This window comes from Lithobates pipiens, unplaced genomic scaffold (genome assembly GCF_037356315.1).
Source record: "Lithobates pipiens isolate NorthernLeopardFrog02 unplaced genomic scaffold, aLitPip1_a1.2 Scaffold_28, whole genome shotgun sequence".
Taxonomy (NCBI): Eukaryota; Metazoa; Chordata; class Amphibia; order Anura; family Ranidae; genus Lithobates; species Lithobates pipiens.
Window position 1 is genome coordinate 5,276,641 of NW_027507789.1, and position 72,089 is coordinate 5,348,729.

Sequence of the window (72,089 nt, forward strand, 5' to 3'; positions counted from 1 at the left end):
CTTCCTTCCTCTTATCTTTCTTTCTTTTTCTCTCCCCCCGCCTCTTTCTTCCTTCCTCCCTTCCATCATTTATTTATTCCTATCTCCCTTTGTCCCTCTCATCCTTCTTTCTCTCCTTTCCTTACTTCCTCCCATCCCTTTTACCTTTTTCCTCCCTCACTACCCCATCATCTCCTTTCCTATCTTCCCTCCTTCCTCCCCCCTCTTTTGTTTCTTTCTTTTTTTTTTTTCTCCCTCCCTCTCTTCCTTCCTCCAATCCCCCCCCCCACCCTTCCTTCCTCACCTTTTTTCCTTCCTCCCTCCCATTCTCCCCCCCCCCCCTCATTTCTTTCCTATCTTCCCTCCCTCTCTTCCTTCCTATCTTTCTCCCTCTCATTCTTCCTTTTTTCCTTCCTTATCTTTCTTATTTTCTCTTCTTTCTTTCTTTCTTTCTTTTCTCCCTTCCTCCCTGCCCCCCTTTCTTCCTTCCTATGTTCCATCCTCCCTCATTTTCCTTCCTTCCTATCTTTGTTCCTCCCATTCTTCCCTTTTTCCTTCCTTGCTTCCTCACAACTTCCATCCCGATGTCACTCTTCTTTCTTATCTTCCCTTTTTCTTTCTTTCTTTCTTTCTCTCTCTCTCTCTCTTTCTTTCTTTTCTCCCTTCCTCCCCGCCCCTCCCCTTCCTTCCTTCCTCCCTCCTTTTCTTCCTTCCTTCCACCTCAGAGTATGTCTTCACCATTTCATCTTCTAGTTACAAGTAAATTTTTCTGTGGGAGATCTAATCAGCAAATGACTGCAGAGAACAGAGAGGTCGGGTTACTGCTGGTCTATGTATGAAATAAACACTTTAGTTCTATGTTGTGTGACACCGAGAATCCCATTACATGGCGGAGATGACACTCAGCACACGAGAAGATCCACCCCCAGCAACCAATCACAATCAGATCCCAGAGACTATCGGTATATAGAGACGTGAAGTGTGGAGGTTTATATATATATTACAATGTTGCAATAATGATACAAAGACAAACATGATGGAAAAGTCATTCAATTGTCATTGGTGATCGAGTGTTGTGTTGGAGCCGCCCATTCATTATCATGTCTGCAACCATCCATAAAAAAACATACATGACCCTTCTATCGAAATGTGGAGCGAGAGCCCTCCAATCAGGGTTGGAGTAGTTTGGGCCCTCCAATTAGAAATGGAGCCAGAACCCTCCAATCAGGGTTTAAGCCAGAACACTTCAATAAGGTTTACAGCTTGAGCCCTCCAATTAGTGTTGGAGATACAACCCTCCAATCAGGTGTGCATAGCGCCGCCATGATTCTTCACAGCCCCTCCCCCATGATTCTTCACAGCCCCACCCCCATGATTCTTCATAGCCCCACCCCCATGATTCTTCACAGCCCCACCCCCATGATTCTTCACAGCCCCATCGCCATGATTCTTCACAGCCCTCCCCCGTGATTCTTCACAGCCCCACCCCCATGATTCTTCACAGCACCTCCCCCATGATTCTTCACAGCCCCACCTCCATGTTTCTTCACAGCCCCCCATGATTCTTCACAGCCCCACCTCCATGTTTCTTCACAGCCCCTCCCCCGTGATTCTTCACAGCCCCACCTCCATGTTTCTTCACAACCCCACCTCCATGATTCTTCACAGCCCTTCCCCCGTGATTCTTCACAGCCCCTCCCCCATGATTTTTCACAGCCCCACCCCCCATGATACTTCACAGCCCCTCCTCCATGATTCTTCACAGCTCCACCGCCATGATTCTTCACAGCCCCACCTCCATGTTTCTTCACAGCCCCTCCCCCGTGATTCTTCACAGCCCCACCTCCATGTTTCTTCACAACCCCACCTCCATGATTCTTCACAGCCCTTCCCCCGTGATTCTTCACAGCCCCTCCCCCATGATTTTTCACAGCCCCACCCCCATGATACTTCACAGCCCCTCCTCCATGATTCTTCACAGCTCCACCGCCATGATTCTTCACAGCCCCTCCTCCATGATACTTCACAGCCCCTCCCCCATGATTCTTCACAGCCCCTCCTCCATGATACTTCACAGCCCCTCCTCCCATGATTCTTCACAGCCCCTCCTCCATGATTCTTCACAGCCCCACCACCATGATTCTTCACAGCCCTCCTCCATGATTCTTCACAGCCCCGCCGCCATGATTCTTCACAGCCCCGCCTCCATGATTCTTCACAGCCCAACCCCATGATTCTTCACAGCCCCCACCCATGATACTTCACAGCCCCTCCTCCATGATTCTTCACAGCCCCTCCTCCATGATTCTTCACAGTCCCACCGCCATGATTCTTCACAGCCCCACCGCCATGATTCTTCACAGCCCCACCTCCATGATACTTCACAGCCCCTCCTCCATGATTCTTCACAGCCCCACCACCATGATTCTTCACAGCCCCTCCTCCATGATTCTTCACAGCCCCACCCCCATGATTCTTCACAGCCCACCCCCATGATTCTTCACAGCCCCACCCCCATGATTCTTCACAGCCCCTTCTCCATGATTCTTCACAGCCCCGCCGCCATGATTCTTCACAGCCCCACCTCCATGATTCTTCACAGCCCCACCCCCATGATTCTTCACAGCCCCACCCCCATGATTCTTCACAGCCCCACCCCCATGATTCTTCACAGCCCCTCCTCCATGATTCTTCACAGCCCCGCCGCCATGATTCTTCACAGCCCCACCCCCATGATTCTTCACAACCCCTCCCCCATTATTCTTCACAGCCCCACCCCCATGATTCTTCACAGCCCCACCTCCATGATTCTTCACAGCCCCACCCCCATGATTCTTCACAGCCCCTCCTCCATGATTCTTCACAGCCCCGCCGCCATAATTCTTCACAGCCCCACCTCCATGATTCTTCACAGCCCCACCCCCATGATTCTTCACAGCCCCCACCCCATGATTCTTCACAGCCCCACCCCCATGATTCTTCACAGCCCCACCCCCATGATTCTTCACAGCCCCTCCTCCATGATTCTTCACAGCCCCGCCGCCATGATTCTTCACAGCCCCACCCCCATGATTCTTCACAACCCCTCCCCATTATTCCTTCACAGCCCCACCCCCATGATTCTTCACAGCCCCACCCCATGATTCTTCACAACCCCTCCCCCATTATTCTTCACAGCCCCACCCCCATGATTCTTCACAACCCCTCCCCCATTATTCTTCACAGCCCCACCCCCATGATTCTTCACAACCCCTCCCCCATTATCTTCACAGCCCCACCCCCATGATTCTTCACAGCCCCACCACCATGATACTTCACAGCCCCACCCCCATGATTTTTCACAGCCCCACCACCATGATTCTTCACAGCCCCTCCCCCATGATTCTTCACAGCCCCACCCCCATGATTCTTTGTGACACTGTAAGTTAATTCGTTTGGTAAGCGCACATGCAGATTTTTTTTTTTATCAGAATCGATCGACAAACCCCCCATAGCCGATCGGATTATAATTCTCGTTCAATGTGATCATTTAAAGGTTCTTCTAATGACACTTCTAATTCACTTTCCAATCGATTGGATCCGAACTGATTCGCAAACAATCAAAATTGCCAAAACTTCTCTAGACTTGAAATCGATCAAACTGAGTCAATTGGCAAAGGTGCAGAAATGATAGATCTCCAGCTCTCTTCATCATATTTCGATCCATCAGATCGCTTGATATGTGATCGATAACTTGCCATCGTATTTTCCAGCTATCGATCAAATTCCGGGGGGGGGGGGGGGTCATATTGGTAGATTGGGTTGTGGACTATAGAGCGATTGTTGGAAGAGATCGATTGGAAAAGAAATGGATTATTTATTTAGGTGTGTATGGATTGGTCACCATATGATGACTTATAATTGGCTGTTGGTCCATGGAATGAGGTTGGTGGGTGTGTGGTCCCCATTATATGGGGGGACCCCCAGATCTGATCATCTATAGGAGATATCACACAGTATATATATAATACAGGGGTACAGGGGGGGCTGGGATTGGATGCCTGTTATATTCAGTGTGGGGCCCCTCCCCTCCCGTCTGACCCCTCCATGTGTTCTCTAACGCTGGTTGCTAGGGACATGTGCGTCCATGGCAACCGAACTCAGATGCGCTCTCGGCCCCGCCCAGCTTTGGCCGCCACTGGCCAGCTGTCAGTCACAGCCCGCCCTTTTCTGGAAGAGCAGCCCACTGATTGGTTGCGAGGAGTGCCAGTCGCCGGGACTGAGAGAAGCCGCGGGAGGGCTGATGGCTGAAGACCGGAGAGATGATCAGAGCTGCTGAGAGCAGAGAGAGCGGAGAGAGGGGGAAGAGCGGCTCTAGAACCTGACTACCTACCTGAGGGGGAGGCCCACCTACCTGTCCTGACTACCTGCAGGTGAGTTCCACCTACCTATCCTGACTACCTACCTGCAGGTGAGTCCTAAACTACCTACCCGCAGAGGAGTCCCATCTACCTGTCCTGACTACCTACCCGCAGAGGAGTCCCATCTACCTGTCCTGACTACCTACCTGCAGAGGAGTCCCATCTACCTGTCCTGACTACCTACCTGCAGGCGAGTCCCACCTACCTGTCCTGACTACCTACCTGCAGAGGAGTCCCATCTACCTGTCCTGACTACCTACCTGCAGGCGAGTCCCACCTACCTGTCCTGACTACCTACCTGCAGGCGAGTCCCATCTACCTGTCCTGACTACCTACCTGCAGAGGAGTCCCATCTACCTGTCCTGACTACATTCCTGCAGGTGAATCCCACCTACCTATCCTGACTACCTACCTGCAGGCGAGTCCCACCTACCTGTCCTGACTACCTACCTGCAGGCGAGTCCCACCTACCTGTCCTGACTACCTACTGCAGGCGAGTCCCACCTACCTATCCTGACTACCTACCTGCAGGTGGGCCCCAACCTACCTACCTGCAGGGGCGTCCCACCTACCTGCCCTGACTACCTACCTGTCTTATTTGCCTACCTTCAAGTGAGCCCCAGCCCGCACCTGTCCTGACTACCTTCCTCAGCCTACCTGTTCTACTTACTTAAGGATCTCAAGTCCCACGCTGCACCTACCTGTCCTAGTTTACATACCTGAGAGTGAGTCCTAGCCTGTACCTAGTTGGCTATCTGCTTAAAGCTGAGTCCTAACCAACCTTTCCTGACTACCTACCTGGGAGGGGGGGGGTCTTAGTCTACCTGCCTTGACTATCTACCTGAAGGGGGGTTCCAGCCCACCTATCCTAACTACCCACCTATATATGAGTCCCAGCCTGCACCTACCTAACCAAGATTGAATCCCTTTTTTTTCCTGTCCTGACTACTTGACAAGGGAGGGGTCCCATCCTACCTACCTACAGGTCAGCCCCAGCCTGCACCTACTTGTCCTGACTGCCTACCTGCAGGTATATCCCACCTGCACCTACCTTTCCTCGCTGCCTACCTGCTTGTAAATCCCCACCTGCACCTACCTTTCCTCACTGCCTACCTGCCTGTAAATCCCAGCCTGCACCTACCTTTCCTCACTGCCAACCTGCAGGTATATCCCCGCCTGCACCTACCTTTCCTCACTTCCTACCTGCAGGTATATCCCAACCTGCACCTACCTTTCCTCACTGGCTACCTACAGGTATATCCCTGCCTGCACCTACCTTTCCTCACTGCCTACCTGCCTGTATATCCCTGCCTGCACCTACCTTTCCTCACTGCCTTCCTGCCTGTATATCCCTGCCTGCACCTACCTTTCCTCACTGCCTACCTGCCTGTATATCCCCACCTGCACCTACCTTTCCTTGCTGCCTACCTGCAGGTAAATCCCAACCTGCACCTACCTTTCCTCGCTGCCTACCTGCCTGTATATCCCCACCTGAACCTACCTTTTCTCGCTGCCTACCTGCAGGTATATCCCAACCTGCACCTACCTTTCCTTGCTGCCTACTTGCAGGTATATCCCAACCTGCACCTACCTTTCCTCACTGCCTACCTTTCCTCACTGCCTACCTGCCTGTATATCCCACCTGCACCTACCTTTCCTCACTGCCTACCTTCCTGTATATCCCCGCCTGCACCTACCTTTCCTTGCTGCCTACCTGCAGGTAAATCCCAACCTGCACCTACCTTTCCTTGCTGCCTACCTGCAGGTAAATCCCAACCTGCACCTACCTTTCCTCACTGCCTACCTGCCTGTTTATCCCAACCTGCACCTACCTTTCCTCGCTGCCTACCTGCCTGTATATCCCAACCTGCACCTACCTTTCCTCACTGCCTACCTGCAGGTATATCCCAACCTGCACCTACCTTTCCTCGCTGCCTACCTGCAGGTATATCCCAACCTGCACCTACCTTTCCTCGCTGCCTACCTGCAGGTATATCCCAACCTGCACCTACCTTTCCTCGCTGCCTACCTGCAGGTATATTCCAACCTGCACCTACCTTTCCTCACTGCCTAGCTGCCTGTAAATCCCAACCTGCACCTACCTGTGCCGTCCACCTATGTCTCCCTGCCACTGATACAGACCAGGGACCCAGAGAGCGCCAAACCATCTGTAATACCGGGGCTGCAAGAGGGGCGATCACCCCATTACCAGCACAGACAGGAGAGCGTCACCCAGAACATGCAACATGTCATGACCCAATCATCACAAGCCTCATCCCTGGAATAGAGTGGCCCTGGAAATGTATAAATGGCTCCTGTGTGCGTCCCTCTAATTCCCAGAGTGTCATACAGAGAATATTTCTATAGTATGGTTCATTAAATCACAAATTAAACTTTGTATCCTTTCATGAATCGATCGATCGATCTATTTATCTATCTATAGAGCTGAGCAAAACCGAGTCTTCACTACACTGGGATTTAAATGGCAAAAAATGGGCCCCTCTTTGACCTCATCAATACTTTATGTAGGTATTTTTACAGAACACTCAATAGAAAGCAAAACAAAAACAAAACAAACAAACAACAAAGTAAAAACAGAAAAACAAATAAAATGTAACATTATATAAATAATCTGATTAGGACACAAAAATGACAAAACATTACTACAAGAAATACCAATATAGCCAAACACAAAACAGTAGAGTGTGTGTGTGTATATATATATATATATACTGGATGTACTTATGTGTATATTATACTTTTTGTATAATTATTACACAATTATTTATTCCTAAAGAAACAACAAATAGAATACAATTCCCATTCAAGTTATTTAATGCATCTAATATAGAATGAAAAAAAATACCTCTCACTCTGTCTGACCAACGTCCGTCCCCCCTCCCCCCCGGGGTCTATGGGTCAGGTTGCTTTGCCTACCTACACACCGCACACCACAATACCACAGGTGCCATGGTAACCAATCAGACAACTGCTTTGATCCTCCTGCTAAGCATGGAAATGCCTGATTGGTTGGTATGGGCTGCAAAGTTACAACATAAACATGTCATGTCTGGGAGGTTAGCTAGAAAATCTTAAAGCGGTTGTATAGTAATTTTTGGGACTTTTACCTACAGGAGAGCCTATAATAAGGCTTATCTGTAGGTAAAAAAAATTATCTCCTGACTGCAGCGGCGCATGCGCACAGGGGATTCTTGGCTGAAAGCCAGGCGGACGCCGGACCCTGCCGGTGACGATATGGCGGCTCGGGCCACTCACAGCACCTGGAGCCGCGATACCCGGAAGAAACGCAGAGGGAGCATGTCAGCGTGGATCGGGCCAGATGTCGGGGCCTCGTTCTAAGGTAAGTATTTCATAATTAACTAGTATTCGGTGCATACTAGCTCATTATGCCTTTTCCTTTGCAGGTGGGGAAAAAAAACACATCAGCGGGTTTACAACCGCTTTAAGAGTGACTTAAAGGGTCAGTCCTTCCAAAACGGAAACGTCAGATTATGGTGGTTCAGGGTTGCTAGAGGTTCCTCGGGCAATGAGAAAATTCTGCCTTTCAGATCAGTTCCCACCGACACCAATCATCTTTTTATCTATCTGTAAGAATGTAATTCTTCTCACTGATCACCAATGTAAGGAACATTCTTCTCACTGATCACCAATGTAAGGAACATTCTTCTCACTGATCACCAATGTAAGGAACATTCTTCTCACTGATCACCAATGTAAGGAACATTCTTCTCACTGATCACCAATGTAAGGAACATTCTTCCCACTGATCACCAATGTAAGGAACATTCTTCTCACTGATCACCAATGTAAGGAACATTCTTCCCACTGATCACCAATGTAAGGAACATTCTTCCCACTGATCACCAATGTAAGGAACATTCTTCTCACTGATCACCAATGTAAGGAACATTCTTCTCACTGATCACCAATGTAAGGAACATTCTTCTCACTGATCACCAATGTAAGGAACATTCTTCTCACTGATCACCAATGTAAGGGACATTCTTCCCACTGATCACCAATGTAAGGAACATTCTTCCCACTGATCACCAATGTAAGGAACATTCTTCTCACTGATCACCAATGTAAGGAACATTCTTCTCACTGATCACCAATGTAAGGAACATTCTTCTCACTGATCACCAATGTAAGGAACATTCTTCTCACTGATCACCAATGTAAGGAACATTCTTCTCACTGATCACCAATGTAAGGGACATTCTTCCCACTGATCACCAATGTAAGGAACATTCTTCTCACTGATCACCAATGTAAGGAACATTCTTCTCACTGATCACCAATGTAAGGAACATTCTTCCCACTGATCACCAATGTAAGGAACATTCTTCCCACTGATCACCAATGTAAGGAACATTCTTCTCACTGATCACCAATGTAAGGAACATTCTTCTCACTGATCACCAATGTAAGGAACATTCTTCTCACTGATCACCAATGTAAGGAACATTCTTCTCACTGATCACCAATGTAAGGAACATTCTTCCCACTGATCACCAATGTAAGGAACATTCTTCTCACTGATCACCAATGTAAGGAACATTCTTCTCACTGATCACCAATGTAAGGGACATTCTTCTCACTGATCACCAATGTAAGGAACATTCTTCTCACTGATCACCAATGTAAGGAACATTCTTCTCACCGATCACCAATGTAAGGAACATTCTTCTCACCGATCACCAATGTAAGGAACATTCTTCTCACCGATCACCAATGTAAGGAACATTCTTCCCACCGATCACCAATGTAAGGAACATTCTTCTCACTGATCACCAATGTAAGGAACATTCTTCTCACCGATCACCAATGTAAGGAACATTCTTCTCACCGATCACCAATGTAAGGAACATTCTTCTCAATGATCACCAATGTAAGGAACATTCTTCTCACTGATCACCAATGTAAGGAACATTCTTCTCACTGATCACCAATGTAAGGAACATTCTTCCCACTGATCACCAATGTAAGGAACATTCTTCTCACTGATCATCAATGTAAGGAACATTCTTCTCACTGATCACCAATGTAAGGAACATTCTTCCCACTGATCACCAATGTAAGGAACATTCTTCTCACTGATCACCAATGTAAGGAACATTCTTCTCACTGATCACCAATGTAAGGGACATTCTTCTCACTGATCACCAATGTAAGGAACATTCTTCTCACTGATCACCAATGTAAGGAACATTCTTCTCACCGATCACCAATGTAAGGAACATTCTTCTCACCGATCACCAATGTAAGGAACATTCTTCTCACCGATCACCAATGTAAGGAACATTCTTCCCACCGATCACCAATGTAAGGAACATTCTTCTCACTGATCACCAATGTAAGGAACATTCTTCTCACCGATCACCAATGTAAGGAACATTCTTCTCACCGATCACCAATGTAAGGAACATTCTTCTCAATGATCACCAATGTAAGGAACATTCTTCTCACTGATCACCAATGTAAGGAACATTCTTCTCACTGATCACCAATGTAAGGAACATTCTTCCCACTGATCACCAATGTAAGGAACATTCTTCTCACTGATCATCAATGTAAGGAACATTCTTCTCACTGATCACCAATGTAAGGAACATTCTTCCCACTGATCACCAATGTAAGGAACATTCTTCCCACTGATCACCAATGTAAGGAACATTCTTCTCACTGATCACCAATGTAAGGAACATTCTTCTCACTGATCACCAATGTAAGGAACATTCTTCCCACTGATCACCAATGTAAGGAACATTCTTCTCACTGATCACCAATGTAAGGAACATTCTTCTCACTGATCACCAATGTAAGGAACATTCTTCTCACTGATCACCAATGTAAGGAACATTCTTCTCACTGACCACCAATGTAAGGAACATTCTTCCCACTGATCAGCAAAAAAAAAAATCAGATTTCTTCATCAATTTAGGCCGACATGTATTCAGAATTGTCTGTATTTTTTTGTTCATAGTGCAAAAAAAAAAAAATACAGAGGTGATCAAATACCACCAAAAAAAAAGATTTCTATTTTTGGGCAAAAAAAGGGCATCAATTTGATTTGGGAACAGCGTCGCACCACCGCGCAATTGTCAGTTAAAATAACGCAGCGCAAAAAATGGACTGGTCAGGAAAGAGGGGGGGTAAATCTTCCGGAGGGCAAGTGGGTAAGCTGAATCTTCTTTTTTTTTTATACGTAAATTTAAATGCAGAATGTATTTATTACTAGGTTTGCATCAAATAAGAATTGACAATTGGTCGCCCCGTTCACGGCTTCATGTTTTGTTAGTGTAGCAAATAAACACCTACAGAGAAAAAAAACAAACGGCTCCGGCGTCTATATCTGTGCACAGGGAGCGCGGAGATCCCCGTGGGTGGCCGCTGAATCTGGAGGGAGAAGGTAACCCGATAGGAGGAATGCGATCTCTTATTATTTCACAGCCGCGCACAATTAATAAGCGCTGACACTGGTTTTATCAGTGGATAATTGCAGCTATCGCTTTCCAGCGAGGACGTCGCTCTTCCAGCCTATTATGGGATAACAAATCGTCAGCTTAGAAGGCGAATCGCCTCCATCACAGTAGAAGCGCTCGCTATATCCGCTGGGTTTTGTTTCACACCCTTTCTATTCACTTGAACCCATTCATGGTAAAAAAAAAATGTTCCTTAGAGTAGCCGCCCCGGATCACCCTGACATTACTACACTGGAAGATGATTGGTTGGAGGGCCCAACCCAACTTCATTCATAGTGGGGTAAAACAAAATGAAACTTTTAAATAAATGGTTACATTTTATCACTTTAATTAGGCCTTATGTACTCTCAGCTTAAGAAGACGCCCCTTTTCCCGGTGTTTGGCGTTTTTTCTTGTCAGCCTGTAAAGCACCTCCATGTTGTCCATGCATATATAGGCATTTACAGGCTGGAAAAAAAAAAACTTCACTTGCCCGTTCAGGAGAGGAGATTTTGAGCAGAAAAAAAAACAGACGTGTAATTTTGTTTCATTCCGAATTCGTTTTTTTAATGAATTTAGAAAAATTTGTTAATTCAGAAATATCTGAATAGACGAAAACCCGTTTAACACATTTTTCTGAATATTCCTAAATTTGAAAATTCAGGGATTTGAAATTAGAAAATTTGGAGATTTGAAATTAGAAAAATTTGGAGATTTGAAATTAAAAAATTTGGAGATTTGAAATTAAAAAATTTGGAGATTTGAAATTTAGAAAATTTGGAGATTCGAAATTAGAAAATTTGGAGGTTCGAAATTAGAAAATTCGGAGGTTCGAAATTAGAAATTTTGGAGGTTTGAAATTAGAAATTTAGGAGGTTCGAAATTAGAAAATTCGAAGGTTCGAAATTAGAAAATTCGAAGGTTCGAAATTAGAAAATTCGAAGGTTCGAAATTAGAAAATTCGAAGGTTCGAAATTAGAAATTCGAAGGTTCGAAATTAGAAAATTCCAAGGTTCGAAATTAGAAAATTCCAAGGTTCGAAATTAGAAAATTCCAAGGTTCGAAATTAGAAAATTCCAAGGTTCGAAATTAGAAAATTCCAAGGTTCGAAATTAGAAAATTCCAAGGTTCGAAATTAGAAAATTCCAAGGTTCGAAATTAGAAAATTCCAAGGTTCGAAATTAGAAAATTCCAAGGTTCGAATTTGAAAAGTTGAGATTCTAAAATTTGCAAATTCAAAATTAGAAAATTCGCAGATTTGAAAATCTGAAATAATAACTTAACTATTACTAACTATTTAAATGATAGATATTGGAATTTCCTTTGAAATTTGGCTTTTAGTGAACGTAACGAATGCAAATTTATCCGAAGTTACAAATTATCCGAAATAACAAATGCCGTATTTAAACGAATGGAACGTAACAAATTAATAATAATAAATAACGGTAATAATCATAAAAACGTTTTTATTATTAAATTATAGGTATTGGAATTTTCTTTCAAATTTGGCTGTTGGCGAGCGTAACAAATTGGAATTTATCTGAAGTTATGAATGATGGGCTCCTTGAGGGTAGGGACCGATGTGAGTGTGCAATGTACAGGGATAGGGACAATTGTAGACACTCAGGTTGAACTGGATGGACTGGTGTCTTTATTCAACCTTAGTAACTATGAAACTATGAAAAATTATCAGAAATAATGAATGCTGTATCTAAATAAATGGGACCTAACAAATTAATAATAGATAAAGATAATAATAATAATAAAAACTTTTTATTTTTCTTATTTATTATTAATTCGCTCCGTTCCATTTGTTTAGTTGCGGCATTCGTTATTTAGGATAAATTCGTATTTGTTTTGTTCACTAACAGCCAAATTAGAAATTAAATTCCAATACCTATAGTTTAATAATGAGTTATTCTTTCGAATTTACAAATTGCGATCAAAACGAATGACTCGGGGGGGGGGGGGGGAATGGATGAATTTTTCGGAAGTGCACATTGATGCGTCTGAACACTCTTAAAGCGTTTAGTACTTGGGCATGCATTCATTCATTCCAATGGCCAGAACGAATAAATATTCTGGCCAATGGAATCCATTAACGCTCAAATGCTTGATGTGCCAAAACGCAATTTGCAATACGCAGCTTTAAGCTCATTTTTTTTTAAACAGCCGTTCAAAGTCCAGAGTGATAAAGCTTGTCTGAGCTTTCAAAAAAATAAAATGGGACGGAGAGCTGATATTACACACTGTAAAGCCCAGTGAGGAGAGCTCTGAGAGCTGATTGGAGGAAAGGGGCACCCCCCTTTTACACAGGAACAGAGCTGAGGCTGTCAATCACAGGCTGTGTGTTGGAGCTCCCTCCCCTGTTACCTATATTTCTCTTGGTGTCAGGAAACTTGTCAGAAATGTCAGAGGAACAAACTAGCAGACAGAAATGACACTCAGCGCTCTTATTTGAATCAAGTACACACTATAGAGGGATATGATTTGTCCAAATTTCATGTCTGAGGTTTATTACCACTTTAAGCGAGTCAGCTAAGTTCTGAGACAATTTTCCTCTGGGATGAGTTGGCCTCCAGGCCTCAGTCCTACAAGCCTACCATAATGCCCACTATACCAGTCACCCATATGTGTATGGCTTCTATTAGGTAACCTGGACAGGCATTGCTTTCTTAGGAGATGTTTAGGAGATGAACGAAGGTCTATATGGCAATGGGCCAGTCTTGGCTTAGTGGTAAGTCATGGTGTGAAGCAGGGCTGGACTGGGACAGAAATTTGGCCCTGGACTTCATCCAGACCGGCCCACTTACATTTTGAGTGCCCCATCACTAGCCACTTACAACAGAGTGTCCCATCAGCACCACCTTACATGAGAGTGTCCCATCATCAGCCCCCTTACATGAGTGTCCCATCATCAGCACCACCTTACATGAGTGTCTCATCATCAGCCCCCTTACATCAGTGTCCCATCATCAGCCCCCTTACATCAGAGTGTCCCATCATCAACCCCCTTACATCAGAGTGTCCCATCAGCACCACCTTACATGAGAGTGTCCCATCAGCACCACCTTACATGAGAGTGTCCCATCATCAGCCCCCTTACATCAGAGTGTCCCATCATCAGCCCCCACTTACATCAGTGTCCCATCATCAGCCCCCACTTACATCAGTGTCCCCATCAGCACCCCCTTACATCAGAGTGTCCCATCAGCACCCCCTTACATCAGAGTGTCCCATCAGCACCCCCTTACATCAGAGTGTCCCATCAGCACCCCCTTACATCAGAGTGTCCCATCAGCACCCCCTTACATCAGAGTGTCCCATCACCAGCCCCCTTACATCAGAGTGTCCCATCACCAGCCCCCTTACATCAGAGTGTCCCATCAGCACCCCCTTACATCAGAGTGTCCCATCAGCACCCCCTTACATCAGAGTGTCCCATCAGCACCCCCTTACATCAGAGTGTCCCACTGAGCCATCGGCCCACCGGTAAACTCCCAGTAGTCCCGATGGCCAGTACATGCCTGGTGTGAAGGTACTTGAAGCATTTAGAGCAGGGGTCTCAAACTGGTGGCCCTCCAGCTGTTGCAAAACTACAAGTCCCATCATGCCTCTGCCTGTGGGAGTCAGCCTTGCAATGCCTCATGGGACTTGTAGTTTCACAACAGCTGGAGGGCCACCAGTTTGAGACCCCTGAGTTAGAGAGAACAATACATGTACAATTGGAGGTTTTCATTGCTTGCAAAGTCATTGACTCATAAGACAGCCATACATAGTTACATAGTTAGTCAGGTTGAAAAAAGACACAAGTCCATCCAGTTCAACCAAAAAAAAAAAAAAAATATATGATAAATATACCAGCTCATATACCCAATTCTATACCCACAGTTGATCCAGAGGAAGGCAAAAAAAACCCCAGCAGAGCATGATCCAATTTGCTAAAGCAGGGGAAAAAATTCCTTCCTGATCCCCCGAGAGGCAATCGGATTTTCCCCGGATCAACTTTACCTATAAATTTTAGTACCCAGTTATATTACGTACACTTAGGAATAAATAGTTAAAAGATCCATACGTGGATCAAAGTTCAGCTGGTTCCCCAGGGAGAGGCCGAATCTCGATCCATCTATGTCCAGGTTGGTTGCACAGAAGTCAATATCTCAGTTGACTTCTGTAAACCAGCCTGTCAGGCTTTTTTTGCTTCATCAGTACCTAGTGGCCCATTCATCCTATTGGCTATCATCACTCTGATGATGTAATGCAGGACTGTGAGACATCTCACCAAATGTCATTCTTAAGAAGGCATCTGCTTGTCCTTGGCCAATTCCACATTTTTAGACACCCTTTCTAACGTGTTTTTTTTTTAGGTTTGGTGTATCTACAGCTCATAAGTTTTCTGGTGTTGCTACCATTTTTGATAACTCATTGTCAATGTTTAAGCAGCCCTGTTTTGTCTTCTACCTTCTTTCTACAGACTACGGTGGTGACTCCACTCCATCCACCATGGAGATCCTGGGATCAACACTGACATCTACCTATGCCCGACCTCGGCCAACTCCTACCAACTTTCTGCCAGCCATATCCACAATGGCATCAAGCTACAAGAACCGCTTTCCCCACTATAGCCTAAGTCATAGTTTGAGTCTACCATGGAGGCCCAGCACCTACTACAAAGTTGCCTCAACCACCCCAACATTGGCTCCCCTGTCCAAGAGCGCTCCTGGACTCAGTCCAGCTCAGATTCTACCCTTCGCCTCCAACAGGACTGTGCTTTTCACTAGGTACTCCCCCGACGACTGGTACAAGTCCAACGAGAGCAATTATAGGGATTCGGAGTCTTCCAGGCGCAGTGCTGAGAGGCTTCGGGTGGATACCAGCCGCCTCATTCAAGAGAAAGATCAGAAGACCAGAAGGATTCAGACCGACACCAGCAAAGATTTGGGAGAGCGGGTCAATGATATTGCCTTCTGGAAGTCCGAGATCGTTCACGAAATCGACCAGATGATCGGTGAGACGAATGCTCTGTCAGAAGTCAAGAGGCGATTGGAGAGGGCACTTGCAGAAACAGAAGGACCTCTACAGGTAAGAAAAATTGTTGGGTTCTCAGGAAAGGTATACAGTGGACTGATGTTCAATTATGAAAATTTTGGATGGTTAGAACGTTTCTATCAACTTCTAATGAAATACCGTTTAATTCACTTCTAGTTAACGAGCTGTGTAAGTAACGTATTAAGAAAATATGTCTGCCCCCATGTACATATAGAAACACATTGTGGTGAATCCTCTTTGCCTACCATATGGAAAGCTAATATAAGAAGGTGTATACCTTTTATGTCTTTTGCATAGGCCTGTATATACGGTAACTTCCAGGGAAGCACTGGAGACCTTCGACCTCTGCTTCCCTGCTAGTTCTATATTGGTAATGACAAATTTCCATGTACTATGCAAATTGTGCCATAGTGCTTCAATGTTCCTGAAGGACATTTTTCTAGTGACGTCTTTCCATCATTTAGCCTTAGCTTTCATTGTACCTCTCAGTATTTGGTCACATGATGTCAGACATTTAGATCACAGATCTGAATTGGGTGCAGGTAGCTAGTAGGGATGAGCTTGTGTTTGTTCAGAAACAGGTTTGGGTCCAAACCCAGAAGCCAGCTGTCATTCCTTGACTAATGGGGTTCCCAAACCCGCAGCTGACATGACATCAATGCTTGTGACATTGACCTAATATGGCATCCTCCCATAGTGCCCCCCCCCCCCCCCCCAGCCTGCTGCAGAGCCTCCAGCCGCCCAAACTGCCCCTACCCTTCAACAGTTTCCCACTGTACTTCCATTCTCCCACAGTGACCCTGCAAAGCCTCCTGGAGAGCCTCCTCTAGAAACATCATTGTCTACAAAGCTACCAAGTCTTCTACAACGTCCCCCAACCCCTTCCAGAAAACCCATCCTCCCCCATAGATACCCAGCCAGAGCCTTCCAACACTTCAATACATATTTTGCATTCCCGACCTTTCATTGCATGAGTATAAACTTCTTCTTTTTTTTTTTTTTTCACTGTTGGGCCATGGATGGTGTGGGAAGAATTTCCTGGGTCGTGGTCTCAATAAGGTTGAGAACCCCTGATCTAAATCAAGAGCAATGTTTGCCTATATGGAGCTGTCTGTGACCTTCTTTGACCTGATCTTCTGAGGTCCTGGAGGAGAAATGATTTTGTCTGAGATTATTATCAGTGTCCAAGTGTTTTCCTTGTATCTGAGTGTCTGTGAGAGCTTTTAAAGTGCCATTGTCACCTAATCCATTGGCAAACACGACTCAGCCTGGAATATTAGATGGATCACATGAACCAGTCGGCAGGACTCAGACAAACACAGAGCGCAGTCAGTTGTTGACAAAGAGGTAATCACCAGGTAGTTGCTGAGGGACTCAGTACAACAGAGACACAATGACCTACTAGCTGTCTTTATAAAGTCACAGGTGTGTGTATAGGTTCACCGGAGGAGGTTGTCTTGGAATAATGCTGCCGGTAGACACAAGGTCATATTTGGCCAGGTGATGGCCTTGTGTCAATGACTGACCCCTTACTTGAGATAAGGGGAGCAGTACCCTCTCATTTCCTCTTCCCATCTCTATTCACCTGAAAATCATCACAAATCTTGGGTTGGGTGGAGCTTACAAGATCATCTGACCATCCTCTTAGGTCTTTGGGTGGCCATGGGGTATACAGTGTTTAGAGCTGCCCTACCATTTGTAAAAAGTGTTTGCACTGGGTGCCCATCGTAGGACTTTCAGCTGTGCAGCTTTTTGTTTCCCATTAAATATAACTTATGGCTTTAAAGTGGACCTGTCATCAGATATATTTTAAATGTTAAAGCAGATCTTCACCCACTTAAACAAGTTCCCTCCACTCCGGCCCTTTTCCTCCTTTGTTTTTTTTTTTTTTTAAATAGCTTGGCCATGTTCTCCATGCTCGATGCTCGTCATGAGCCTAGGCCAGTGGTCTCCAAACTAAGTGCGGCCTGGGGGCCAGATGCGGTCCTTTGATTGCTTTTATCTGGCTCTAGGGGCATTTCCCCCCCCCCCCTCCCCACTGTCAGCAATAGTGGGGCATAGTTCCTGCCACTAATACCAACAGTAGTGCAGAGTTCCTCCCACTAACACCAATGATGGCACACTATTCTTCCCATTGACACCAATGAAGGGGCACTATTCTTCCCATTGACATCAATGATGGGGCACTATTCCTCCCACTGACACCAGTGATGGGGCACTATTCCTCCCACTGACACCAGTGATGGGGCACTATTCCTCCCACTGACACCAGTGATGGGGCACTATTCCTCCTACTGACACCAGTGATGGGGCACTATTCCTCCTACTGACACCAGTGATGGGGCACTATTCCTCCTACTGACACCAGTGATGGGGCACTATTCCTCCTACTGACACCAGTGATGGGGCACTATTCCTCCTACTGACACCAGTGATGGGGCACTATTCCTCCTACTGACACCAGTGATGGGGCACTATTCCTCCTACTGACACCAGTGATGGGGCACTATTCCTCCTACTGACACCAGTGATGGGGCACTATTCCTCCCACTGACACCAGTGATGGGGCACTATTCCTCCCACTGACACCAGTGATGGGGCACCATTCCTCCCACTGACACCAATGATGGCACACTATTCTTCCCATTGACACCAATGATGGGGCGCTATTCTTCCCATTGACACCAATAATGGGGCACTATTCCTCCCACTGACACCAATTATGGGGTACTGTTCTTCCCATTAATACCAACAATGGGGCACTATTCCCCCCCCCCCCCCCCTAATACCAATCATAGGGCAGTGTTTACTGCCACGGATGTCAGGACATTTTCTACTTCCACTGACCACAGTGCACCCTAAAGTTTGAAGGACAGTAAACTGGCCCATTGTTTAGAAAGTTTGGAGACCCCTGGCCTAGGGGAATGATGTGCAAACTGCCCGTTCTGCCTCCTATTATATGCACGTCAGATATCCCAGGGGGCATAGCCTTTCATTCAGAAAAGGAAGAGGGGCGGACCTATCGGCACATCATCAGTAGGCCTGCCCAAAAAAGCCCAGAAGAGCCAGCAAGCCTCTCGATGACATCAGAAAAAACATGGTGGCGCAGGACAGAGCGGTGGCAGGAGAGGATTGTGGCGGGACAACGCTGGATCCGCTGGATGGGCGAGTATCTGAAATGTACAGATACTACTTCCCGTTTAAAAGGGGGTAGAATAAAAAAATAAAAAAAAAAGGGGGGGGGGGGGGGTTTGAGGGGGTTGGGTGGAGATTCGATTTAAGTGCAGCACTCTCAATGGTATATAGTGTAACACTTCAGGTATTTATTAGGTCTCACCAGAGCTTTTTTCTCAGAATAGGTGCAGGTACTCCCCACTTCGGAGTCACCCCTTGCCTCCACCCAGTACCACCCTTTTTTAGAGAATACAGAACAAGTGTCATTTTGTGCTACTAAGTAATTTGTATAGAATTTGTAAATGTTAACAGGAAAAGAAGTAAAAAAATAAAATAAAAAAAAAAGCATAAAAAAATGATGCAATCCTATTTTACATACAGTATTATTTTGTGAGTGTTTAGTTTTGCATAGAGAAGAACGATGGCAGAAAAAAAGTTGTCCATCAAGTCTGCCTCTAACTGAAATTTTCTTATATAGCTCCTGTGTACAAAAAAAAAAGCATCCAAATTCTTACGAACCTCAACGAGGGGCCCCGTATGACCCCCAGAGACAGACCACTGTCAGGGATTACAGATGGGGCACAGATGGTGCAACCTGCTGGTTCTCACCACTGTACACCACATTCCCACCATCTAGGGTGAAGGTTGTCCCCTGCAGCTGTTCAGGAACCACCAGTCCCAGCATGCTTTGCTGGAAATGCTACATAGTTGGCAAACTTGGAACTATGGACAAGACTGATGCAATAATCAGCCACCATCACTAACATAGCAGTCGTTTTTTTTTTTTTTTGTTTTTTTTCCTGTCTCCCCTTTTTTATTACAGTTTTATGACTTGTTGAGTCTACCAGGAGATCGGTGACTTTCTATTTCCCATAGCAGGTCCAGCAAACAGTCCTTGCACCCGTTGTCTTTTATTTGTTTGATTTATACCTTCTTTCCAAAGAATATATATATAACCTGTTGCTTCTAGCCTCATGCCACTTACGTAATGCATATATGTGTGGCGGCACAGAGGGTGGGCTTTAACACCAACGTTCCCGTGCTGAGAGCGCCCTCGTTGCTTGCTCCCAGCACAGTGACGGCGTTGTTATAGATCCGCTCTCAGCCTGTCGTTATTATGGAGAGACTTCTGATCATGTGACCATTATGACAGCCTATCGCAGTGGTCATGTGCTGGAGAAGTCTATCCTGCCCGCTGGGCATTAAGACCTACTTAAAGATACATTGTTGTTGGGTGGGAGGATTTAAAAAGTGTTAGCTGGAGTTGGGCTTTAATTTGTTCATTTCTTATAGTAGGCCTTCACCCTCCCCCAAACCCCCCCCCCCCCCCCATTACTTTACGCCATCGCTATGCCCCTCCTCTCTCAAAATCACAAACTAATTTTTTTTCCCCCTGTGCTGGGGAAATCTTAGGAGGCTGCTGGTTATACGACTGTGCCTCCTGGGATTCCCTTATAGCACAACCCAGAAGGCTGCATGGTGTACTACTCACACATCCCAGGAGGCCGCAGGGTGTACTACTGTGCCTGCTGTGATACCTACATCACACATCCCAGGAGGCCGCAGGGTGTACTACTGTGTCTCCTGGGATAGACACATTACATATCCCAGGAGGCCGCAGGGTGTACTACTGTGCCTCCTGGGATAGACACATTACACATCCCAGGAGACCGCAGGATGTACTACTGTGCAACCTGGGATAGACACATTACACATCCCAGGAGGCTGCAGGATGTACTACTGTGCCTCCTGGGATAGACACATTACACATCCCAGGAGGCTGCAGGATGTACTACTGTGCCTCCTGGGATAGACACATTACACATCCCAGGAGACCACAGGATGTACTACTGTGCCCTCCTGGGATAGACACATTACACATCCCAGGAGACTGCAGGATGTACTACTGTACCTCCTGGGATAGACACATTACACATCCCAGGAGGCCGCAGGATGTACTACTGTACCTCCTGGGATAGACACATTACACATCCCAGGAGGCCGCAGGATGTACTACTGTTCCTCCTGGGATACCCACATCACACATCCCAGGAGGCTGCAGGGTGTACTACTGTGCTTCCTGGGATACCCACATCACACATCCCAGGAGGCTGCAGGGTGTACTACTGTACCTCCTGGGATAGACACATTACACATCCCAGGAGGCTGCAGGGTGTACTACTGTGCTTCCTGGGATACCCACATCACACATCCCAGGAGGCCGCAGGATGTACTACTGTGCCTCCTGGGATACCCACATCACACATCCCAGGAGGCTGCAGGGTGTGCTACTGTTCCTCCTGGGATACCCACATCACACATCCCAGGAGGCTGCAGGGTGTGCTACTGTTTCTCCTGGGATACCCACATTACACATCCGAGGAGACTACAGGGTATACTACTGTGCCTCCTAGGATACCCACATTACACATCCGAGGAGACTACAGGGTATACTACTGTGCCTCCTAGGATACCCACATCACACATCCAAGAAGACCACAGGGTATACTACTGTGCCTTCTGGGATACTCACATCACACATCCCAGAAGGCCGCAGGGTGTACTACTGTGCCTCCTTGGATACCCACATCACACATCCCAGGAGGCCGCAGGGTATATTACTGGGCATGTAATATGGTGTGTCACTGGGTGGGGGTAGCTGTCTCTTCCTAATTCTTGCAGCCAGCACCCTGATGATGCACCACAGTGCATGCATGTCATCAGAGGGGTGGCTTCAAGAACCTGGAAGAGACAGCCTGCCTCCTAATAATGCCACAGATGAAAATTGGCGTAGTGGGACAGCATCATGACGGATCCCAATGGAACATTGCTGTGTTTTGTGGACTACACATCTAAAAAGGTAAGGGGGTGACCTTCCCATTTCAAGTCCATTTAAAAACTACATCCATGGCTACCCTGACAATGTGGCTGTGTGATTTCACTGCAGAACAACCAGCGTTGTCACCGTATCGCAGGAAGTAGCTGATCTACTGGCAGGTTCAGCAGATCATTAAAACTGTCACAAGGGGTTAAAAATGTGATTGTTATTTCAAAATTACTTTCAAGTAAATTTTAAAAAGATAATTCTAGTTCTGTAACCACAGAAATAATGCCATATTTCCGCTTTAATAACTGTAGTGTCTTTACTGTGTATGATATACAGTAATCTCCCAAAAGTAAGTACACCCCTCACATTTGTGTAAATCTTTTCTTCTCTCTTTTCATGTGACAACACTGAAGAAATGACACTTGTCTACAATGTAAAGTAGTGAGTGTACAGCTTGTATAACAGTGTAAGTTTGCTGTCCCCTCAAAATAACTCAACACACAGCCATTAATGTCTAAACCGCTGGCAACAAAAGTCTGTACACCCCTAAGTGAAAATGTCCAAATTGGGCCCAAAGTGTCAATATTTTGTGTGGCCGCCATTATTTTCCAGCACAGTGTCATTACCGTCAGTGTTGTCACATGAAAAGATAGAATAAAATATTTTCAAAAATGTGACGGGTGTACTTATTTTTGTGAGATTCTGTATATATAAGTGCGCTTGGTGACACACATGGTATCTCAGACCCCCCCAGGCTGCTTTGTAGCAAACAACGTATCCAGGACCTTCTATAGAACGTTCTGTTGCTACAAACATTGTAACAATGTCATCCTGAGGAATGGCCAGCGATATAATGAAACACTTGCCCCGGGACAGGGATACATTGTATCAACAAAACATTCCATAAACCGCAGAGAGTACATTCCAACACAGACAATGGCACATTCCCAATGAGCCTCTTATAGGAGGACAAAGAGGATTCAAGTGAACTGATAGAGCTGAAGTGAGCCAATCCTCTTAGATCTAGTGGTGAATGTTGGAGAGTTAAACCTACTGACAGTCTCTTCTATCTTTGGAGACTAAATTGGTAAAATCTTTGTGCTGAGTTCCCGGGTCTGTACACCTGCTGTGCCCATTATGAGGGGTTTCCGCCATCCCTACACGGAGTTCCCAGGTCTGTACATCTGCTGTGCCCATTATGTGGGGTTCCCGCCATCCCTACACAGAGTTCCCAGGTCTGTGCATCTGCTGTGCCCATTATGAGGGGTTCCCGCCATCCCTACACGGAGTTCCCAGGTCTGTACATCTGCTGTGCCCATTATGAGGGGTTCCCGCCATCCCTACACGGAGTTCCCAGGTCTGTACATCTGCTGTGCCCATTATGAGGGGTTCCCGCCATCCCTACACGGAGTTCCCAGGTCTGTACATCTGCTGTGCCCATTATGAGGGGTTCCGCCATCCCTACACGGAGTTCCCAGGTCTGTACATCTGCTGTGCCCATTATGAGGGGTTCCCGCCATCCCTACACGGAGTTCCCAGGTCTGTGCATCTGCTGTGCCCATTAGGAGGGGTTTCCACCATCCCTACAAGGAGTTCCCAGGTCTGTACATCTGCTGTGCCCATTATGAGGGGTTCCCGCCATCCCTACACAGAGTTCCCAGGTCTGTGCATCTGCTGTGCCCATTAGGAGGGGTTCCCGCCAACCCTACACGGAGTTCCTAGGTCTGTACATCTGCTGTGCCCATTATGTGGGGTTCCCGCCATCCCTACACAGAGTTCCCAGGTCTGTACATCTGCTGTGCCCATTATGAGGGGTTCCCGCCATCCCTACACAGAGTTCCCAGGTCTGTACATCTGCTGTGCCCATTATGAGGGGTTCCCACCATCCCTACACGGAGTTCCCAGGTCTGTACATCTGCTGTGCATATTATGAGGGGTTCCCGCCATCCCTACACGGAGTTCCCAGGTCTGTACATCTGCTGTGCCCATTATGAGGGGTTCCCGCCATCCCTACACGGAGTTCCCAGGTCTGTACACCTGCTGTGCCCATTATGAGGGGTTCCCGCCATCCCTACACGGAGTTCCCAGGTCTGTACACCTGCTGTGCCCATTATGAGGGGTTCCCGCCATCCCTACACGGAGTTCCCAGGTCTGTACACCTGCTGTGCCCATTATGAGGGGTTCCTGCCATCCCTACACGGAGTTCCCAGGTCTGTACACCTGCTGTGCCCATTATGAGGGGTTCCCGCCATCCCTACACAGAGTTCCCAGGTCTGTGCATCTGCTGTGCCCATTACGAGAGGTTGCCATCATCTCTGTGCCAACGTTCCAGGTCTGTACACCTGCTGTGCCCATTATGAATGGTGGCCACCAGGGGTCAAGTCCTGGGGAAAAAAAGTGTGGGAACTCCCACCCAAGATCCACTCGCCCACCAAAAAAAAAAAAAAAATGATACGCTCATATGCACGAACGCTTCAAAAGTGGTATTTTTCATCCAATTTTCGTATTGTGTGAATGAAGCTTAACTGTTAGTACATAAAAGAAAACCCAATCCTCAATAAACATAAATACGGTAATTCTCTGAATAATCAGCATTCATTCCATTGTGCTTCCATGCAAATGTGAACATCATGTTCTGATCTTTATTGGGGATGTTATTTTGTATATAGAGTGTTTATGTGGTGAGGTTACACTTTTCATTGAACAGAGTTTGGATAACACAGGGTTAAACGGAAAGGTCATAAATGAAGTGCACATTATCTGGACAGAATGCTTGGGGAGATAGTGATGTGTTCCTGCTTAGGAGATGTATGTTAGCTTGAGGGGGCTGCAAACTCTGCAGGGGCTCCAACACACACTCGCTGCTATTCCAACCCTTCACATATTTCCACATAAACTTCCCTCCTGGCATTAAACTTTGCCAGGTATTGTGCCCAGCTTGCCACCCCAAACTGATGTTCCTCCCTCAGCTCACCTCTCTCCCTGCATGTCCTGTGAGCAGAATAGCTGTGCTCCTCCTCTGGGTTCTCTCATCATATGGCACTGAAGATAGAGGAGGGGGGATTCAGCGGGACACACAGAGCAAGTATGCAGGAGACTGGGGGGGGGGGGATGAGGAGACAGAAAATCAGGAGGGGGCAGCGGGGAGGAGCATCATGAGAGGTCTGACTAAATTACAAGCTCTTAGCAGCAGGGACCTGATCTACCCGTCAGCTAGCTGTGATTGACAGGTAGATCGAAGCACAAGCTGTCATGGGGCCCCCTACTGGCAATGCCTGAATGGTCAGGTGTGCGGCACTTACTATTGCAAGCTGTGTCGGCGGCTGCTGGTGTAGCACCTGCCATACAGCTCGCATATTTCAAAGTCTTGCAGGACACGGCTGCTAACGGGAACCGAGTTCCTGTTGTGGAAAAAGTACAGGAACTCCGTTCCCGCAGGACTTGAGCCCTGGTTGCCACCATCCCTGTGATAAGGTTCCAGGTCTGTGCACACACTGTGCCCATTTTGAGGGGTTACCACCACCCCCGTGCTGAGTTACCGGGTCTGTACACACGCTGTGCCCATTATGAGGGGTTCCAGCCATCCCTGCACTGAGTTGCCAGGTCTGTGCATCTGCTGTGCCCATCACGAGTGGTTGCCACCATCCCTGTGCTAAGGTTCTAGGTCTGTACACCCGCTGTGCCCATTATGAGTGGTTGCCACCATCCCTGTGTTGAGTTCCTGGGTCTCTACACCCGCTGTGCCCATTATGAGCAGTTCCCACCATCCCTGTGCTGAGTTCCTGGGTCTGTACACCTGCCATGCCCATTATGAGGGGTTCCCACCATCCCTGCTGGGTTTTTATTTATTTCATATAATAGAGAATATAACAGGAAGAGCCAGAACACAAAGGTTGGCAGGAACAGAGTTGGGAATCATGGGGGGAAGGGGTCTTGTTACCGGAGTATCTAAAATGTATAAGAATTGACTCTATCATCAGTCTACCTTTGTATTTGTCTGGTTTTGAGCTGTGCTGTGTTTTGACTTTGTCACTACAACAGGGAAGTCTAATTAGTCTCATAATTATTGTGCAATGCCTGGCAGGTGGCTCAGGAGTGTCTGTATCATCGGGAGAAGAGGATGTCTATAGATCTGGTGCACGACGATGTGGAGAAACAGCTCCTGCAGGTGAGATGAAGACTCTCCTACAGTAAAAAGTTCCAGCTGCCTGAATCAGTAAGGGACATGGGATGAACTGATAGGAAAAATAAAAAACAGCACAAACTGGAGGAACAAACAAGTGCGCAGTCCTGATTAGGTGCTGTTGACAATGCAAATATTTCCCATACAGGTTTATGCATTGTATGGCCAAAAGTTGATGGAAACCCAACCATGACACACCGACCCGACACACCTATAAGAGTTTGGACATCCTGTTCCAAAACCATGGCCATTACTATAGAGTTGGCTCCCCATATCATCCAATCTTGTGGGAAGGCTTTCCACATGATGGAGGAGAAGACTTGGCTCACAACCAGTGTTCCTTAAAGAGGGATTCCACCAAAAAAAAAAATATTAAAAGCCAGCAGCTATAAATACTACAGCTGCTGACTTTTAATAAATGGACACTCACCTGTCCCGGGGTCCAGCGATGCCGGCAACCGAGGCCGATCGATCGCTCGGCTCTCGGCTGCTGCCGCCACCATTCTAGGTGAGGGAATCAGGAAGTGAAGCGAATCGGCTTCACTTCCCGGTTCCCTACTGCGCATGCGCGAGCCGCGCCGCGCAATAGGAAATCTCCGCGCTGTCACTGGGACCCGTGTGTGTCCCAGCAGACAGCGCGGCAGGGCAGGAAATGGCGTAGACTCCCACGGGAGTCTATGCCCGGAAGTGGGTGAAAATACCTGTCTTTGACAGGTATCTCCACCCCCCTCCCCCCTGAAAGGTGTCAATTGTGACACCGGAGGGGGGGAGGGATCCGATCAGCGGAGGTTCCACTTTAGGGTGGAATCCCGCTTTAATGCCTGTCTGCAAGCAGCACTTGTGGGGGTGGCTTGCTTTGCATCTACGTTGGTTTACAGAGCACAGATGTGTCCATCAATTTTCACGCTGAGCTGCTGTATGAAAATTTGATCATCTTGAGTTCCTCCGCTATGACCATTAATGACTTGTGCCACAAAAAAAGTGGATATACAACCTGAGAGGGTCCCATTCACCCTTCTTGGGTCCCTTGACTATGACCGTTTAATGACTTAGTGCCAGAAAACCAAGTAGACGGACAGGCAAGGCCGTCTGAATAGCATCATTGGACACTGGCCAAAGTAATACTCTGGTTCCCCTTACCCTTATGGGGAGGTCGGGAACTGGTTAAGATCATCAGCATTATGATAACTCACAGGCAGCAGGCACCCTATCATGGCCCTGGCTGGCTCTATCACAGTGTGTCACATAACATGGATGCTGGGTGCTGATTTTGTTAACTTGTGACTAACAAGTTCACAAAATCGGCACCCACCAGCCACTCCACCGGGGAAGGCAAGAAGAAGGGCAGACGGCTGGCCGGGACTTGAGCCAAGGCAGAAGAACATGCGAGTGGGAGCAGAATGGGCTTGTGCCCGAAACTGAAGAAATAGCTCCTCTGTTCTGACCAGCACATGATCATCAGAAAGGGGCACAAATAATGGAAACCCCCCCCCCCCCCCCAAGCTAGTAGGAGCAGCGGAGTGGGGGTGTGTCATTCAGAATTTGTTTTTTGTTTTTTAATTTTGCACTGTTTGCCTTCGAAATTGCCCGGGCCCCTGTTCGAATCCAAACCGGGGACGAAACAGGTGACAGACTTGGTCCAGGGACTGTATCCTCAGTCCAGGGACTGTCCCTGGAACCCGGAGACGTCTGGTCACCCTACCTTACCAGCCTGCCCCAATTTACACACCTACTTTCAAGAATTAAAGTATAAATGGTTCATAGAAATAAACATATATTTAGTAGTACTTTCAATAAAAAAATTTAAACAATAAGAAAACATGCCATAAATCAAAGACTAATCAACACAAAGGGCACAGTACAGGGGGATCAGAAGGGCACAATACTGGGATTAGGGGGGGGGGCACAGTACAGGTTCAGGGATGCTGCCCTGGATGCAGCCATCCCGGGACAGCTTAGTAAAAAGCGTGACTGTCCCAGAAAATCTGGGATGGTTGGCAAGTATGATGTTTATGCAAGATTATAATGGGGCCCCCATGCACCTGGGTCCCCTGGGCAGTGCCCACGCTTTAAGATGGCCCAGCAGATAGCCTAAATTTGTACCTTTGCCCTTCTTAAGTCGCTTCACTTTGGCCATTAATGCCTTAGTGTTATAACTGACCTTAACTGGTACTTCGAGACCACAGACAGGTTTAAGCTACAAAATAGCTGCCAAAAAGGTCTTCAGTTGGGTAAGTGGGTCATTTAAAACAAGCTAAAAACCCTGACACTTCAAATATAGGGGGCTCCAAGTCGCCAAACTGGACAAACCTTAAAGTGCCATAACGCCAAGTGGATGGACGGCCTGAACTGGTATAGTCGCATTTCGTGAGTCCCCTTCACTATGACTTGTAATGCCTTAGTGCCATAACCCTAAGTGGATGGACGGCCTGAACTGGTATAGTCGCCTTTCGTGAGTCCCCTTCACTATGACTTGTAATGCCTTAGTGCCATAACCGCAATTGGATGGATGGCCTAAATGTTTACATGCGCCCCCTTCTTGGGTCCCATCACTAAGACCCCTAATGCTTTAGTGCCATAACCCTAAGTGGATGGATGACCTGAATCAGTACATTTGCCCTTCTTGAGTCCTTTGTGCTGTAACACCAAGTAGATGGAGGATCTGAGTTGGTACATAGTGACCACAGTCAGGTTTAGAATACATAATAGCCACCGAAAAGTTCTTCAGTCACAAAAGTGGGTCTTAAAAACAAGCCACAAACCCTAACACTTCAAAGATACCTTTGAAGTTACCTCTCGATACCTTTGAAAGATACCTCTCGAAGTGGGGTAACAATTCACCAAACTGCATAAACCTCAAAGTATACTATGAAGAAAATGATTCAGTCCTAATCCTCTAAGCCCATCATGGACTTTTGAGGTGCCCCAGAAGAAAGTCACACAGATACAAAATCCAAATAATCCCCGGGAGCACAAGGTATACTCCCCTTTTACAACTCTATCAATATAAATGTTAAAAGCTAGACATAGAACCAACAACAAATACATAAAAAAGACAAAAATAATTAAATGGCAACTCCACTCAGTCCTGTCAATGAGTAGGATACAACATGGTGGTCAGAATTAACCATCTCAGGTCATTCTAACAAAAATACGATGAGCAAAATGGCTCAGTGGGGTCACCAGAGAACGTAGAGAGGGAGATTCTTATTCATGTTTTGCCTTCTTGAAGTCATCAAAGTAATTTATTATGTTGGTATTTGTATTGAATAGGAAGTTGATAGCATCAAGTCTTGCCAGGAGAGAATGAGGAGACACCTGGACAGGACAGCGGCACAGCTTGCGTAAGACACGTAACCTCTTCACCCTTGCATGTGTGTATATATGTGTATTGGGGGTGGGTAGAGTCAGGATTATCTACAAGGCAACCTATTTAGGAGTTTAGAGCCCAGTGGCTGTCCAAAGGCCTCAGGTACTACAACCTTCATTATCCTGCAGTAAATGAGAGGGATAGTCAATTGGTCAATGCTGTGCACCTCTCCTTCTAAGCAGTTGGTGTCTGATGGGGTCATACTAGTACAGGCAATTAATGGCCCAGGGTCTTTGGCCCGATTTGTGATCTTTAATAATCTAATTTAAAGGGATGAGGGGATTCAAAGCTGATACCATGCTGAAGGGTAGAGTTCAGCTTGAAATCATCCACTCCTTTTCTATATCCAAGTAATGCTTTTGCATTTAGTTCTTTATGCGGTAGGTCATTCCTCAACCTAACCACTCCTATCATAAAGTAGTTCCTATGCTAGGCATTAATAAACAATCTCTTCCCTCTATCCACATCAGCATGTGCAATAAGCATTCTTTTTTATTTATTTTTTATTTTTTGGGAGCCATGCCTTCCTGGGCCCAGAAGTGCTTTCACGCAGCAGATATGGTCTTTAGTAAACATTGCCATGCGTTGTAAAAGTCTAACAACAAAAATAAAATGTTCAGTTAGGCAGATCTATGGTTGTCCAGGTACTGTACACTGATGTGACCACTGCATGCACCTTTACGGTCACCCTAAACACTGATCAGATTGTATTTATCCCACCTATGAGTACTTGTAGTTCTGGAACTTGATCTACGCTCCTAAGATCTCATCTGTGTCTACAGTTCAAATAGGGCAGCTCAACACGAACTGGAGAGGGACATCAGTGACAAGCAATCGGCCTTCCGCATCGATGACAAATGTCAGAATCTGCGGAATACCTCTGACGGTATTGGATACTACCGAGGCGTGGAACGGATCGATGCAACGTATGTGAATATCCTCTGTGAACTGTTTAGGAGTGTCTGCAAGTTCTTCAACATCTCCTTGACTTTAAGTCCCTCACTATCTCTGGTCTTTGTGTCCCTTAGCATCTCCTTGTCTTTGTGTCCCTCAGCATCTCCTTGTCTTTGTGTCCCTCAGCATCTCCTTGTCTTTGTGTCCCTCAGCATCTCCTTGTCTTTGTGTCCCTCAGCATCTCCTTGTCTTTGTGTCCCTCAGCATCTCCTTGTCTTTGTGTCCCTCAGCATCTCCTTGTCTTTGTGTCCCTCAGCATCTCCTTGTCTTTGTGTCCCTCAGCGTCTCCTTGTCTTTGTGTCCCTCAGCGTCTCCTTGTCTTTGTGTCCCTCAGCGTCTCCTTGTCTTTGTGTTCCTCAGCGTCTCCTTGTCTTTGTGTCCCTCAGCGTCTCCTTGTCTTTGTGTCCCTCAGCATCTCCTTGTCTTTGTGTCCCTCAGCATCTCCTTGTCTTTGTGTCCCTCAGCATCTCCTTGTCTTTGTGTCCCTCAGCATCTCCTTGTCTTTGTGTCCCTCAGCATCTCCTTGCCTTTGTGTCCCTCAGCATCTCCTTGCCTTTGTGTCCCTCAGCATCTCCTTGTCTTTGTGACCCTCAGCATCTCCTTGTCTTTGTGTCCCTCAGCATCTCCTTGTCTTTGTGACCCTCAGCATCTCCTTGTCTTTGTGTCCCTCAGTATATCCTTGCCTTTGTGTCCCTCAGTATATCCTTGCCTTTGTGTCCCTCAGTATATCCTTGCCTTTGTGTCCCTCAGTATATCCTTGCCTTTGTGTCCCTCAGTATATCCTTGCCTTTGTGTCCCTCAGTATATCCTTGCCTTTGTGTCCCTCAGTATATCCTTGCCTTTGTGTCCCTCAACATCTATTTGACTTTAAGCCCCTCACTATCTCTGGTCTTTGTGTCCTTCAGCATCTCATTGTCTTTGTGTCCCCCAACATGTCCTTGTTGTTGTGTCCCTCAACATCTCCATTTGTTTGTGTTTCCCAACACCTCCTTGTTGTTGTGTCCCAAAGCATCTCCCTGTGTTAATATCCCTCAACATCTCAACCGCTCCTTGTGTTTCTGTCCCTCAGCCACTCCTTGACTTTTTGTCCCTCAACATCGCCTCATGTTCGTGTCCCTCAGCATGAATTTGCTTTTGTGTCCCTCAGCGTCTCCTTTCTTTTGTGCTCTTCAACATCTTCTGTCTTTCTGTTCCTCAGTATCTCCGGTCTTTGTGTTACTCAGCATGTCCTTGTGTTTGTGTCCTTCAACATCTCCTTGTGTTTTGTGTCCCCCAACATCACCTCACGCTTGTGTCCCTAAACATTTCCTTGTCATTGTGCCCCTCAACATCACCTCATACTTGTGTCCCTCAGCATCTATTTGCTTTTGTGTCCCTCAGCATCTCATATTTGTGTTTCTCAATGTTTCCAGTCTTTGTGTCCTTCAGCACCCCCTTGTCTTTGTGTCCCAACGTCCTTCTCCCTTTTTTTTTTTTTTTTTTTTTGGTACCCCAACATCTCCCTGTCTTTGTGTCCCTCAGCATCTCATATTTGTGTCCCTCAATGTCTCCTTGTATTTGTGTCCCTTAGCATCTTCTTGTGTTTGTGTTCCACAACACCTCCTTGTATTATTTTTTTTTGTCCCTAAGAACCATTGTCTTTGTGTCCCTCAGCATCTCATGGGGAGCTTTGCCTGTCCTCTTGTGGTTATATCAAGCATGTCCCTTTAGCATCTCCTGTTGATATGTCCCTCAGCATCTTCTGTTGATGTATCCCACAGCATCTCCTTTTGATGTGTCCCTCACCATCTCATGGGGGGGCTTCATTTGTCTGTTCACTCGTGGTTATATCTACCATGTCCCTCAGCATGTCCTGGTCTTAGTGCTCCTCGGCATCTCCTGGTCTTAGTGCTCCTCGGCATCTCCTGGTCTTAGTGCTCCTTGGCATCTCCTGGTCTTAGTGCCCCTCGGCATCTCCTGGTCTTAGTGTCCCTCGGCATCTCCTGTCTTAGTGTCCCTCGGCATCTCCTGGTCTTAGTGCCCCTCGGCATCTCCTGGTCTTAGTGCCCCTCGGCATCTCCTGGTCTTAGTGCCCCTCGGCATCTCCTGGTCTTAGTGTCCCTCGGCATCTCCTGGTCTTAGTGTCCCTCGGCATCTCCTGGTCTTAGTGTCCCTCGGCATCTCCTGGTCTTAGTGTCCCTCGGCATCTCCTGGTCTTAGTGTCCCTCGGCATCTCCTGGTCTTAGTGCTCCTCGGCATCTCCTGGTCTTAGTGCTCCTCAGCATCTCCTGGTCTTAGTGCTCCTCAGCATCTCCTGGTCTTAGTGTCCCTCGGCATCTCCTGGTCTTAGTGCCCCTCGGCATCTCCTGGTCTTAGTGCTCCTCAGCATCTCCTGGTCTTAGTGCTCCTCAGCATCTCCTGGTCTTAGTGTCCCTCGGCATCTCCTGGTCTTAGTGCCCCTCGGCATCTCCTGGTCTTAGTGTCCCTCGGCATCTCCTGGTCTTAGTGTCCCTCGGCATCTCCTGGTCTTAGTGTCCCTCGGCATCTCCTGGTCTTAATGTCCCTCGGCATCTCCTGGTCTTAGTGCTCCTCGGCATCTCCTGGTCTTAGTGCCCCTCAGCATGTCCTGGTCTTAGTGCTCCTCGGCATCTCCTGGTCTTAGTGCCCCTCGGCATTTCCTGGTCTTAGTGTCCCTCGGCATCTCCTGGTCTTAGTGTCCCTCGGCATCTCCTGGTCTTAGTGCCCCTCGGCATCTCCTGGTCTTAGTGTCCCTCGGCATCTCCTGGTCTTAGTGTCCCTCGGCATCTCCTGGTCTTAGTGTCCCTCGGCATCTCCTGGTCTTAGTGTCCCTCGGCATCTCCTGGTCTTAGTGTCCCTCGGCATCTCCTGGTCTTAGTGCCCCTCGGCATCTCCTGGTCTTAGTGCCCCTCGGCATCTCCTGGTCTTAGTGCTCCTCGGCATCTCCTGGTCTTAGTGTCCCTCGGCATCTCCTGGTCTTAGTGCTCCTCGGCATCTCCTGGTCTTAGTGTCCCTCGGCATCTCCTGGTCTTAGTGCTCCTCGGCATCTCCTGGTCTTAGTGCTCCTCGGCATCTCCTGGTCTTAGTGCCCCTCGGCATTTCCTGGTCTTAGTGTCCCTCGGCATCTCCTGGTCTTAGTGCCCCTCGGCATCTCCTGGTCTTAGTGTCCCTCGGCATCTCCTGGTCTTAGTGCCCCTCGGCATCTCCTGGTCTTAGTGCCCCTCGGCATCTCCTGGTCTTAGTGTCCCTCGGCATCTCCTGGTCTTAGTGCCCCTCGGCATCTCCTGGTCTTAGTGCCCCTCGGCATCTCCTGGTCTTAGTGCCCCTCGGCATCTCCTGGTCTTAGTGCCCCTCGGCATCTCCTGGTCTTAGTGCCCCTCGGCATCTCCTGGTCTTAGTGCCCCTCGGCATCTCCTGGTCTTAGTGCCCCTCGGCATCTCCTGGTCTTAGTGCTCCTCGGCATCTCCTGGTCTTAGTGCCCCTCGGCATCTCCTGGTCTTAGTGCTCCTCGGCATCTCCTGGTCTTAGTGCTCCTCGGCATCTCCTGGTCTTAGTGCCCCTCGGCATCTCCTGGTCTTAGTGCTCCTCGGCATCTCCTGGTCTTAGTGTCCCTCGGCATCTCCTGGTCTTAGTGCTCCTCGGCATCTCCTGGTCTTAGTGTCCCTCGGCATCTCCTGGTCTTAGTGCTCCTCGGCATCTCCTGGTCTTAGTGCTCCTCGGCATCTCCTGGTCTTAGTGTCCCTCGGCATCTCCTGGTCTTAGTGCTCCTCGGCATCTCCTGGTCTTAGTGTCCCTCGGCATCTCCTGGTCTTAGTGCTCCTCGGCATCTCCTGGTCTTAGTGCCCCTCGGCATCTCCTGGTCTTAGTGCCCCTCGGCATCTCCTGGTCTTAGTGCCCCTCGGCATCTCCTGGTCTTAGTGCCCCTCGGCATCTCCTGGTCTTAGTGCCCCTCGGCATCTCCTGGTCTTAGTGCCCCTCGGCATCTCCTGGTCTTAGTGCTCCTCGGCATCTCCTGGTCTTAGTGCCCCTCGGCATCTCCTGGTCTTAGTGCTCCTCGGCATCTCCTGGTCTTAGTGCTCCTCGGCATCTCCTGGTCTTAGTGCCCCTCAGCATCTCCTTGTTTTTGTGTATCTCAGTATCTCTTGTCTTTTATATCCCTCAGCATTTCTGTCCCTGAAACTTGGGCCAAATTCACAGATGACAACATCTTGAGGTCACAAAGCGAGAGAGCCGCCTCTGCCAAGCTCAGAGAGGATGTCGAGAATTTACTAAATGTCACTTCCAATGAGATGTGGAACCAGTTCAACCGAGTGAACGTCATGTTCACCAACCGGATCTCTGAGTCTGCGGATGCCAAGAACAAGCTCCAAAGTCACCTAGCAAAGGTACAAAGTTGGGATTGTGCTCAGTTATGAAGTGCTTGGAGGCAAATTATCTACAGCCATTCAAAGACTTGGTGGCCAAAAAGACAGCCCAATATTCACAAGCGAGGCTCCAGATTTTGAGTATGTTAGAAAATCTCCCTTTGATCAAAGGCCAAACCCTTTCTTCTTTTATGGAAGGACTGAAGGATCAGAAGTCTTGCATGTGTATTTGTTGTAAAATGCAGATGGTAGGGTGTGCAAGGGCTTGAGACAGTCTTGGAAACGTCTTCCTGCCCATTGCTTTCAGGAAGATATCTGTCTGTCTTTGACCACATAGAATGTTGTGACAGGAGTGTGTGTGTCTTGTGGGGGGGCTGCATTTGCCTGTTCACTCGTGTTATATCAAGACAGGTCTGAAGATGAGACAGAAAGCCCAATGATGAGAAGAGGGTAATGGAGAGTAGTGGGAAGATGGACCAGGGCATATAGAGTATTTCAGGAGATGTGACTTAGCCCTTTTACAGACAATCGGAGATTCCGGCAACCAAATCCATCGGATTTTGTCCGACGGATTTTGTCCGAAACTGTTGCATACACACGGTCGGACGAAGTTGTCGGACAATCTGATCGTTCAGAACGTGATGACGTAATTTCGTTACGACGGGACTATGTTCAGGCTAGCAGCCAATAGCTTTGGTTTAGGAATTTGATCTGAGCATGCGTGGCATTTTGTCCAATCGGAATTATCTACACATGATCGGAGTATGTCCGATCGGAGCATTTTGTCGGAAAATATTTCCGGCAAGTTGGAAAATTTGGTCCGACGGATATTCAGACGGAAACAGTCTGATGCAGACCACACACAGTTGGAATATCCGACAACAGGGTCCGATCGGACACATTCCGAGGACAGAGCAGAGTCCTCCAGGAGAGCAAAGTATTTCAGGAGAGGAGAGTTATAGAGGAATGAGCAGAGTCCTCCAGCAGTGCAGAGTATTTCAGGAGAGGAGAGCTATAGAGGAAGGAGCAGAGTCCTCCAGCAGTGCAGAGTATTTCAGGAGAGGAGAGCTATAGAGGAAGGAGCAGAGTCCTCCAGCAGAGCAGAGTATTTCAGGAGAGGAGAGTCATAGTGGAAGGAGCAGAGTCCTCCAGCAGTGCAGAGTATTTCAGGAGAGGAAAGTTATAGAGGAAGGAGCAGAGTCCCCCCGCAGTGCAGAGTATTTCAGGAGAGGAGAGCTATAGAGGAAGGAGCAGAGTCCTCCCGCAGTGCAGAGTATTTCAGGAGAGGAGAGTTATAGAGGAAGGAGCAGAGTCCTCCCGCAGTGCAGAGTATTTCAGGAGAGGAGAGTTATAGAGGAATGAGCAGAGTCCTCCAGCGGTGCAGAGTATTTCAGGAGAGGAGAGTTATAGAGGAAGGAGCAGAGTCCTCCAGCAGTGCGGAGTATTTCTGGAGAGGAGAGTTATAGAGGAAGGAGCAGAGTCCTCCAGCAGTGCGGAGTATTTCTGGAGAGGAGAGTTATAGAGGAAGGAGCAGAGTCCTCCAGCAGTGCAGAGTAGTGGCAGGGCCGTCTTTAAGGCAGGGCAAAAGGGGCAGCTGCCCTGGGCCTTGTCATGTGGGGCCCAAAGCAGCTGCTTCATACTTGCCAACTATCCCAGTTTACACTCCCTTGTCCCTTGAGGTTTTAGTCCTGTTGTGTACAGGCGACTCACCTGCAGACCCTATGTTTACATGTAAATAACCAGCATTAATATGTAAATAGCTGAGGCCAACGGCATTGATATGTAACTAAGGCAGCATTCATATGTATATCATGCCGCCTGCAGTGAGGAGATGATGTGCTGTAACCTATAGCAACCAGTGAGCAGTATTACTGTACAGTAATCTCTAGCAGCCAATCAACAAGCCGAAATCATGTGCTGTAACCTCTAGCAACTAATCAGTGAGCCTTAAGGAGTGCTGTAACCTCTAGCAACCAGTCAGTAAGCAGTAATGATATGCTGTAACCTCTGGCAACCAATCGCTGCCTGATTTGATACAATAAACCGATTTTAAGTCTAGCTGCTATTTATTGTATGTCTCAGAGAAGGTGGAGAGCGAAATTGCATGGGAGGGGGGGTCCTAAGCAAATTTTTGCCCAGTGCCCAATCAATATTAAAGACGGCCCTGAGTAGTGGGGGATGGTTTTACGGAATGATTCCATTTTCATGAACTCTTTATACTGTATCTTTAATCTCCTGAATGCACCTTCATTGTTGGTATTACAGAGAGTTCTGTTTATTTAGGTGGAGGTGTTTCTTCCTATTCCCGCAGGATTTTACTTGTATTCATACAGCAGCTTTGTGTTTCAGTGCAAGGAGGATTGTAAAATATAACCCAAAGAACAGCAAAAAAAAAAAAAAAGCTAGATGGAAAAGGAAAAATTTACATAAAACCTCCGAGGGGTAATTCCTGCAGAGGTGGGAACCCCATGTGAAGGACGTTCTCCTCTCTAGAATAGTGTAATTACACACCTCCAAGAGAGCAGCAGACATAAAACTTCTTGGGCTGCGGTCAGGCAGACGAGGAAATGGAATCTTCGGAACTTTTGCGCAGAATCTGAGTGCGTGCCGCGAGGCATCCAGAATGTTTCTCAAGACCTCAGTGCCTCTCGGTTACTCCATGTGCATAGTAATGCATTTCTATGCCTTTACAAGCTGCCGCTTTAGAGCTGGGGTCGGAAGAATAGACACGATTCTTCCTAAACCATTAAGCAGTGTCTTTTATCACATGTGCACCGTGGCCAACTGCTTAAAAATGGTACTTATGTAAGCAATTCTCACATTGCTCAACTGCCATTGGCTGGTATTTGTAGCCTGAACCTTGTCTTCATTCCCTCAATTTTCATAACTTTTTGGAAGGCCGTGATGATAGATATTTATACGTTTTTATGATTTCTTTTTTTCTTTTCTTTTTTAGACTCTCCAGGAGATCTTTCAGACGGAGATGACGATCGAAGCCATCAAAAAGGCCATCAAGGACAAAATGGCTCCAATGAGAGTAGCCCAAACACGTCTGGATGAACGCACAAGGCGCCCCAACGTGGAGCTGTGCCGAGACACCGCGCAGATACGGTAACTGCTGGCAACACATTAGCCCAACGTGACCTAAAACTTTTTTTTAGATGGAGCGGAGAAAGATTAGACCTTTTCTGGATTTTTTCATTGACCTCTATGTTCTCTACTGGGCTGATCTACCCTCATTCACTGTAAAGATATTTTTCTAAGGGGGAGGGGGGGGGGGGCACAGACAGAAACACATTGTGAGTAGAGGTTAGGACCTCTGATAATGATTTAGACCCTTTTCACACTGGGGCGTTTTTCAGGTGTTTTTCAGGCACTTTAGCGTTAAAAAAAAACGCCTGTAAAGCGCTTGACAGAAGCCTCATCTGCAGTCCCAATGTGAAAGCCCAAGTGCTTTAAGAGCCCTTTCACAATGTCAGCGCCCGAAAAACGCTTGTAAAGCGCTGCTTAAACTAGCAGCGCTTTACCAGCGTTTTTCGAGCGTTATTGGGGCGCTTTTAACCCCTGCTAGTGGCCAAATAAAGGGTTAAAAGCGCCCACAAAACACTGCTGCCAATAGCGTTTTTCAGGCGTTTTTCTGGCGTTTTACAGGCGCTTCCCATTGATTTCAATGGGAAGGGGCGCTTTAGGAGCGTTGTATTCACCGCTCCAAAAGCGTTGCAAAGAAGCTGCTTGTAGGACTTTTTTTGACGCCCTGCCAGCGCAGCGACTCGGTGTGAAAGCACTCGGGCTTTTACATTGGGTTTGCAGTTGCGGCTTCTTTCAGGCGTATTTTTTAACGCTAAAGCGCATGAAAAACGCCTGAAAAACGCCCCAGTGTGAAAGGGGTCTTAAGGAATGTGTAAAGGTCAAAACTGTTATTTTGTTAGTTTTGGATAGAGTAGAGCAGTGTTTCTCAACTCCAGTCCTCAAGGCGCCCCAACAGGTCACGTTTTCAGGTTTTCCATTACTTTCCACAGGTGACTTGATCAGTTTCACCGCCTCAGTAATTACCACAGCCATTTCATCTGAAGGGCAGGCATGTACTGGCCATTGAGACTACAGGGAGTTTCCCGGTGGGCCGATGGCTCAGTGGGCCGGTTTCAGTGACAAAGTAATGGCTGCATGGCTTGCCCTCAACTTCACGCAGTGACGTGAGAAAGATGAGAAAAATACAGAGGAGAATAAGTGAAATAATAAAAGAGGTTACTGAGGACTCCTTATGTTATGCTACTTATGTTTTTTTTGCACAATTACGTATAGTTTTATATACTGTTTTTGTGCTTGTTTGCAAAATTAAAGTGGGCTGGTCTGGATGAAGTCCAGGCCCAAATTTTTGTCCCAGTCCAGCCCTGTCTGAGGGAAATCCTGAAAATATGACCTGTTGGGGTGCCTTGAGGACTGGAGTAGAGAATGGTCAACATTAGACATGTGCAAAAGGAAAAAATTCGTTTAGTTTCGTTTAGTTTTAATTCGTTAATTCATTAATTTCGTTTAGTTATATTCGTTAACTTCCTTAAATTCGTTTTCGGATTTCGTTTAGTTTTCTACCGAATTCGAAAATATTTCAACCAAATTCGAAAATATTTCTACCGGATTCTAAATGATTTCAACATGATTCGACATTATTTCAACCACATTCGAAAATATTTTGTGACCCGAATTTAGGGCCATGTATCTCGGGATCACTTGGTGCTAGAAACTCCAAATTTGGATATGTTGTAGTGCTAGTACAATTGTGTTTGCATACCAAATTTGGGGTTTCTAGCTATAAGTGACCCCGAGATATGTGGCCCCAAAATCGGGTCGCAAAATGTCATTCTCTGCTCTAATAACTAATAACATTTTGCGACCCGATTTTGGGGCCACATATCTCGGGGTCACTTATAGCTAGAACCCCCAAATTCGGTATACAAACACAATAATACTAGCACTACAACATATCCAAATTTGAAGTCTCTAGCACCAAGTGACCCAGAGATACATGGCCCTAAATTCGGGTCACAAAATATTTTCGAATGCAGTTGAAATAATGTCGAATCATGTCGAATTCATTCGTTATATTTCTTTTGTATTCGTTGTAATTTGTTATTTTTTTATTCGGACATTCGGATGCATCCGAATGTCCAAAAGATGCAAAATTCGGCCGAATTTCGATTCGTTATGAAACGAATTGCACAAGCCTAGTCAACATTAGGAATGACCTTAGGTACAGTTGTGGGTTGGTCCAACCCCAATATTCAGCCAAACCCAGAAGAGCTGTCAGTGCCAGGCCAATAAGTTTGAGATAACCGTGTGGCCATATTGGATCAATAATGTCATGAAAATTCCTGCTCCTCTGTGTACATGGCAGCTGCCTTTTTGGACTTTAGGCCAAAAACCCAACCCAATCCCTATTCAAGATCCCTTCTATTTTTGGCCTGCCGGTAAGCGGAGATCTCCAAAAACATGGGGGTATCTCCTAGTAGACAGTTGTCACCAGAACTGGTTTACCTAATGGAAGATTTCCCCTCAACCTCAACGCCTGTTCCTCTGACAACTCAAAACTCTTAATTTAAATCGCTACTACACCCATTTTCAAACCCCAGGGTTTGCCCAGAGCTGGAAAATGTTGGTCTCCATAAAAGTATATTTTAAATGGAAACCATGGCCACCACCTCCTAGTTGTGGACTAAATTGAGGAGGACAAAATCAGGAGCTGGTCATTCTTCTCTAATTGGTAATCATTCATATTTTTACTGTAGCAGGTTTATATTATTATTGCCTTTCTGCCAGTGAGCTGGTATTCTTGAAACACCGGTGTCTAGACCAGCCTTGCTCAACTTTTTCAACATGGAAGACCCTTGAAATAACTTTCCAGGCTGAAGGAACCCTTGCTAATAATTACTTAATCTACAGCGCACAGCACATTAGTGTGATGATCACTGGGAGGAATGCTCCTTACATTTGTGGCCATTGGGAAGAATCCCACCCTTTACAGAGCTCTAAAAGATCATTGGCGTCAGTGGTTTCCCATCTAGAAAGCAGAAGTTGCTCATTGCCCAAGGAACCCCTAGCGACCTCTGGAGGAACCCTAGGGTTCCACAGAACTCTGGCTGAGAAAAACTGGTCTAGACCCATGATTATGCAGGCCACATACAGTATTACCAATCACACCTACCACACAGGCTGGGTCGAAACAGGGGGGGGGGGGGGCAGGACTTTGAGAGGGGTGCCATTGCTGACAATAAGAGCACACCTGTACCTGTAGAGCCGGGAGAAGGTGCAGGGGTCCTTTATGTCGGTAGGTGCTCAGAAAGGGAGCGGAGTGGTAGGAGAGTAGAACATTTTTGAAAAAAATCATTAAAAATGAAATAATGAATGTAAAATAAAAACTGACATTGTCCTCTTTCAAGGAAGTGGGGGCTGAACTGAGTCTTTGCCCCAGGTGGAAGAATGTCTGTCTAGCTTCACCACTGCACACATGTCTATTGGCATCCCGCCAACCCCCCCCCCCCCCCCCCCAGGAACTGCCCAATCTTGCACCATATAGTAAAGTGTTCCATGCAGGGCCGTTTTTAAGGCAGGGCAAAAGGGGCAGCTGCCCTGGGCCCTGTCATTGTTGCGGGGCCCAAAGCAGCTGCCTTATACTTGCCAACTATCCTGGTTTAAATTCCCTCGTCCCTTGAGGTTTTAGTCCTGTGCTGTGTCCCGATATCTCAGTGTGAAGTGCTACTACTAATGCTGCCCAGCTCTGCCTTATTGTTGTGTACAGATGACTCACCTGTAGACCCTGTGTTTACATGCAAATTACCAGCATTCTTATGTAAATAGGGGCGGCCGGCGGCATTGATATGTATATCATGCCCCCCTGAGGTCATATCCACAGTAATCTCTAGCAACCAATCAAAAAGCAGAAACCTCTAGCAACTAATCAGTGAGCCGTAATGTGTGCTGTAACCTCTAGCAACCAGTCAGTGAGCGGTAATGATACACCGTAACCTCTGGCAACCAATCGCTGCCTGATCTGATTCAGTAAACTGATTTTGAGTCTAGCTGCTGTTTATTGTATGTCTCAGAGCTGGTGGAGAGCGAAACTGCATTTGGGTGGGGGGTTGGGGCCCAAGAAAAGTTTTGCCCAGGGTCCAATCAATATTAAAGACGGCCCTGGTTCCATGTTCCTGATCTTGTGCCCCATAACCTTTCTTTTTTTTTCCCCCTTTGCAGTCTTGTTCACGAGGTCCAAGAAATCGACGACACCATTCAGGTGTTGCAGCAACGCCTCCGAGAAGCTGAAGACACCCTACAGATGCTGGTTCATACCAAGGCCAACCTTGAACATGACCTGTCCATCAAAGCCAACTCCCTCTTCATCGATCAGGAGAAATGTATGGGAATGAGGAAGAGCTTCCCCAGCACCCCTCGCCTGGTCGGGTACACATAGGCGCCAGCCACGCACTGGTTTGTTTTGCGATACGTGGTGACGTGTACAGGAGAGGTGAAATCCTCGATTTTCTTGGTAATCCCTCACGTGGTTTGTTGGTTTAGCGTTGTCTGGTTTGATGCACACGACAATTCAGAATCCTTTATGCCTATAAATTTCTTATCAATAAATAAATTTTACTTTTTACAAAAGTAAATGGATACATTTTTCTGATTGTGTTACATCAAAAAACAACCCCTACATGTGTACAAGGTGTTGTGTATGTGATTGTTATGTTGTGTAAAGTATTTGTATGGTATTGTGGTGGGCGCAACAGCCAAGCGCACTGGAGTACCGCACTTATCCTAAAGGCACTGACTGGGTGTTGGGGCTGGTCTGGTGCCCATGGGGCTCCACTGAAGGTGGCCAGAAACAGGTGGTGCAAGGTCACCGCTAAAGCCCAATTCTACCTAATGGTTTTTAAAGGGTGCCCAAGCAAACTTAGAAAATTAGAAAGCATCTGTGGCTTTACCACCCTCCGCTGTAATCCCGAGCAGATGCACCCACTTCATGATTCACTTACCTTATCTGGGTGTCATGGATCTTCCCCCTGTATGCTTATGGAAGCATCACCCCTGCAGAGAGCTGTCCACCTCCAACAGTAACCGAGCATATCTAGCACCTGGAAAGGTAAATTGTTTTATTACTACCCCCCAGTATTAGTGTCCACATTATCCCCCCCCTTCATAGGTGGTCAGTGTTAGTAATGTTAAACCACCCAGCATTGGTGGTCAGCGGCAGGCAGTAATAACTCCAAGATTACTGCCCAGTGGCAGGCCCAGGCTGCAATAATGTCCTCCCCAGTACTAGTGGTCAGTTGCAGGCTCCTGCTGTACTAAACGCTATCACTACCCTCAGTGATGAGTGCCGAGCTCCTGTAATAACCCCCCAGCATTATTGGTCAGTAACAGGCTGAGGCTGTAGTAACTTCCTCTCTGATCATTAGTGGTCAGTTGCAGGCTCGTGCTATATTAAACCCCATCACCATCCTCGGTGATGAGTAGCAGGCTCAGGCTGCAATAACCCCCTTCCCCCCAGCATTGGCAGTTAGTGGGGAGCCTGCAATAACCCCTCCCCCCCAGCATTGGTGGCCAGTGGGGAGCCTGTAATAACCCCATAACCATTGGTGGCCAATAGGGAGCCTGTAATGACCCCCCAGCATTGATGGCCAGCGGGGAGCCTGTAATAACCCCCAGCATTGGTGGGGAGCCTATAATTACCTCCCAGAATTGGTGACCAGTGGGGAGCCTGTAATGACCCCCCCAGCATTGATGGCCAGCGGGGAGCCTGTAATAACCCCCCAGCATTGGTGGTCAGTGGGAAGCCTGTAATTACCTCCCAGCATTGGTGGGGAGCCTTTAATGACCCCCCAGCATTGGGGGCCAGTGGGGAGCCTTTAATGACCCCCCAGCATTGGGGGCCAGTGGGGAGCCTTTAATGACCCCCCAGCATTGGGGGCCAGTGGGGAGCCTGTAATAAGCATTGGTGGTCAGTGGGGAGCCTGTAAAAAGGAATTGGTGGTCAGTGGGGAACCTGTAATAAGCATTGGCAGCCAGTGGGGATGATCCAGCAACATACCCATCCCCATCCTTCACCCCTAGCATTGGTGGTGAGATGATTATAAACCCCCCCCCCCCCCCTAGAATGTTCCAGCTCTCAACACAGCACTGCCACTGCAAATGCTGGTGGCCACACTGGAGCATCCCTTAACCGAGGGTCCAGGGTGTGAATCACCACCCCCACCCCACCCCCCCCCCATACACCACTGTCCAGGTGTCACAGGGACAGGAAGTAAAATAAAATCCTCTCCAGTGGGGTCACTAAGTTATAAAAACCTTAAAGAGGATCTAATTCTTCTCACTCTATGTAAAACAAATCATTTTTCGGGTCTAGAGAGAAGTATCATATGATGAAGATGAATAGTCAGCCGTCACTGGGGGAGGACTCCGAGGATTTCACAAGAGTCGGTGAGAGAGCAGACGGGATTATTACCCCCGGAGATCACATTATATTGTGTGTTACATCCTGCAGGCTGGGAAGGGGAAAGGCTGAGCTCTTATTCTGACCATTCAGTCCAACAATTCTTCATAAAAGGCCAAATGTGACCTGATAATACTGAGCCTCCTCCTGGGTACATGACGGGGTGGCAGCTTCTATCTCTGCGGTGTGCGCCATGAGAAACGCGGCATGGCACACGGGCCCTATAGAACTGTCTATAGGGGCATCAGATATATATTTAATGCTTCATATTTCAAGTAATGTGTCATGCAGCTACTTGTTACATATCACAGTATTCCCCGGCAATGCATTTTTCTCCTTTTCTCTCTAGAAGGACGGCACCATCTTTGTTCAGGCATCATCCAGTCACCATCTATATCCTGGGCTAAGATGCCGGCGACACAATCATGTTAATCCTGGTACTTGTGCAGCTCTTGGCTGTGTTCATAAATGTGTTACACACGTCAGCCCCTGCAGCAGGCTCTCACCTAGTCCGATCACTGGAAGGGGGAGGAGACTAAAGACATCATCTGAGCCTAGGCAAGTGACTGGACTGAAGCTCAAAGATGGCTTTAAAGGTGGTTTTCTGGAAAAAAAAGATTCTGTTGCTGCACATTATGGAATGTATCTGTGCAGCCCAGGAAAGTTACTGGAGGTCAGAGGGGGCCGAGATCGCATCCCGCCAACTAATAAAGATGCTGAACTGTCATGGCTGACAGCCCTGCCTGCCTTATCCTCATCCCTACACCCAATCAATGACTGCCCTGCCTGCCTTATCCTCATCCCTACACCCAATCAATGACTGCCCTGCCTGCCTTATCCTCATCCCTACACCCAATCAATGACAGCCCTGCCTGCCTTATCCTCATCCCTACACCCAATCAATGACTGCCCTGCCTGCCCTATACACATCCCTACACCCAATCAATGACAGCCCTGCCTGCCTTATCCTCATCCCTACACCCAATCAATGACTGCCCTGCCTGCCCTATACATATCCCTACACCCAATCAATGACAGCCCTGCCTGCCTTATCCTCATCCCTACACCCAATCAATGACAGCCCTGCCTGCCCTATCCTCATCCCTACACCCAATCAATGACTGCCCTATCCTCATCCCTACACCCAATCAATGACAGCCCTGCCTGCCTTATCCTCATCCCTACACCCAATCAATGACAGCCCTGCCTGCCTTATCCTCATCCCTACACCCAATCAGTGACAGCCCTGCCTGCCTTATCCTCATCCCTACAGCCAATCCATGACTGCCCTGCCTGCCCTATACACATCCCTACACCTGATCAATGATTGTCCTGCCTTATCCTCATCCCGACACCCAATCAATGACAGCCCTGCCTGCCTTATCCTCATCCCTACACCCAATCAATGACAGTCCTGCCTGCCTTATACACATCCCTACGCCTGATCAATGATAGTCCTGCTTTCCCTATACACATCCCTACACCCGATCAATGATAGTCCTGCCAGCCCTATACACATCCCTACATCTGATCAATGATAGTCCTGCCTTCCCTATACACGTCCCTACACCTGATCAATGATTGTCTTGCCTTATCCTCATCCCTACACCTGATCAATGATAGCCCTGCCTTTCCTTTACACATCCCTACACCTGATCAATGATTGTCCTGCCTTCCCTATACACATCCCTACACCTGATCAATGATAGCCCTGCCAGCCCTATACACATCCCTACACCTGATCAATGATTGTCTTGCCTTATCCTCACCCCGACACCTGATCAATGATAGTCCTGCCTGCCCTATACACATCCCTACACCCGATCAATGACTGCCCTGTCTGCCCTATACACATCCCTACACCTGATCAATGATAGTCCTGCCTTCCCTATACACATCCCTACACCCGATCAATGATAGCCCTGCCTTCCCTATACACATCCCTACACCTGATCAATGATAGTCCTGCCTTCCCTATGCACATCCCTACACCTGACCAGTGATAGTCCTGCCTTCCCTATACACATCCCTACACCTGACCAGTGATAGTCCTGCCTTCCCTATACACATCCCTACACCTGACCAGTGATAACCCTGCCTTCCCTATACACATCCCTACACCTGACCAGTGATAACCCTGCCTTCCCTATACACATCCCTACACCTGACCAGTGATAGCCCTGCCTTCCCTATACACATCCCTACACCTGATCAATGATAGCCCTGCCTTCCCTATACACATCCCTACACCTGATCAATGATAGCCCTGCCTTCCCTATACACATCCCTACACCTGACCAGTGATAGCCCTGCCTTCCCTATACACATCCCTACACCTGATCAATGATAGTCCTGCCTTCCCTATACACATCCCTACACCTGATCAATGATAGCCCTGCCTTCCCTATACACATCCCTACACCTGACCAGTGATAGCCCTGCCTTCCCTATACACATCCCTACACCTGATCAATGATAGTCCTGCCTTCCCTATGCACATCCCTACACCTGACCAGTGTCGCCCCCCTCCTGCCGGTGACAGAATTGTTCTGATGTGTGGCTCCTCTGGGACATACTTAGACTTTGCGCCGCCTCCCGCGTTTATGGAAAATAAAAACACGAAATAACTCAGTGGGGGACAAAGATTACAAGCGGGATTTTTGCAGCCAATAATAGGGCGTCTGGTCTATTAGAGGAGCGGCGTGCTCATTGCGTTATTTTGGTGTGTGGAAAGTATGTGTCACTCAGTCTGCTTAAAGAGCCGGCACCGCCGCCGTGCTGCATTACAGGAAACCTCCTGGAGAAATACCGGGACTGCCGCTGCTGACCTCTCCTTCTGAAAAATGCTAGCTGACTGGCTGTCATGGTAATCCGACAGCTTCAATACCTTCTGAGTGGCTGATCCGGAACGTGTATACCTGCGTATGGAATTGGAACCCCCCCCCCCCCCCCCCCGATCTGCATGTGTGTGACTCATGGAGGATTGAAACCAGAGGACTGATATGACAGAGCCTATCACAGAGCAGATGGGGAATGACTGACAGATGACACAAATCGCTGACTGTGCTTTAATACAATAATAGGCGGAGTCTGGAAAGTCACATGACTGCCCTCCCCCGCTTGTCACAGTTGAGTTTGGGCCCAGTCCACACATTTGTGATCTCATGGGCATGTCGGCACAGCTTTGCCATTATTTTCAGCTTTGCTGGTCCTTTATCAAGTAAAGTACGGGAATGCATGTTTCAGGCCCCAGAGATTTTGAAGGAATCGCATGACAATGCATGTAACATGTAACACTGAGCGCAGCCCCCCCCATAGCAGCTTCAACTTTCTTCAACGGTTCATTAGCTGACAGAACCCAACACCGGGGGAGGGGAGACTGAGGAAATGCTTCCTTCTGTCTGCAGCAGACGGATGACATCATCTCAGCCCAGGCAAAGTCACCGGACTGGAGCTCAGGAATGGCTTTTTAATAATAAAATGCAGAGCTTTCCCTGGAAAAATGATTCTTTAGGCACAGCCCACCTTTCGGGGGCTAATTTTTCGGGTTGCCCAGGGTTGGGCTTTAAGGTCAGCAGAGGCTGCCTGTTGTCTCCATTTCACCCCCCCCCCTGGGGACTCTGATGTAAGGGGGGACTGATGGGAACCCTGTTGTAAAAGGGGGTTCTGATGGGAACTCAGATAGGGACCCTGATGTAAAGGGGACTTTGATAGGGGGATTCTGATGGGGCACTGATGTAAAGCAGGACTCTGATGGGGACCCTGATGCAATGAGGGACTCTGATGGGCACCCTGATGTAATGGGGGATTCTAATAGGGACCATGGTGTAATGGGGGACTCTGATGGGGACCATGATGTAATGGGGGACTCTGATGGGGACCCTGATGTAATGGGGGATTCTGATAGGGACCATGATGTAATAGGGGACTTGATGGAGACCATGATGTAATGGGGGACTGATGGGGACCCTGATGTAATGGGGGATTCTGATAGGGACCATATTGTAAGGTGGGACTCTAATGAGAACCCTAATGTAACTGGGTGGGGGGCTCTGATAAGTGCCCTGATGTAAGGGGGGTTGTGATGTGGACCCTGGTGTAAGATGGGGCTCTAATGTAAGGGAGGGGGTCTGATGGGGACCCTGATGTAAGGGAGGGGGTCTGATGGGGACCCTGATGTAAGGGAGGGGTCTGATGGGGAACCTGATGTAAGGGAGGGGGTCTGATGGGGACCCTGATGTAAGGGAGGGGGTCTGATGGGGACCCTGATGTAAGGGAGGGGGTCTGATGGGGAACCTGATGTAAGGGGGGACTTTGATGAGGAGCCTGATGTAAGGGGGACTCTGATGAGAACCCCGATATAACGTGGGGGGGACTCTAATAGGCGCCCTGATGTAAGGGGGGCTGTGATGTGGACCCTGGTGTAAGGTGGGGCTCACCTGGGGACTCTGATGGAGACCTTGATGTAAGGGAGGGGGTCTGATGGGGACACTGATGTAAGGGTGACTCCGATGAGGATCCTGATGTAAAGGAGGAATCTGATGGGGATCTTGTCTTGATGTAAGGGGGGCGCTGATGTAAGAAAATAATTTGATAGGGACCGTGATGTAAGGGACGGGATCTGATGGGGAACCTGATGTAAGGGGGGACTTTGATGATTAGCCTGATATAAGGTGAGGGGGACTCTAATAGGTGCCCTGATGTAAGGGGGGCTGTGATGTGGACTCTGATGCAAGGTGGGGCTCTGATGTAAGGGGGGCTCACCTGGGGACCCTGATGTAAGGGGGTAACTGGGGGGCGGGGCTCTGGTAGGTGCCCTAATGTAAGAGGGGTTGTGATGTGGACCCTGGTGTAAGTTGGTGCTCTAATGTAAGGGGGGTCTGATGGGGACCCCGATGTAAAGGAGAAATCTGATGGGAACTTTAATGTAAGGGGGACTCTGATTGGGGCCCTGATGTACGGGGGGGCTATGATGGGTGACGCCCTGATGTAAGGGGGGGGGATCTGAAGGGTGCCCTGATGTAAAGGAGGACTCTAATGGGGACCCTGATGTAAGGGGGTAACTGGGGGGCGGGGCTCTGGTAGGTGCCCTAATGTAAGAGGGGTTGTGATGTGGACCCTGGTGTAAGTTGGTGCTCTAATGTAAGGGGGGATGAACGGGGGGCTCTGATGGGGAGGACCTTGATTTAGGGGGGACTTTGATGGGGACCCTGATGAGAACCCTGATATAATGTAGGGGGGAACTCTAATAGGTGCCCTGATATAATGGGGGATTCTGATGGGGACCTTGATGTAAGGGTTACTCTGATAAGGACCCTGATGTAAAGGAGGAATCTGATAGAGATCTTGATGTAAGGGGGGGCTGTGATGTAAGGGGGGGGGGAGGTCAGCTGGGGACTCTGATGTAATGGGGAATTTTGATGGGGACTGTGATGTAAGGTGGGACTCTGATGAGAACCCTGATGTAAGGGAGGGGGTCTGATGGGGACCCCGATGTAAAGGAGAAATCTGATGGGGACCTTAATGTAAGGGGGACTCTGATTGGGGCCCTGATGTACGGGGGGGTTATGATGGGGAATGCCCTGATGTAAGGGGGAGGGGGGATCTGAAGGGTGCCCTGATGTAAAGGAGGACTCTAATGGGGACCTTGATGTAAGGGGGGACTCTGATTGGGGCCCTGATGTACAGGGGGGGGGTTATGATGGGGGACGCCGTGATGTAAGGGGGAGGGGGATCTGAAGGGTGCCCTGATGTAAAGGAGGACTCTAATGGGGACCTTGATGTAAGGGGGAACTCTGATGTAAGGGAGACTCTTGTTTTTGGGCCACAAATATTTGCAAAGTACACAGCGTGGCCCCTCATACTGAAGAGTTTGGGGCCCCCCGCTCTCTTTCCTGTCTGGCTGATCTGGGAATGGATGTGATTGGCTCTGGGATACAATGTAGCGATCGATATTCCTCATTGTCTGGACACTGGAAATGTATCTGATGGGGTTTTTAATATCATTTACCATCAATTTCATAGAATTGCTCCTCTAAGCACATCAGTGGTCATGAAATGGGGCGTCCGTCTCCCTCCTCCTCCTCCGCCCGGCCGGGCGTTCCACGTATCAGTGACCCGTCTCCAGGATCCACTCCCGGGCTTTATCCCAAACAGACTCTTCAAAGGAATAATTAGAATAATGGGGCCGGCTATAGCTGGATGGATAAATGCTGATAAGACACAAATGACCTTTCAGCCGTGATCCGCTCTTAATGACTTTAAGTGATGTTTGGTATCCTGAGCTGAGTCACTGGGAGGCCGACGCCGGCCGCGGCGACCAATCAGACGCCAGGAGGTTTTCGTTTAGACGACGCGTGCTCAGACCGGCCCATTGGGGGGAGAACAACAGCGAGCCGAGAATAATATCCGCCAGGAAAGAAAAAAAAAAGATGACATTTCGCCGGCTCTGTGCACTCCGTGTAATAAAAAATTTATTAAAAAAAATAAAATTAAAATGTAAAAATTGAAATAAATAAAAATATTGAATAATGTATTCTATACATATGTTATATGATGATAAAAGTTGATATAGAAAAGGAGATAATAAAAATATAAAATAAATATATTTTAATCAATAGAATGTAAAAATTTAAAATGAAAAAAACAAAAATCAAAATAAAATAAAAACATCTTTTTTTTTTCCCTTGAATTCTTACAAATGGCTTCTGCTGTTCTCCCTGTGGCCTCTTTGCAGCCACTTCCACTCTACAGGCACTCCAGTGATGGCTGCATGGCATTTCTCAGGGCAGATTTACCGATAAACACAACAATGGGATGTGTGATGTGTGCCGGACCCATCCCACAAGTTGTGTGATAGAGCAGAGGTCTCCAGACTGCGGCCCTTTGCTTGCCTTTATCTGGCCCTTCAGATATTTTTCCTCCCACTGACACCAATGATGGGGCACTATTCCTCCCACTGACACCAATGATGGGGCACTATTCCTCCCACTGACACCAATGATGGGGCACTATTCCTCCCACTGACACCAATGATGGGGCACTATTGCTCTCACTGACACCAATGATGGGGCACTATTGCTCTCACTGACACCAATGATGGGGCACTATTCCTCCCACTGACACCAATGATGGGGCACTATTCCTCCCACTGATACCAATGATGGGGCACTATTCCTCCCACTGATACCAATGATGGGGCACTATTCCTCCCACTGACACCAATGATGGGGCACTATTCCTCCCACTGACACCAATGATGGGGCACTATTGCTCTCACTGACACCAATGATGGGGCACTATTCCTCCCACTGATACCAATGATGGGGCACTATTCCTCCCACTGATACCAATGATGGGGCACTATTCCTCCCACTGATACCAATGATGGGGCACTATTGCTCTCACTGACACCAATGATGGGGCACTATTCCTCCCACTGACACCAATGATGGGGCACTATTCCTCCCACTGACACCAATGATGGGGCACTATTCCTCCCACTGACACCAATGATGGGGCACTATTCCTCCCACTGATACCAATGATGGGGCACTATTCCTCCCACTGACACCAATGATGGGGCACTATTCCTCCCACTGACACCAATGATGGGGCACTATTGCTCTCACTGACACCAATGATGGGGCACTATTCCTCCCACTGATACCAATGATGGGGCACTATTCCTCCCACTGATACCAATGATGGGGCACTATTCCTCCCACTGATACCAATGATGGGGCACTATTGCTCTCACTGACACCAATGATGGGGCACTATTCCTCCCACTGACACCAATGATGGGGCACTATTCCTCCCACTGACACCAATGATGGGGCACTATTCCTCCCACTGACACCAATGATGGGGCACTATTCCTCCCACTGATACCAATGATGGGGCACTATTCCTCCCACTGACACCAATGATGGGGCACTATTCCTCCCACTGATACCAATGATGGGGCACTATTCCTCCCACTGACACCAATGATGGGGCACTATTGCTCTCACTGACACCAATGATGGGGCACTATTCCTCCCACTGACACCAATGATGGGGCACTATTCCTCTCACTGACACCAATGATGGGGCACTATTCCTCTTAGTGACACCAATGATGGGGCACTATTCCTCCCACTGACACCAATGATGGGGCACTATTCCTCCTACTAATACCAATGATGGGGCACTATTCCTCCTACTAATACCAATGATGGGGCACCATTCCTCCCCCTGACACCAATAATGGGGAACTATTCCTCCTACTAATACCAATGATGGGGCACTATTCCTCCCACTGACACCAATGATGGGGCACTATTCCTCCTACTAATACCAATGATGGGGCACTATTCCTCCCACTGACACATTCAATCCTTTTTGATATTTGCATAGCTCCTCCCACTGCTGAGGGCTCTTGAGGTCAGGAAATTCTGCCGGCCCCTCCCACCAGCCATGATCTGCCTGCTTTGCATAGGGTAGCATAGAGACCCAGTGATGATGTTTTCCAGTGGCCGGGGGTCCCTAGGCAGCAGGGCTGCCTAGTTTGCCTAGTGGTAGCATCGGCCCTGGCTGCCCCTCTGTCCAATGAGGAGAAAGAGCCACTGCGCTTGTGCACGTTGCAAGCTCAGGCTTGGGTAGGTACTTAGAAGGGGGGGGGGGCTGGGGGGAATGCATTAAGGTAAAAAAAAAAAACCTGCTGTTGCCTCTCTGTCCAATGAGGAGAGGGAACCACTTATTGGAGGGGGGGGGGTGCATTAAGGTAAAATAAAAAAGTGTTGTGGCCTCTCTGTCCAATGAGGGGAGGGAGCCACTCAAATGGGTTGGGCATTAGGTAAAGAAAAACCTGTGGGGGGGGGGGGGCTTCTGCCCCTCTGGGGGGGAGGGGGAGGAACCACGTAAGGCAAAATCTAAGGCAGATGAAATATCTGTCCGGGTCCCTCAGTGTGCCCTCACCAGCGGGTGGCGCTCTGCAGATCGTCACTGCCCGGGGTCAGACCGCACGAGACACATCCAACTCTTCCTCCTAATTAATGACATTTTTCCGATGTGACGAGTCATTAAATAAAAAAAGATGTTTTTCGTGGAAATCGCTATTTTTTTTTTCCCACCAATCGATCGCGGTGTCAGAAATATGAAGTTATTCGGCTCGCCGCTTTGAAATGCAAACCTCAGATCAGCGGCTTGTCCGCGAGGGAGCCCCGGCCGGCGGTCACATGGGTCGCTTTTCCCACATCATAGTGTGTGGATGGAGGTGATTCACACCAATCGCATTCCATGTGACTCGGTCACACTGCGGCATGTTCACCCCTCCCCCCCCCCCCCATAACAACACAAAACAATGAGTAACGATCGCTCGGTGTGTCACATCGCTTCCTCTTAGGTAACATTACAACTCGGATCTGTCAGAGAACATCGGAATGTTTTCATTGGCTCATCATTTCCTTTTAAAACCGGGAAAAAAAAAAAAAGAAAATCGCTCTGCCGTTATCCCTGAGGCTCAAAACTGGAAATGTTTGTTTTAATAGGAACCTCACGAGCCTGCGCGGATGATGAACCCTCCTTGCTACACACAGCAACAGGATCGTTGGCAATCAGACTGTACATTGTAACTTTGCAGCAAATCTTGAGGCGAGAAGGCGGCAGCAGCGGCTGATCTGTGTCAGATATTTGTGAACACATCCAAGAAATGCACAGGCACCAGGATTTACATTGTACAACCCCCTCCAGCCACTGAGCATTGAAGCCACGGCATATATACAACCCCCTCCCGCCACTGAGCATTGAAGCCACGGCATATATACAACCCCCTCCTGCCACTGAGCATTGAAGCCACGGCATATATACAACCCTCTCCAGCCACTGAGCATTGAAGCCACGGCATATATACAACCCCCTCCCGCCACTGAGCATTGAAGCCACGGCATATATACAACCCTCTCCAGCCACTGAGCATTGAAGCCACGGCATATATACTACCCTCTCCAGCCACTGAGCATTGAAGCCATGGGATACATACAACCCCCTCCAGCCACTGAGCATTGAAGCCACAGCATATATACAACCCCCTCCAGCCACTGAGTTCAGTTAAGGGAATAAGGGGGCAGTAGAACCACTGCTCAACCACCTGTTTTTACCATCAAACAAACATTGTCCAATCAGATTGGAAGAGGTATGCCAGTCCAAAGTTTACCATGACGTTCCACGCTGAGCGCCAGTTCAGGAGGATTAAACATGGCCGCCATCACGAAGTATAGGTGACCGCCATACATCAAGTGTGACATTCATTAAACATTCCCTGCAGGTGAATCCTCCATGTGTGTGATGTGACAACGATTGACTCACCTGCAGTGAATGTTTGGTGGCCCTGACATTCCCTGCTTTCGATATCCACGCCTCGCACTAATCAGCAGATTCCCAGGAAACAGAGACGTCCATTGAGTGAGCGGCTGTGGAAAATGGTGGAATGTTTTCTCCAAGTGAGAACTTTCCTTGTAATCCTCCAGGATATAATCGAGATTGTTTCCTCTACAAGGCGATCGTTGTTATCAAGCCCTCCAATAATCACAGCTGACCCCATCGATTTTCCGCTACTCCCGCTGGAAATGCTTTGGCTGCTTTGCATGCTGGGACCAGAACACCGTGTCCAATGAACGACCACAGACCCACCGAAATACCGATCGTTCATCCCGATTTGGGCAACCATTCTTCCAGAAGAGCATTTGTGGGGTCATGGCATTGATGTTGGATGAGAAAGGCCTGGCTCGCAGTCTCCGCTCTAATTCATCCCAAAGATGTTCTATGAAGTTGAGATCAGGGCCCTTGCTTGCTGTGTGGAAGCAGCGGTGTCTCTGCAGAGGTCTGACATGTCCCTTGTTGTGTCTGAGCTCCTTAATCAGCAGGGATTGTGAGCTTTTCTGATTGGAGAGCTCTAGCACTGATTCTGTTTGGAGAGCAGAAAAGCCGGTCCCCTGCCAGCATGCTGCGGAGATGGTGCCTTACTCTCTCTGTGGAAGCAGTGGTGTCTCTGCGCAGGTCTGACATGTCCCTTGTTGTGTCTGAAATCCCTAATCAGCAGGGAGTTCAAGCTTTTCTGATTTGAGAGTTCTACCTCTGCTTCTAAATTAGAGTAGAAAAGCCTGTCCCCTGCCAGCATGCTGCGGAGATGGTGCCTTACTCTCTCTGTGGAAGCAGTGGTGTCTCTGCGGAGGTCTGACATGTCCCTTGTTGTGTCTGAAATCCCTAATCAGCAGGGAGTTCAAGCTTTTCTGATTTGAGAGTTCTACCTCTGCTTCTAAATTAGAGTAGAAAAGCCTGTCCCCTGCCAGCATGCTGCTGAGATGGTGCCTTACTCTCTCTGTGAAAGCAGTGGTGTCTCTGCGGAGGTCTGACATGTCCCTTGTTGTGTCTGAGATCCCTAATCAGCAGGGAGTTCAAGCTTTTCTGATTGGAGAGTTCTACCTCTGCTTCTAGATTGGAGTAGAAAAGCCTGTCCACCTGCCAGCATCCTGCAGAGAAGGACCCTTTGCTCTCTGTGTGGAAGCAGTGGAGTCTCTGCAGAGGTCTGTCATGTCTCCTGTTGTGTCAGAGATTCCTAATCAGCAGGGAGAGTGAGCTTTTATGATCAGAGAGCTCTAGCTCTGATTCCGATTGGGCAGTAAAAAAAAGCCTGTCCCCTGGCAGCATGCTGTAGAGAAGGACCTTGTGCGGAAACAGAGGTCTCTCCGCAGCGGTTCGACTCACCCCTTGCTGAGTCAGATCTAGAGTTTTCCAGTCAGTGGGGATGATATAGCTGATTGCAGAACTATAGGTGTGACTCAGCAGGGGGCATATCAGAACTGTGCAGAGAGACCACTGCTTCCGGACACAGAGCACAGGGTCATTCTATGAAGCATGCTGGCAGAAAACAGGCTCTTCTACTCACCGATTGAAACCAGAGCTAGAGCTCTGCAATTAGAAAAACTCACTCTCTGCTCATTAGGGAGCTCTGACTCTACAAGGGACATGTCAGACCTCTACTGAGAGACCACTGCTTCCACGCAGAGGGCAAGGGTCCCTCTATGCAGCATGCTGGCAGGGAAGAGGCTTTTCTATTAGGGTGTGGCTGCTATAAAAAGAAAATGAACTACACCAGGGGGAGGCAACCTGGGGCCCTCAAGCTGTTGCAGAACTACAAGTCCCATCATGCCTCTGGGAGTCATTTTAACTGCCAGCCTTTGCAATGCCTCATGGGAAATGTAGTTCACAACAGCTGGAGGGCCCCAGGTTGCCCCAGGTTGCCTACCCCTGAACTACACTATATTACCAAAAGTATTGGGACACCTGCCTTTACACGCACATGAACATTAATGGCTTAGTCTGTAGGGTTCAGTATTGAGTTGGCTCCGCCCTTTGCAGCTATAACACCTTCAACTCTTCTGGGAAGGCCGTCCCCAAGGTTTAGGAGGGTGTCTATGGGAATGTTTGACCATTCTTCCAGAAGAGCATTTGTGAGGTCAGGCACTGATGTTGGATGAGAAGGCCTGGCTCACAGTCTCCGCTCGAATTCATCCCAAAGGTGTTCTATGGGGTTGAGGTCAGGACTCTGTGCAGGCCAGTCAAGTTCCTCCACCCCAAATTCGCTCATCCATGTCTTTATGGACCTTGCTTTGTGCACTGGTGCACAGTCATGTTGGAACAAGAAGGGGCCGTCCCCCAAACTGTTCCCACAAAGTTGGGAGCATGAAATTGTCCAAAATGTCTTGATATGCTGACGCCTTAAGAGTTCCCTTCACTGGAACTAAGGGGCCAAGCCCAACCCCTGAAAAACAACCCCCACACCATAATCCCCCCTCCCCCCACACCATAATCCACCCCTCCACCTAATGATGTGGACCAAAAAGAAAGGTCCATAAAGACCATAATAGCCCATTCCAGCCTTGTGTCGGCTCCTTGGTCTTGGCCATGGTGGAGAGATTGGAATCTGATTGATTGCTTCTATGGACAGGTGTCTTTTATACAGAGAACAAGCTGAGATTAGGAGCACTCCCTGTAAGAGAGTCCTCCTAATCTCAGCTTGTTTTCTGTATAGAAGACACCTGGGAGCCAGAAATCTTGCTGATTGGTCGGGGATCAAATACTTATTTCACTCATTAAAATACAAATCAATTTATACATTTAAAAAAAATGTTTTTCTGGATATTTTTTCTGTCTCTCACTGTTCTAATAAACCGACCAATAAAATTACAGATCGTTTCTTTGTCAGTGGGGCAAACCTACAAAATCAGCAGCCGATCAAATACCTTCCCCCCCCCCCCCCTCACTGATTAGCTGATTAAACTGAAAGTTTCTCGTTGGCCCTTTAAGAGATCCCAACAGCGGAGGTGTCACATGGGCTTCCCAACCGCTGATCATGTGATTGGCTGTCACAGAGATCATGCAATCTGGCTCCCGAACGCCACTGTGTGATTGGGTGGTGACAGCGCGGTCATGGCGCTGGGGGGGGGGGGGGGGGCCCAAGTTTGATATCCAACATATTTATTGATACCTGGAGACTGATGGGAATCAGATTTTTCCCTTATTTAACGGATATTATAAAATTATTACATTTGATTCATTTCCTTTTATTTATTTTTTTTACATTCTCCATGGGGTGATCTGGTGAGCCGAGAGTGCCCCATTGTCGGGCCCCCATTGTCGGACCCCCATTGTTGGGCTCCCGTTTTCGGGCCCCCATTGTCGGACCCCCATTGTCGGACCCCCATTGTTGGGCTCCCATTGTCGGGCCCCCATTGTCGGAAACCCCATTGTCGGGCCCCCGTTGTCGGGTTCCCGTTTTTGGGCCCCCATTGTCGAGCTCCCATTTTCGGGCCCCATTGTTGGGCCCCCATTGTCGAGCTCCTGTTTTCGGGCCCCCAATGTCGGGCTCCTGTTTTCAGGCCCCCAATGTCAGGCTCCTGTTTTTAGGCCCCCAATGTCGGGCTCCTGTTATCAGGCCCCCAATGTCGGGCTCCTGTTATCAGGCCCCCAATGTCGGGCTCCTGTTTTCGGGCCCCCAATGTCGGGCTCCTGTTTTCAGGCCCCCAATGTCGGGCTCCTGTTTTCGGGCCCCCAATGTCGGGCTCCTGTTTTCGGGCCCCCAATGTCGGGCTCCTGTTTTCGGGCCCCCAATGTCGGGCTCCTGTTTTTGGGCCCCTAATGTCGGGCTCCTGTTTTCGGGCCCCCAATGTCGGGCTCCTGTTTTCGGGCCCCCATTGTCAAGCTCCCATTTTCGGGCTCCCATTTGCGGGCCCCATTGTTGGGCCCCCATTGTTGGACCCCTGTTATCGGGCCCGCATTGTCGGACCCCCATTATCAGGCCCCTATTGTCGGGCCCCGCATGGTTGGACCCCTGTTGTTGGGCCCCCATTGTCGGGCCCCCATTGTCAGACCCCCATTGTCGGCCCCAGTTGTCAGACCCCCATTGTCGGCCCCAGTTGTCGGGCCCCCATTGTCAGGCCCCTATTGTCGGGCCCCGCATGGTTGGACCCCTGTTGTCGGGCCCCCATTGTCGGACCCCCATTGTCAGACCCTCATTGTCAGGCCCCTATTGTCGGGCCCCCCATTGTTGGATCCCTGTTGTCGGGCCCCCACTGTCAGACCCCCATTCTCGGCCCCAGTTGTCGGGCCCCCATTGTCGGGCCCCTTAGTATTATATGATGATCATGTCTCTAGGACCTCGGGACAGTATAGAGCACAGCGCTGGTCATGTGAAGCTCCATCAGGAACCCCTCGCTGGGCCCCCCAGTCCCTAAATCCATCACAATAGTCTGATCATTGTACTCCGGGGACAGAGGGGCCCCAGCCAAAATCCAAAGAAAACAGGGGTAACTCTGGCCTCCCTATCAGAGGTGCTATCAGCCTGGAAAGGGGGGGGGGGTGAAGGGGGCTGCACCAGGTTATAGAGCCAGCCGCTTGGAACCCCCTGTGCTGAAGACACAATGAGCACACCGAGCAACCCCGTTTGTTATTAAACAAAGGCAAATATTTGATATTTGGGAATCACTGTTTGCTTTTCTTCTCTCTTTTCCTCCAGGATTTTAATTAATACGTTTACAAAAAATGTTTTCTCTGCTTCCTGGACTGAGATGAGTCCCGATGTCTGCGCATTTCTTGGCCAGGTTTACAAATGTCTGACACAGATCAGCCCCTGCTACAAAGTTGCATGTCGACATTGCAGTCTAATCACTGGGGGGGGGAGGGGGGAGGGGGGGACTGAGGAAATGTTTCCTCCTGCCTGCAGCAGACTGAGAACATCACTAAGTCACTTGGCTGGGGATCAATGACTGCTTTTTGACACAGGGCCACTAATAAGGAGGTACCCCCATTTCTCCTGTAGGGGCCCGGAAACACGGGGGGGGGGGGGGGGCAGGACAGGGAGGGGGATGGGTACGTAGGGGGGCAATTACAGGAACAATGCCCTGTGCCTCTCTCTGCAGCAGAGAGACACGCAGGGCATTGTTCCTGTAATTGCCCCCGGCCTGCTGTTAGAAGCCACGGGACCCCATACAGACAACCTGACATGGGACCCCATACAGACAACCTGACACGGGACCCCATACAGACAACCTGACACGGACCCCATACAGACATCCTGACACGGACCCCATACAGACAACCTGACACGGACCCCATACAGACAACCTGACACGGACCCCATACAGACAACCTGACACGGGGCCCCATACAGACAACCTGACACGGACCCCATACAGACAACCTGACACGGACCCCATACAGACAACCTGACACGGGACCCCATACAGACATCCTGACACGGACCCCATACAGACAACCTGACACGGACCCCATACAGACAACCTGACACGGACCCCATACAGACAACCTGACACGGGGCCCCATACAGACAACCTGACACGGACCCCATACAGACAACCTGACACGGACCCCATACAGACAACCTGACACGGACCCCATACAGACAACCTGACACGGGACCCCATACAGACAACCTGCCACAGGACCCCATACAGACAACCTGCCACGGACCCCATACAGACAACCTGCCACGGGACCCCATACAGACAACCTGACACGGGACCCCATACAGACAACCTGACATGGGACCCCATACAGACAACCTGACACGGGACCCCATACAGACAACCTGCCACGGGACCCCATACAGACAACCTGACACGGACCCCATACAGACAACCTGACATGGGACCCCATACAGACAACCTGACACGGGACCCCATACAGACAACCTGACACGGACCCCATACAGACATCCTGACATGGGACCCCATACAGACAACCTGACACGGGACCCCATACAGACAACCTGACACGGGACCCCATACAGACAACCTGACACGGACCCCATACAGACATCCTGACATGGGACCCCATACAGACAACCTGACACGGGACCCCATACAGACAACCTGACACGGGACCCCATACAGACAACCTGACATGGGACCCCATACAGACAACCTGACACGGGACCCCATACAGACAACCTGACACGGACCCCATACAGACATCCTGACACGGGACCCCATACAGACATCCTGACACAGGACCCCATACAGGCAACCTGACATGGACCCCATACAGACATCCTGACACGGGACCCCATACAGGCAACCTGACACGGACCCCATACAGACAACCTGACACGGGACCCCATACAGGCAACCTGACACAGGGCCCCATACAGACAACCTGACACGGGACCCCATACAGACAACCTGACACGGGACCCCATACAGACATCCTGACACGGGACCCCATACAGACAACCTGACACGGGACCCCATACAGACAACCTGACACGGGACCCCATACAGACAACCTGACACGGGACCCCATACAGACAACCTGACACAGGGCCCCATACAGACAACCTGACACAGGACCCCATACAGACAACCTGACATGGGACCCCATACAGACAACCTGACATGGGGCCCCATACAGACAACCTGACACGGGACCCCATACAGACAACCTGACACGGGACCCCATACAGACAACCTGACACGGGACCCCATACAGACAACCTGACACGGGACCCCATACAGACAACCTGACACGGGACCCCATACAGACAACCTGACACGGACCCCATACAGACAACCTGACACGGGACCCCATACAGACAACCTGACACGGGACCCCATACAGACAACCTGACACGGGACCCCATACAGACAACCTGACACGGGACCCCATACAGACAACCTGACACGGGACCCCATACAGACAACCTGACACGGACCCCATACAGACAACCTGACATGGGACCCCATACAGACAACCTGACACGGGACCCCATACAGACAACCTGACACGGGACCCCATACAGACATCCTGACACGGGACCCCATACAGACAACCTGACACGGACCCCATACAGACAACCTGACATGGGACCCCATACAGACAACCTGACACGGGACCCCATACAGACAACCTGACACAGGACCCCATACAGACAACCTGACACGGGACCCCATACAGACATCCTGACACAGGACCCCATACAGACAACCTGACACGGGACCCCATACAGACAAAATTTCCCCACCTCTCACAAATCCCCTCCCCCGCCATATTACCTTTTCTAGCACAAACCCCCCTCCTAGCACAAATACATTTCCCCCATCTCCCCTCTCAACACAAATCTCCTCTCAGCACATCTCCCCAAATTTCCACTCCTGGAACAATTCTTACCTCCTGACGCTCCAACCCCCCCCCCCCCATTTCCCCTCCCAGTACAACCCCCCCAGTCCCCCCTTCCTAGCACAAATCTCCTACCCCTCAAATTTCCTCTCCATGCAGCACAAACTCCCCTCTCCCAATCCTCCATTCTAGCACAAATCCCCCCCCCCATTTCCCCCCTCCTAGCACAAATGTCCCCCAAATATCCCTACCAGCACAAATCTTCCTACCCAAAAAAATGTCCCCTCCTCGCACAAATCCCTACCTTTTCTAGCACAACCCCCCAAAATCCTCTCTCCTAGCACAAATCATCTTCCCCATCTCTCCTCGTAACATAAATCACCACTCCACACCTGCACAGATTTGCACTCCTAGAACAATTCTTACCTCCTGCTGCCCCCTCCCCTAGCACAAATCCCCCCCCCCCCCCGAAATGATCTTATTCTGCATACGCTCCCAGCACAATGCCGACATCCCTCAGATTTCCCCTCAATGCACAAACTCCACTCCCCCAATCCTCCATCCTAACACAAATTCACCCCCCCCCCCATGTTTCCCCTTCTAGCACAAATGTCCCCTGAACATCTCTACTAGCACAAATCACCCTCCCCTGAAAAATGTCCCCTCCTTGCACAAATCCCCCCCACTATATTACAATTTCTACCGCAAACCCCCCAAATCCCCTCTCCTAGCACAAATCCTCTTGCCCCACCCCCCTCCCAACACAAATCCCCCCATAAATCACGACTCCTAGGACACCTACCCAAATGTCCACTCCTAGAACAATTCTTAACTCCAGCCTCCCCCAACCACAAATCCCCCTCCTAACACAACCCCCCCCCCCAATCTCTTTGCAGCTCCCCCACCTCACATGATACCACAGTGCCCAAGGCAGCCGTCTCTCCTGCCCACCCCTTGTCCCGGCCTTGCTGTCCCCCTAGAATCATTGGTGCAGCCTGATATATATATATATATGTATACCTCCATTCCAAACACCCTGCCACTTGCTATAGCACTATAACTTCCAGCATGCCCACACAGACCTATCAGGGGCCACCTCTCCCAGCATGCCCACACAGACATATCAGGGACCACCTCTCCCAGCATGCCCACACAGACATATCATGGACCACCTCTCCCAGCATGCCCACACAGACATATCAGGGACCACCTCTCCCAGCATGCCCACACAGACATATCAGGGACCACCTCTCCCAGCATGCCCACACAGACATATCATGGACCACCTCTCCCAGCATGCCCACACAGACATATCAGGGACCACCTCTCCCAGCATGCCCACACAGACATATCATGGGCCACCTCTCCCAGCATGCCCACACAGACATATCATGGACCACCTCTCCCAGCATGCCCACACAGACATATCAGGGACCACCTCTCCCAGCATGCCCACACAGACATATCATGGGCCACCTCTCCCAGCATGCCCACACAGACATATCAGGGACCACCTCTCCCAGCATGCCCACACAGACATATCAGGGACCACCTCTCCCAGCATGCCCACACAGACATATCATGGACCACCTCTCCCAGCATGCCCACACAGACATATCATGGACCACCTCTCCCAGCATGCCCACACAGACATATCAGGGACCACCTCTCCCAGCATGCCCACACAGACCTATCATGGACCACCTCTCCCAGCATGCCCACACAGACATATCAGGGACCACCTCTCCCAGCATGCCCACACAGACCTATCAGGGGCCACCTCTCTCAGCATGCCCACACAGACATATCATGGACCACCTCTCCCAGCATGCCCACACAGACATATTATGGACCACCTCTCCCAGCATGCCCACACAGACATATCATGGACCACATCTCCCAGCATGCCCACACAGACATATGAGGGACCACCTCTCCCAGCATGCCCACACAGACATATCATGGACCACCTCTCCCAGCATGCCCACACAGACATATCATGGACCACCTCTCCAAGCACGCCCACACAGACATATGAGGGACCACCTCTCCCAGCATGCCCACACAGACATATCATGGACCACCTCTCCCAGCATGCCCACACAGACATATCATGGACCACCTCTCCCAGCATGCCCACACAGACATATCAGGGTCCACCTCTCCCAGCATGCCCACACAGACATATCATGGACCACCTCTCCCAGCATGCCCACACAGACATATGAGGGACCACCTCTCCCAGCATGCCCACACAGACATATCATGGACCACCTCTCCCAGCATGCCCACACAGACATATCAGGGACCACCTCTCCCAGCATGCCCACACAGACATATCAGGGACCACCTCTCACAGCATGCCCACACAGACATATCAGGGACCACCTCTCCCAGCATGCCCACACAGACATATGAGGGACCACCTCTCACAGCATGCCCACACAGACATATCAGGGACCACCTCTCCCAGCATGCCCACACAGACATATCATGGACCACCTCTCCCAGCATGCCCACACAGACATATCATGGACCACCTCTCCCAGCATGCCCACACAGACATATCAGGGACTACCTCTCCCAGCATGCCCACACAGACATATCATGGACCACCTCTCCCAGCATGCCCACACAGACATATCAGGGACTACCTCTCCCAGCATGCCCACACAGACATATCATGGACCACCTCTCCCAGCATGCCCACACAGACATATCAGGGACTACCTCTCCCAGCATGCCCACACAGACATATCATGGACCACCTCTCCCAGCATGCCCACACAGACATATCATGGACCACCTCTCCCAGCATGCCCACACAGACATATCAGGGACTACCTCTCCCAGCATGCCCACACACACATATCAGGGTCCACCTCTCCCACTTTTTGAACTAAAAGTCCCAGATTACCCCTTTAACCCAGAGTCAGGTGTCCTCCACCTGCTGTTGAACTACAAGACCAAGCAAGAGGCTGCCAACCCAACCAGGCACAGCCACATTCCACAGCCACATTCCTGAGTGACGTCACACACAGTGATTACCCCCCCCCCCTTATTTCTTCTCCACTATCTTATTTATAGCAGTAGAGGGTGATGTGAGCGCCCCACCCAGGCAGCAGCAGCGGGCGTCACAGGGCGTCATCATTCCTGCTAGAAGGAAAACTTATATGTGTGACTGCTGACAGCATCTAACCTCAGATAACTCAGTGTAGGGGCAAAGACACATCCCAGGATCTACCCCTATCATCAACACAGGGAAGAAGGCCACCTACCTCTCCTCTTCCAGCACACAGTAAGTACTCCTTCCATCACATCTATTCTCCAGAAGTGCCATTCATTGTCATTGCATGGGCGACCTCCAGCCTGCAAGCGATCTGACTGTCCATTTTACATTCTATTACATTGTGTTACATTGTGTCTTCTTATAGAGGGTTTTATTATATTGTTGCTGTGTTTAGGCAGACTGTTATCTAGTTGCTGTTTTTATGTTAGTGTTTTATTATTATTATTTGTATCTATTTCTTGTTGCTGGGTATTGTGGATGGTGGGTGAGGATACTGGGTGTGACTGGTCAGGCTGGACTGCAGATAACAGGAGAGACACCCAGCCAATGCTGTGCTTCCCCCAAATATCTGCCCCCTCTATACGTGTCTCTAAATACACTTTACAGATTATAATAATAATTATAAAAGGGTTGTAATAATTCATTTTATTCATATTTTGCTTCTACATTTATAAATGGAAATTTACAATTTATATAAATAAATACATATATATATATATATATATATATATATATATACAAGTTGTGTTTTTTTAATATATATATATATATATATACACATAAATAAATAAAATATATATATATATATATATACACATAATATATATATATATATATATATATATATATATATATATATATATATATATATATATATATATATCATTGTGTATATTATTACACAGAATCAGTTTGTAATTTTTTTTTTATACTTGGAAATTTTTTTTACTTTTTATTACAGAATTTCATAATTATTCAGGTTGAATGAGGAAAAAAAAAAAAGAATAAATAAATAGAAAACCTTTATCTACAGAACCCTATGCCCACAGTTGATCCAGAGGAAGGCAAAAAAAAATCATGTAACTTATTATACAATCAATTATAACTTATATTTTCAATTTTTTTTTTTCAAATGATTCTCTAAGATAATATCTGATAAAAAAAATCTAAATATATAAAAAAAAAGCTACTAGTTGATTCTGTATATAAGTGATTAAAAAAAAAAAAAATCAAATTTTTTAAAAGACTAAAAATACAAAGAAATATAAAGTGCTAATTGATTCTGTATAATAAGTGATAAAGAAAAATCTAATTTATAAGTATTAAAATACAAAGAAATATAAAGCACTAATAGATTCTGTATAATAATATACATAATAAAAATATTTTTTTTATTATGTACTTTATAGTTTATAGTTAAGTTATTGGTAGGCTGGAAAAAAAAAATTGGAAAATGCTTTTTATGGAAATTATGTATATTTTTATGGTTTGAATGCAGATTGCAACTTTAAAGCATTTTGTGTATTAGCAGATCAACTCTCCAGACTGACAGCACAAATCTCTTTTACGTTGCAATGTTGTGGTGGTTATTTGTAGCTGATATATATAGTAGTAAGTACAGCAGAGACCACCACCTTTTTTTCTGGGAGCCCCCCCCCCCCCCCACCCCACCCTTTAGCCATAGAGTGAGATGGAATCTTGTGCTTGTAGATTTTGGGGGAGGTGTGAATAGAAGAAAAACACATGTGCAGCCTTTTATTTTTTGAAAGTAGATGGTTACCCTCAAAATGAGCGTTTCCACTCAAATTACCCTTGAAATTTCTGTGAAGGAATGTTGCCAGGGATGCAAATCTTTTCAGGAACTCAGCCTGGGTTAAGAAATATGAAAAAAAAACAAAAAAAAAACGGATTCACATAACCTTATTAATCCCATATGTCAGTCATGCCAAAAAAAAAAAAAAGTTGCAAAAACTTATAAAAAACAGATGTGGAGAAGCTGGAATTCTGGGTGTGTAAGCTGGAGTGAGAAATAAATAATAATAAAAAAAACAACTCAGAGATTTAACTCAGATTTTACTTCGCTAGCAATGCTAGCCTACACTAGGATGCAGGAAGGGGTTAAATTGTAAGGTGGTTAAAACACATGAGAAAAGTTTTGATGAATAAACCACTTTTTGTCACCCAACCCTACAAACTTAAAGCAAAACATAAAAAGTTCAACTGCAGCTACTCCCAATTTGCCCGACTGATAGGGAGGGGGGCATGGGGGGAATTCCTCAGTGAATATAATAAATTGAACCCCCCCCTAAAAAAAAAAAAAAAATGTTAACTTGTGATACCCAGGCTCCCCCTACTGGCCAATAGCTGTATAGAGGCAAAAATGACACACCCATTCTTCAACCTTGTGTCCTGCCTCTCCCAAGCTGTGACTTCACTCAGATCGCTGCTCATAGAGGCACAAGAAGGAGTCCAAGAGAGGGATTTAAACCAAAGTGTCTTCTCTTTTTTTTCCCCCTAGGAATCCAAATACTTGACTGAAAATGCTTCTCCTATTGCTTGGGATCATTATTCTGCATGTGGCAACGCTGGTACTGCTTTTTGTGTCTACAATTGTCAGCGTAAGTACTTCTAACTCTTCCTAAAAATGATAACTTTAAACATATGTGCCCCTGAGCAAGAGGCTGGAGACCTAAGGGGACTTACCCTTCATAAACATACACTTTCCTTTGGCCTCAGGGTTTGTTTTGCAGGCATCTTGCATCTCTAAGTCCATTATATCCAGTAAGATACGTTGATGACGTATTTATATATTTATTCATATTTTATAGATTATTTTTAATGCATGAAAGAGAAACAGCATGGTTCTGTCTATCACATATTGCATTAGCATTCTAGATTTTTTTTTCTCATTATTTGTTTTTTTCTATTCTTCAAAAAGTTGGTGGGATGTACATATGCTATATAATAACCTAACATATTAATAGGCTATATGCAAGGCATGCATTCACAGCAAGCGAGTAGAACAATTAAGAAATATATTATTTATAACAAAGTATGGAAAGAAAAATAAGCACTTGTTTTCAGTGCACAAAGAGACAATAATATAGGAGGTTGGATTGGTCTGGGCGCAATATGTTTCCCAGATGTGTGGTTAGGAGGGGACTGGTGTGTCTGATCTGCAGTGTGTACGGTTGGAGGGCTCTGTGAAATATGATACCCAAAATGCATGGCGAGACGCAGCTGGAGGGAACTTTGCTAGCTACAAAAACAATGAACTCTATGAATGAGATTGAGGGGTTTTTTTTGTTGTTTTTTTTTTTTTTTTTAAATAGTACAACCGCCTCTACTACAAGTATACTTTTAAAATGAGTAATGATTATATTTTTTTTATATTCTGATTTTCAGCTGCTACGTCTAAAATGTGTCCAGTTTTTGAAGCCAGTTTTTTACCTCCTCTCAATAAGAACAAATTGTGTTTTTGGAAGGTGCCTACTGCCTATGAATAAGATTTTTTTTTTTTTTTTTTTTTAATAATGCAACCACCTCCACTACAAGTGCAGTTTTAAAATAAGTGACGATTACACTTTTTATATTCTGCTTTTCAACTACATAAGTTTGGAACTTAAAGTCTAAAATGTATCCAGGTTTCGAAGGCAGATTTTTTTCAATAAGATCAAGTTGGGTTTTTTTGGGAGGTGCCTACTGCCCATGAACGAGATGGATTTTTTTTTTTTTTTTAATAATGTAACCTCCACTACAAGTACAGTTTTAAAATAAGTGATTACACTTTTTTTATAGTCTGCTTTTTCAACTACTTAAATTTGGAACTTAAATCTAAAATGTATCCAGATTTTGAAACCAATTAGAACAAATTGTGTTCTTGGAAGAAGGCGCTGCATGTAGCATTCTCCTTTTAGCCTAATTTTTGCTGTCCAAGGGCTGTAATGCTAAATTTGGCATAAGGAGTCGAAAAAAAAAACCCCCCACCAAAATCTTAACTAGACTTTCCATTCCTCATGACGTGGAAATTTGGAAAAGCGTTTAGGAAAATTGCGCTGATGCATTTTCCAGGTTAAGAGTTTGTTACAACATAATGTCGTTGGTTTTTAGTCCAGACTGAAGCCCGCCCAGGCCTATGTCTGTTGCAGTGGCACAGTTGGCTTCCACCTAGAGGCAATAATAAAAATAAATTGCTCTTGGGAAATGTTAGACTTTGCCTTAGGTTCTTTATGCATTTATTCTTTATGTTAGGTGTAAGGATTGGTCATGTATAATAAATCAGGGCGTGTTTGCTTGGTTTCTATGACACCATTGGCTTAGACAGTAGCCCTGAGTCCTCCTATAATATTGCAGTTTTAAGAGATCAAAGTTGATTGACTGGGGGGGGGCAAGATTCATTCTCTATCTGTTCTCCTAAAAGGGCCAGACTCTCCTTCTCTACCATGGAATGTTGGGAAGCCGGGAGTAGAAGGGTTAAGAGCCATTCAGATGGTGTTGACGGAGAATTTCCTTGCTGGGCTCTTTGGTATTTGAGGGATTACATTCACCAGTACCGTACGCATCAGCCATAGTATAGTTGGCAGGGAATGTGCGCTCAGTTTATAAACAGCCCCGGGGTCTTACCTGGGTTTCGTGTACACTGGTTGCCAAGCGGATGGTGTTTATTTTGCTTGATTGGGAAAGGTTGGAGAAAACGGATCTTTATTGTGTCTCACATGCAAGCCGTTCCCAGAAAGATTTTTCAATCCAGCTGGCTGTTTGCGTCTTTTTTTGTTTTTCGCTTAGTATAAGACAGCCATCTTGTTTGCCTGACCCATGCCCAGTCTATCGGTTTAGCTGGAATAAAGGCATCGTGTTGCCGATCGGGGCCAAGAGTTTAGCCCAGGGTTGGGTTGGCTCCCGATACATTGATAAGCTGCAGTCTTCGGAATACTTGTTAGGATACTCATTGGGAGTGTTGGCCATCTGTGGGGTCTGGAAACACCTGTCTGTGATGCAGATGATCCCAAACATGCCCACTGCAGGCTCCTTGCTGCCCCTTCTGTATAGGAAGCTTGTTGTGAAACTAGAACCAAGTAGATTGTTACAGTCACCAATCAGATTCAGAGCCGCCTTGAATGTAATTGGTGAGACAGGAAGCAGAGAGAACTGGAAATACACTCCCAGCGAGCTTATGAGGTGCTTTGTGAATTCTTGCTGAAAGGGGATTACAGAGCACTAAGGAGAACCTTCAGGCCATATTAAAAAATGTATGATACAAATACTGTAGCTGCTGACTTTTAATAAAAGGACACTTACCTGCAGTGCTGGGACAAGGTCATCTAGAGCCCAAGGCAAACATGCCAAACTGCACCCCCCCCTAAAATCCCCCCTCCCAGCACAAATCTTTGCCCCACATCCCTCAAATCCCCTTCCCAAAAAAGGGTAACCCCCTCCTAGCACAAATACTCTACCACTCAAATTTTCCTTCCAAGTATACATCCCCCTCCCCCCTCAATCTCCTTGCAGCACCCCCACCCACCTCACATGAAACCACAGTGCCCAGGGCAGGCGTCTCTCCTGCCCACCCCTTGTCCCGGCCCTGCTTACCTGGTCAGGGATCTAGCGCCGTCCTCACCTGGGCTGGTTCTTCTCCAGTTTGTGGGTCCCCGGTGCCAGCATGTTAACTATGGAAAGCTTGCTATGGACAGCTAGCTACCCACTGTGCTGCACTTTGTGATTGGTCCCGCAGCCTTCTGGGACCTGTTATGTTTCCTAGAAGGCTGCGGGCAAAGAAGAGGAAGCAAACTTTAGCTTGGAAGTGGGAGTGGTTACCTGTCAAAACAAATAAAATTATTCCAAAAATGATAGAGGAGAGGGGGAGGTGGCAGAAAAGCGGATCCTCCCCATTTGCATGAAGTTCCGCTTTAAGTGATATGAGCTGCTTAAAGTAAAACCAAAGCCCAAACTTTTTAAACTTTGGATAGAGAGAGAGGGGTTAGAACTGCTGTCGGTTTTGTTTTGGGGGGAGGGGGGTCCCTTCACTTCCTCTCCCATAGCCAGAACTGTAAGTGAGAGGAAATCCTTCCAAAGTGAGGGAATCCCTGGAGCAAGTGCCCTCATTGGAAGATTTCCCCTCTATTCCTGGTGACAACCCTTTCACCTTTAGTAATAGCGCAAATGGAGCAAATCTCCCTAATTGAGACACAGACAGCAATACAAACCAGGGAGGGGTTCTAATCCCGCTCTACTCTATACAAAACTACACACAGCTTCTTTGTAAAGTCCACATAGAAGCTGCAGTCCCAGCACAGGCGTGTGCACAGGGTGTGCCAGGTGTGCCTGGGCACACCCTAATCACTCTGTGTGCTGCAGACTCCCCTTGTTTAAACCTCTGATATTTCACCCAAGCCCCCTAATGGAGCTCCTAAAAATTTGTTAAAAAATCTACTGCTCTGCTGACACCAATCTCTGCCCTACTGACACCGTCAGTATATATATATATATATATATATATATATATATATATATATATATACATGCGCACACACATATGTGTGTTTGGAGTTTTAAGGTGAACACCCTAATGCAATAGGCTGTGCACACCCATGAGGTCCAGCTTTAAGCACAGCTGTGAGGTTTGCTGGAAGGCAGACGTAGCTGCTTGGTGTCTCTCGTTCCCGGTGATTGTTCTATAATACAACACATAGTTCTTGTTGTGAAGGTGTCTTTAGTGTTTCACAACAAACAGTTAGGAGTGGATTTACTAAAGGCAAATAGACTGTGCGCTCTGCAGGTGCAGTTGCTCCAGGGCTTAGGAAATTAGGTTAGGCTTCGCTTTGCAAAGAACCTCCAATCACATGCAAGGAAAAAACTTCATTTTTGTTTGCACATGATTGGATGATGGAGGTCAGCAGAGCTTCCCCTCATTTGCTAACCTCTGTAGTAACTGCACTTGCAAAAGTGCACAGGGGGGGATTTACTAAAACAGGAGCACTCAGAATCTAGTGCAGCTGTGCATGGTAGCCAATCAGCTTCTAACTTCAGCTTATCCAATTATGCTTTGATAATACAACCTGGAAGCTGATTGGTTTCTGTCCA

At 47.8% G+C, this 72,089-nt stretch overlaps 2 protein-coding genes across 4 annotated transcripts in view; both read left to right on the top strand.

The window, feature by feature from the left end:
- Positions 1-4,221: 4,221 nt before the first annotated feature.
- TEKT3 (tektin 3) lies at positions 4,222-42,440 on the top strand. Of its 2 annotated transcripts, none has more exons than XM_077458616.1 (8): positions 4,222-4,391; positions 15,339-15,946; positions 25,999-26,082; positions 29,371-29,441; positions 30,250-30,393; positions 34,581-34,803; positions 37,739-37,893; positions 42,028-42,440. In XM_077458616.1, exons 2-8 carry the CDS (start codon positions 15,368-15,370, stop codon positions 42,242-42,244), a joined length of 1,473 nt encoding a protein of 490 aa, XP_077314742.1. In that variant the 5' UTR covers positions 4,222-4,391; positions 15,339-15,367; the 3' UTR covers positions 42,245-42,440. The 2 variants fall into 2 exon arrangements, with proteins under 2 accessions (XP_077314742.1, XP_077314744.1); XM_077458618.1 differs by lacking the exon at positions 4,222-4,391 and adding an exon at positions 4,793-4,835.
- A 22,632-nt stretch (positions 42,441-65,072) lies between these two features.
- Positions 65,073-72,089, top strand: part of PMP22 (peripheral myelin protein 22) — a 25,244-nt gene continuing 18,227 nt past the window's right edge. The window contains exons 1-2 of one of the 2 annotated variants that reach the window (XM_077458619.1): positions 65,073-65,237; positions 67,528-67,627. In XM_077458619.1, coding sequence (XP_077314745.1) covers positions 67,550-67,627 — 78 coding nt within the window. In that variant the 5' untranslated portion in view covers positions 65,073-65,237; positions 67,528-67,549. Of the gene's footprint in view, positions 65,238-67,434; positions 67,628-72,089 lie in introns of those variants that run through there. The other variant, XM_077458620.1, reaches the window with a different exon arrangement.

What these genes read in the sequence shown, in the direction of transcription:
- TEKT3 (XM_077458616.1), top strand. Translation starts at nt 15,368, where the DNA reads ATGGAGATCCTGGGATCAACACTGACATCTACCTATGCCCGACCTCGG. An exon ending in AAACAGAAGGACCTCTACAG is followed by an intron (nt 15,947 to 25,998) that starts GTAAGAAAAATT and finishes AATGCCTGGCAG; the next exon opens with GTGGCTCAGGAGTGTCTGTA. An exon ending in GTGGAACGGATCGATGCAAC is followed by an intron (nt 30,394 to 34,580) that starts GTATGTGAATAT and finishes TATATCCCTCAG; the next exon opens with CATTTCTGTCCCTGAAACTT.